General features: G+C 50.8%; 2 protein-coding genes across 2 annotated transcripts; both read right to left on the bottom strand.

Moving 5' to 3' along the window:
• Positions 1-28,947: 28,947 nt before the first annotated feature.
• LOC139825723 (olfactory receptor 14J1-like) lies at positions 28,948-29,746 on the bottom strand. Its single transcript, XM_071799786.1, has one exon. The coding sequence runs from the start codon at positions 29,744-29,746 to the stop codon at positions 29,159-29,161; it is 588 nt and encodes a 195-aa protein (XP_071655887.1). The 3' UTR covers positions 28,948-29,158.
• Positions 29,747-63,150: 33,404 nt separating this feature from the next.
• Positions 63,151-63,929, bottom strand: LOC139825767 (olfactory receptor 14C36-like). The gene has a single exon (XM_071799894.1). It carries the CDS (start codon positions 63,927-63,929, stop codon positions 63,351-63,353), a length of 579 nt encoding a protein of 192 aa, XP_071655995.1. The 3' UTR covers positions 63,151-63,350.
• Positions 63,930-71,227: the final 7,298 nt, after the last annotated feature.

Raw genomic sequence — 71,227 nt, forward strand, 5'->3', positions numbered from 1 at the left:
TCCAGAGCCCCAGCTCCCTCAGCCTTTCCTCACACGGGAGATGCTCCACTCCCTCCAGCATCTTGGTGGCTGCGCTGGACTCTCTCCAGCAGTTCCCTGTCCTTCTGGAGCTGAGGGGCCCAGAACTGGACACAACATTCCAGGTGTGGTCTCCCCAGGGCAGAGCAGAGGGGCAGGAGAACCTCTCTGACCCACTGACCCCCCCCCTTCTAACCCACCCCAGGTACCATTGGCCTTCCTGGCCACAAGGGCCCAGTGCTGGCTCATGGTCACCCTGCTGTCCACCAGGACCTCCTGGTCCCTTTCCCCTACACTGTTCTCTAATAGGTCATTCCCCAACTTACACTGGAACCTGGGGTTGTTCCTGCCCAGATTCAAGACTCTACACTTGCCCTTGTTATATTCCATTAGATTTTTCCCTGCCCAACTCTCCATCCTGTCCAGGTCTCTGATGGCAGCACAGCTTCCAGTGTCACCACTCCTCCCAGCTTGGTGTCACCAGCAAACTTGCTGATAGTGCACTCTATTCCCTCAGTTTCTCGTTGCTCCTCTCCCAAGATGTACATCCGTCCTTATCAGTGACCTCACATTCCATTGCTATGTTAACCAGAACATGTAACTGATTTTCCAGGAAAATGCAGCTAATATGAAGCTTTAGCTGACAGGCAAATTCACTAAAAGAGAAACTTGTTTTAAACAAAACCAGGACAACAGATGAGAAGTGAGCATGTACATGAGGTGACATGAACACAAGTGAGCACAAACATCACCAGCTATTCCTTGCCTGTGGCACAGACAAGGTCTTGAGCTCACTTCTTGTTGGGAGGAACATCCCATAGGAAATCACCTGAATGCAACAGTTATACTTCCTTGAACTGAGGTCCCTGTGTCCATTCCTCATGACATGGGACATGGGTGACACTCCAGAGGCCTGAGGTGTCTCCTGTCCTTTGGGAGTGGCAACAGGAGGCCAGTGCCCCTGTGTGTAAAAGGGACTGACTCTGTCTCTGAACATCCCTGGGTGCATAAGAAGGCAAGTATTGGGAGAATTGCACATTGGTCAGCCTGCCTCTGTCCCTGGGAAGGGGGTTGGACACATCCTACCGTAGAGTGGGATTTCAGCTCTTTTTAAGGTGAGGAAAAGGTGGGTTGAGGCCTTGAAAAACCTGTCCTGGTTCACCCGGCCTTGAGCAAGAGAGTGAGACAACATCAGTGAGACAAGGGGTCTCTGCAAGCAAGGCAAAGAGGCGGGATGTGTGTCTACAGCCTGCGAGGAAAGAGGGGAGGTGCAGGACTGTGTAGGGCATGCTTCAATCTTGGTCATAATCCAGTCAGAAGCGTGTGGCTGTGAAGGGGCAGTGAGGTCAGTTCTGCCTCTGGAGGTGACAGCCCAGCAGCAGGGACATGGCTGGGAAAGAACCTCTGCCGAGGTACCCACAGGCCCTAACCAGGAAGAGGCCTTGGAGATGGGTTGTCATGTCCATCCCGCCTGAGAACATGACGGGAGAGCAGCAGGAACATGGTCGTGTCTGTCAGAGAAGCTGAAAGGCCAGTAGCAGTCATTTGATTTAGAAGATCATTGTGAAGTCAGGTAAAAGACCACCAGAAGCCTAACGGGTTGGGTTCCCTGCATGAAGGGCAGATTCTGAGGTGGCTGAGTATTCCTTTGTAGAGGGAAAAAGCGGAGGAGAGAAAAAAATATCACAAAGTGCAACTTGGAAGGTGAGGACTGGATATCAGGAGGACGAAAATTCACGGTAAAGGCAGTGCTGTGATGCGAGAGGTCACCCAGAGGGAGCTGGATCAGCCCATGGTTTGTGTTCCAAAGAGCAGCCAGTGAGGGTGCAGACACAGCAGTGAAGGTGCAGAAATGCTGGGGTGAGAGCAGGTGGGGAAGCGAGATGGGTGTCTGCAGCCTGCAGGGAAAGAGGGGCAGGGGTAGGACCGTGTAGAACAGCCTGTGGTGGAGATGGCAAAGGGCCTGGCAAGGCTGGAAGGCACCCACAGTACCCAGGTCTCTGTCCCCTTGGCCATGGCAGTTGTCTCTGCCACTGAGGCCCAGGAGAAGCCATGTTGTCCTCATGGCACTGGGGCCTCGGTGCCTCCTTGCAGCCCCGTGGGGAATCTGGAAGTTGTTGTCCCAGTGTTGTCCTTCCCTCGGCCTTGCACACCCACATCCCACGGTCCCAGGAAGAGCCCTGAGCCGTCTGTGAGGGACAGGATCCCCCTTCCCATTGCCTGGAGGTCATGATTTCTCCTTTCTGCTTCAGAAACCAAGGGGTTTCTCAGCATCAGAGCTGAAGGAAAGACTCAAAGTAGACCTCATGGTGGCTACAGCTTCCTCACAAGGGAAGAAGAAAGGGAAGGTACTGATCTCTTCTCTCTGGTGACCAATGACAGAACAGAGGGGAATGGAAGATGAGCCAGGGGAGGGTCAGGTTGGACATGAGGAAAAGGTTCTTCACCCAGAGGTGCTGGACACTGAACAGGCTCCCAGAGAGGTGTCACGGCCCCAACCTGACAGTGTTCAAGAAGAGACTGGACAACGTCCTCAGACACACGGGGTGACCTGTGGGGTGTCCTGTGCAGGGACAGGAGTTGGATTCGATGGTCCTTGTGGGTCCCTTCCAACTCAGGACATTCTACAATTCTGTGAAATACTAGGTCAAAAGTCCATGTTTTCATTGTACAGATGAGTTGTAACCATACACATCATGTGCATGTCCACTGTGTGCATGTGGTGAGATGAACCCAAGGGAGCACAAATGCTGTCAGCTATTCCTTGGGGTGCCATAAAGGTCAGTGGGACAGAGATGGTGTTCAGCGGTCTCTTCCAACCTGCGGTATTGTAGGATTCCATGAATCTTTTCCTTGGACAGCTCTATCAAGAGAGATATAAAATGCCCCAGAGTAAATACAGCAGCTCCTCTGAGGAACGTTTCTCCACTCAAACCCTTGATAGGAAATCTATTGGATACATTTGATGAAAGCAGCTGAGTTTGATCTGCTCACACACTGGAGCACAAGAAGGGTGATGTCTGGGTACGATGCCATGTGGTCACTTGTGTCTCAGGAGCTCATAGTCCAGTAGAAGCCAATGGTTGTGGAGGGGACTGTGAGGTCACTTATGTCTCCGCAGGGCATAGGCCAACAGCAGGAACATGGCTGGGAAAGGACTGTGAGGTCACACATAAGAGACGAGCAATCGGGCCCAGTCAGCATGGGGGTGTGAAAGGCAGGTCCTGCTTGACCACCCTGATCTCCTTCTATGACAAGGTGACCGGCTGAGCAGATGAGGGAAAGTCTGTCGTGGGGAGTGAATCCGCCACACAGGCTGTGGGTGTTGTGTCCTTAGACTGCAGTTAAAGCCTTTGACACCGTATCCCACAGCATCTCCTGGAGAAGCTGCAGCTCCTGGCCTGGATGGTGTATCTGCGATGGGTAAAGAACTGGTTGGAAGGCATTTTGTCCCCTGGAGCCATTTGTTCCCTTCCTGTTCACATGAGCATCCCATGAATGCATCACTGCTCTCCTCCAGTGTAGACAGGCACCAGGCCTTCTCGACCTGGACCTCTCACCAATGCCACTGGTTTCTCCAGCACCCTCATCCTTGACTGTGGGATGTCCAGAACAGCCCTCCCAAGACAGTTTGACAAAGCCTTTTTTCTGCACCATCCTCACATCCCTGCTCAATCCCCTCATGTACAGTTCAAGGACCAGAAAGTTTGCATGTAAGTGGAGCATTGAGAAAAATGGTCAGGAAAGCTTTGAAGTGCACAGGGAGCCCATCAACATGTTGGCCTGCTGCTCTCTTCTGAACAGGCCCAGAGGACCTGGACAGCATTTGCTGTGTCCCAGAAACTCACCTGGAAGGTTGGGATATGGAGAAAAGGTTTGGTCTGGGAAGGGACAGACAGGTGCTGGTGGAACTGGCTGGTGTGACCGTGAGACATCTCTCAAACACCTCAGAAAAGTCCTGGCTCTCAGGGAGGTTGCGTGGTCCTTTGAGAAAGAAAATATCAAAAATGACTTGTCATAGAATCAGAGAATAATTGTGGTTGGAAGAGACCCTTAAGATCATCATTCCAAACATAACCTAAATCTGGCACTAAAACATGTCCCTCAGAGCATCATCTATCTGTCTTTTAAACACCTTCAGTGATGATGACTTCACAACCTCACTGAGCAGTCTGTTCCGTTGCTTCTAAACCCTTTCCCCTCAGAATTTTTTCTTAATATCCAATCTAAATCTTCCTGTGTGCAACTTGAGGCCATTTCCTCCTGTCCTATCACTTGCTACTTGGGAGAAGAGACCAACACCCACCGTGATAAAACCTCCTTTCAGGCAGTTGTGGACAGTGACAAGGTCTCCCCTCAGCCTCCTTTCGTCAAGGCCGAACAGCCCCAGCTCCCTCAACCTCTCCTCATAAGACTGGTGCTCCAGACCCTTCACCACCCTTGTCGCCCTCCTCTGAACTCTCTCCAGCACCTCAATGTCTTCCTTGCCATGAGGGGCCTAAAACTGACCCCAGGATTGAAGGTGCAGCCTCACCAGTGCCCAGTACAAAGGGATGATCACTTCTTTAGTCCTGCTAAAGCTCGGATTGGATCAAGGCTTGAACACCTTGGTGTGACCCTGTTTCTGACAGGTTGGACTGCAGACTCCTGAGGTCCCTTCAACCTCAGTTCTCTTATGATCCCATGGTGATGTTGGGCTCTGTTTCTAACTGGAGCAGAGCAGACAATGATGGGGCAGGATCCACCTGTGCTGTAGGTGACCATCAAACCAACATCTCAGCCAGTGAACCAGCCAACACCTCAGTGTGACTCGCTCTGGGCAAAGTGTGAGGAGTCCTAGGCAGGGAAGGTTCAGAGAGCATGGGGCACTATGTAAGACACAAAATGATCTTGGCTTCTTGCTTGTAAGCTCATTGTATGTCAGCTAATGTCAATGAAATTTAAAATAAGAAGAACTGAAGACAAAGATCCAAAGCAAAGGAAGATGTCAACATACTTCTTATTTATTTATTTATTTATTTATTTATTTATTCATTCATTCATTCATTCATTCATTCATTCATTCATTCATTCACTCATTCATTTAAGAGCCTTTCTAGGAGAGTTACTTTTCTTTGAAAGAGTTTTCCAGAACTGGGCATGGATTTAGGACACAAATGTCTTCAGCTCCAGGGACACAAACACCTGGTGCCAGTGTAGGTGCCCCAGGAACCTCTGCCCAGGCTCCACCTGCATTGCAAGGTGCTCTGGTCTCCCCAGGTCCTGTGTGATAGATGCCAATCCCAGGCAGGCACCTCAGGTACATTGGGGCCCCTAAAATAGCACTGTCTGTTTATGGTGGGACAACAGATGACTGATGTCTGCCTTGAAAGGTGCACTTCTTTGTTGTTCTTTTTTGGTTTTCGGTGGGTTTTTGGGGGGTTTGTTTGTTTGTGTGCGTTCTGTTTTTGTTTCTGTTTGGTGGTGGTTTTTTATGTTTTTTGTGAGTTTTTTTGTGTGTGTATTTTTTGGTGTGATTTTTGGTTTTTATTTTGGATTTTTTTACATATTAAAACAAACAAAGAAAAAAAAAAAACAAAAAGTGAATTAATGGGAAGTGTACTAAGAGCAGGAGAAGAGATATTGGTCTTCCCCTGTACTTCTATTACCAACACTCTATTATTTCACCTCCCTTGTCATTCAGGAGTTCCCCCCTCTCCTGATTCAATGTCCCTGTCAAAGCACAACTTTCCAGCACTGTCTGGGCATTTGCCCTTCCCAGTGCTCTCAGGTTTCTCCTCCACTTGCTCTTTGGTCCTTCAGTGGCCTCTCAACTGTCTGGTTTCTGCTTCGAGCTTCAGGGAGTTACAAACTTGCCCCATTCTTCAGAGCTCTAATTAACATGGCAATCAACATGTTCATTGTGTTTATTTCTATCCTCTCCTGTCTCTCTGTCTAAACCAGTTCTTGTGTGGATGTCCCTTGTGGATGGTGGACCTCACCAGATCCAGCTTACACACACAGCTGAGGAAAGTGTTTTACTGTTTATTAAACTGTGCAGTGTTTACACAGGAGAGCAGGTGGAGCTGGTGCACAGGAGCTGCAGCATCTCCTGCAGAGCTCAGTGGAGAAGTCTGATGTGAGGAGAAGCGATGCAATCTCTGGTGGCCAATGAGGGAACCGGCAGACTGGGGGCAGGGGGTGAGGAGCAAGGTTGTCCATACAGTGTCCAGCCTCAAGGGACTGTTCTCCTGCCTGTCCAGATGTCTCCAGGAGACCCTCTGGATCAATGTCCAGTGTAGAATGCTGCTGTCACTTTTTCTATAAACTGAAAAATGACAGAAAATACCCTGGAAAGAAAATACCCTCCTTTATGAAATCTTTGAAATCTTCATCAGCAAGTGTCCCATTGAAACCTCTCCAGTTAGTTCTACAAGTCTAGAAGATTTGAATGAAATTACCGAAAGAAACACAGCTTGTTAGGGCTTTCTGTCTTTTAATGAGCCCCATGGTGTATTTGGTGGTGAGTCCATGAACCTCAGATACCAAGCACAGACTGAAGAATCTGCTCAAGAAGTCCAAGTCAGAGAAAACTCCGAAGTACATTGAAGCATTAATGGGTCCCACTGAGGGCTGTTACTGACAAAGCCTCCCCGGGGACTCGTTAGAGCAGATAATTGGAGGCTGTGATTGCATCAGGCAAAGGCAAAGTGCAGCAGCTCTGATGCTGAGAAAACCCTTGGTTTGTTTGATGAAGGACAATGGCCAAGCCTTGAGCCCCTGCCCCTAGGAAGGGAGATCCTGTCCCTCATGTGTGGCTCAGGGCTCTTGGTGGGGATGTGGGGAGTGCAATGCCCAGTGCAGGACAATGGTGTGACACCTTCTGGCCTCCATGGGGAGTGCAAGGAGGCAATGGGTGCCATGGCCGTGACAACCATGTGTCTCCTCTTAGGCCTCGCTGTCAGGGACATCAGTCACAGCCAAGGGGACAGAGACCTTGGCTCTTTCAGGGACATCAGCCATAGCCAAGGGAACAAAGACCTTGGCTCTTGCAGGGACATCCAGCCTTGCCAATGCCCTTGGCCATGTCCACCACAGTCCATCCTACACTGTCCCAGGCCTGTGGCTGTTTCCCCACAGGCTGCAGACATCCCAGGCACTTCCCAACCTTGTTCTCACCCCAGTGTGTCCCCACCTGTGCTGCTGTCTCTCCGTCCTCACCAGCTGTTCCTGGAAACACAAAGCCATGACTGATCCAGAGTCCTTCTGAATGACCACAGCACTGTGCTCAGAATGACATTTCTTTATCCTGAGCTCCACTCTGGGCTTCCAGAGCTGCATTTTCTGATGGTTTTCCTTTCTCATGCTGTTTTCCTCTACCATCTTGTAAAGAGATTTTCAAGATTTCTGAAGCTACTACTGCCCTTTCTTGTCATGGTTTTACCACAGCCACCAACCAAGACCATGAGAGCTGCTCATATCATGCTCCCAGTCTCCAAGTGGGATAAGGGAGAGAACTGAAAGGGAAGGGGAAACTTGTGGGTTTAGAAAAAATATAATAAGACAATGAAAATAATACATTGCTGCTACTAATATGCTTATACTAAAATACACATAAAGTAAAATATATGACACTCAGTGCAATCTCTCACATAACTCCAGTTGTGCTGAAAAGGCAGCCCAAAAGAAGAGAGCACCCTGGTCCTGAACAGCTGATCCCAGCAAGAGAAAGTAAAAGTGCAAAAGGCAGAGAGGCCCAAGGGCCAATTGAAAAACAACGAAACATCATAAAACTGAACTAACACTGAACTCCCAATAGAATGGAACTTCTGAACAGAGCTAAGCAAAGGAGCTGGAAAATTGAAATTAACTGGTTGGAAAAGGCATTTGCAGCTTTATACCGAGCATGACACTAATGGTAGAGAATAGCTCGTTGATTGTCCTTGATGTCAATCAAGGTTCTGTCTTGTCTGTGTCCCCTCCTGCCAATTTGCACCTGCATCTGGATTCCAGAGAAGTCCTTGGTTTCACTGAAAATAGTCCACGTAAATTAAATAGAAATATATAAATTAAAATAAGAAAATCTACTCAGTGCAATCCCTCATGTAACTCCAGTCACACGGAACAATTAAATAGTCTGGACATCCATAAATCCATGGGCCCAGATGGGATGCATCCGCGGGTGCTGAGGGAGCTGGCTCGAGTCACTGCTGGACCACTCTCCATCATCTTTGCCAAGTCTTGGGAAACGGGAGAGGTGCCCGAGGATTGGAGGAAAGCAAATGTCACTGCAGGCTTCAAAAAGGGCAAGAAGGAGGACCCGAGTAATTCTAGACTGGTCAGCCTCACCTCCATCCCTGGGAAAGTAATGGAACAGCTTATCCTTGTTGCCATCTCAAGGCATATCAAGGATAAGAGGGTTATTAGGGGCAGTCAGCATGGCTTCACCAAGGGTAAGTCATGCTTGACCAACCTCATAGCCTTTTATGAGAATGTAACAAGGTGGATGGATGATGGCAGAGCGGTGGATGTGGTCTACCTTGACTTCAGTAAAGCCTTTGACACAGTCTCCCACAGCATCCTCACAGCTAAGTTGAGGAGGTGTGGTCTGGACAATAGAGTAGTGAGGTGGGTTGCAAACTGGCTTAAAGAGAGAAGCCAGGGAGTGGTGGTCAATGGTGCGGCGTCCAGTTGGAGGCCAGTATCTAGTGCTGTGCCTCAGGGGTCAGTACTTGGGACAATATTATTCAATATATTCATTAACGATTTGGACGAGGGAATTGAGTGTACTGTGAGCAAGTTTGCTGATGACACCAAGCTGGGAGGAGTGGCTGACACCGGAAGCTGTGCTGCCATCCAGAGACCTGGACAGGCTGGAGAGCTGGGCGGGGGATAACCTGATGAAATTTAACAAGGGAAAGTGTAGAGTCCTGCATCTGGGCAGGAACAACCCCAGGTTCCAGTATAGGTTGGGGAATGACCTATTAGAGAGCAGTGTAGGGGAAAGGGACCTGGGGGTCCTGGTGGACAACAGGATGACCATGAGCCAGCACTGTGCCCTTGTGGCCAGGAAGGCCAATGGCATCCTCAGATGTATTACAAGGGGGGTGGTCAGTAGATCGAGAGAGGTCCTCCTTCCCCTCTACTCCATCCTGGTGAGACGCCATCTAGAATATTGTGTCCAGTTCTGGGCCCCTCAGTTCAAGAAGGACAGGGAACTGCTGGAGAGGGTCCAGCGTAGGGCAACAAACATGATTAAGGGAGTGGAGCATCTCCCTTATGAAGAAAGGCTGAGGGAGCTGCGTCTCTTTAGTCTGGAAAAGAGGAGACTGAGGGGTGACCTTATTAATGCTTATAAATATATAAAGGGTGAGTGCCACAAGGATGGAATCAGGCTCTTCTCAGTGACAAACAATGATAGGACCAGGGGCAATGGGATCAAGCTGGAACACAAGAGGTTCCACTTAAATTTGAGAAAAAACTTCTTCTCGGTGAGGGTAGCAGAGCACTGGACCAGGCTACCCAGGGAGGTTGTGGAGTCTCCTACTCTGGAGACATTCAAAGCCCGCCTGGACACCTTCCTGTGCGACCTCACCTAGGCGTTCCTGCTCCAGCAGGGGGATTGGACTGGATGATCTTTTGAGGTCCCTTCCAATCCCAAACATACTGTGATACAGTGATACTGTGATGACCATGTTCCTGCTGCTGTCCCGTCATGTTCTCAGGTGGGATGGACATGACAACCCATCCCCAAGGCCTCTTCCTGGGTAGGGTCTGTGAGCACCTAGGCAGAGGTTCTTTCCCAGCCATGTCCCTGCTGCTGGGCTGTCACCTGCAGAGACAGAACTGACCTCACTGTCCCATTCACAGTCCCATGATGCTTACTGGTTTATGAGTTTCTGAGACTCAACTGACCTCATAATACCACACCCATCCATCCCCCTGCTTAGCACCCAGGACCTGACCAAGACTGAAGCATGTTCTACACAGTCCTACACCTGCCCCTCTTTCCCACAGGCTGCAGACACCCATCTCGCTTCCTCACCTTGTTCAAATTTGTCAAATATATTTCCTACTAACACTGTGAGAGAGAAGCACTCCTCACTGGAACTCCTGTGTTTCTGTATCTCCTCTTCAGCCCTTCCTTTTATTCTTTTTTATTTTTTATTTTCTACCTATTCTCTCTCCAGAAACCTCTCCAAGGCAAAAATTCTGTCAAATCACAGAATAACTCAGGTTTGCAGAGAGCCCTTGTCTCACTCATCTTGTCTCACTCTCCTGCTCACGGCAGGTGAACCACGTCAGGTTGCTCAAGGCCTCCACCCAGGTTTGCATCATCCTCAAAGGCACTGAAAGTTCACTCTGTTACATCATAGAAAGGGAGAATAAAGATGTTCAACAGTGTTGCCCAAGTGCTGGTCACTGAGAGATGACACCAGTAACTGGCTGCACGGAGGACTTTGGACCACTGATGATATTTGGGCTTGATGATTCAGCCAACGTCCCACCCAGCATCTACTTCTTGAGCCCCATCAGCACCACTCTGACCAGAAGGAGACCATGTCTGAGCCTTGCAAACACCCTGAACACAACATGCCTTTCTTTCCCCTGTCCATTTGGATTCAGCAATCCCTTCCTTGTCCTTCACATTCCTGGAAATGGCTGCAGGAGGACGTTTCCCATCCCCTTCCCAGGGAGGGAGGTAATGTGGCCAGCCTGCTATTCTCCCAGTTCCTATTCCTGCTCTTCTTGAAGATGGGTTTGAGGTCTGCATTTTTTAAGGACTCCAGAACCATTCCAGTTCCTATGGCACTTTTGAGAGCACAATCTGGAATCACAAGCAAGGGTGACAGAGCAGACAGGAGCACTTGCAATGATCCTGTCCAAGGCAGCTGAGATCAGTCTCACTGGGGCAGTGAGGTTTGTTCCTGGAGTCACAAACACGAATGTCAGGGTCTGACAGGCATCCATGTCTAGGCTGGCCTCATGGACCCCTTCTGCACCCAGGGATGCTCAGAGACAGAGTCTGTCCCTTTTACACACACAGAGGCAGGAGTCACAGTGTCCCTGTGGCCTCCTGCTGCCACTCACAAAGGACAGGAAGCACCTCATCCCTTTGGTGTGTCACCCTGCTCTGCACCCATCTGAGATGTCCCCTGACAGGAAGAATGGACACAAGGGCTTCAGTTGAAGGAAGCACAGCTCAGTGCTGCATTCAGGCAGTTAACAATGGGATGTTACTTCGATCATGATGTAACCTCAAGATCTTGTCTGAACCACAGGCCTTCATGGAACCCCAAAGAATAGTTGATGGTGTTTGTGTTCACTCGGGTTCATGTCACCTCACGTACATGGTGTGCGTGCTCACATCTCATCTGTACAATACAATCTTGGACTGCTGACCTACTCATTCAGTGTCCCTCCACAGAGGGAAGAACAGCCTATGTGGGTGAGTCCTCAGTGCTAGAAATGGAGGTTGTAAGGGGGCCAGTCCATGATGATTGACTTGAAGCTCCTTCCGTGGGGTGTCCAGTACACAGGGGCACAGCCCAGCCCCTGCTCTGCTGGTCCTGCAGGTCTCTGGCAGGAGGCCTGGCTGTGAGAGGACACTGCTGTGTGCCAGCCCTGCACACACACACACTGATCAGCTGAACAATGGTGTTTCATCTGTGGGTAACTTTCTTGGGCATGTTCTTGGGAGAAGCTTTGCAAGAAGACCTAAACCCTCAGGCCCTACCCATAGGAGATCACTTTTCTTTATAGAAGAACTGTTCCAGAGGTCAGCTCTGTCACAGCAGTGCCCATTGCCTGTCCCTGCCTGCGCTCACAGCACTGACACACAGCAGGACGGGGACCAAGCTGCCAGAGCACTCAGGCCTTGCACCAACACAAGGGATGAGAAGGAGACTGTGGGAGTGGAACCAGAAAAGCACTGGTGCTCCCTGGCAGAGCTGCCATGCTGGTCTCTTTTCCCTTCCACCCATGCACATTGGAAATATCACTGCAGCTCCAGAAAGGACTTGGAGAAAGAATGTCAGTAAAAATATTGGTGAAGGACCCTTTATTTTGCTTAAACACAGAGAACATAATTTCACAATGACACAGCCACTCACTGAGAAAAGAAAAGCAGGCAGTGAATTATAAATGGAATAAAAATATTATCATAAAAAAAAAAAAAACACAACTAGAGACAAAAAATACTGCACACAGGATAAACCTGCAATGAGAATGTCTTCTTATGTAGAAGAAGACAGAGACAGTTTATAGGTTCAGAAGAAATCCAGTCATCAGTTTCCACAGGGCATCCTTGAGCTCCTGGTTCCTCATGCTGTAGATGAGGGGGTTCACTGCTGGAGGTACCACCGAGTACAGAACAGACACCACCAGGTCCAGGGATGGGGAGGAGATCGACAGGGGCTTCAGGTAGGCAAACATGGCAGTGCTGAGAAACAGGGAGACCACGGCCAGGTGAGGGAGGCAGGTGGAAAAGGCTTTGTGCCGTCCCTGCTCAGAGGGGATCCTCAGCACGGCCCTCAAGATCTGCACATAGGACAGTACAACGAAAATGAAACACATAGAAAATAAACAGGCACTGACCACAAGAAGCCCAAGTTCCCTGAGGTAGGAGTGTGAGCAGGAGAGCTTGAGGATCTGGGGGATTTCACAGAAGAACTGGCCCAGGGCATTGCCCTTGCACAGTGGCAGTGAAAATGTATTGGCCGTGTGCAGCAGAGAATAGAGAAACCCAGTGGCCCAGGCAGCTGCTGCCATGTGGACACAAGCTCTGCTGCCCAGGAGGGTCCCGTAGTGCAGGGGTTTGCAGATGGCAACGTAGCGGTCGTAGGACATGATGGTGAGAAGAGAATATTCTGCAGCAAACAAGAAACAAAAAAAGAAGACCTGTGCAGCACATCCTGCATAGGAAATGACCTTGGTATCCCACAGAGAGTTGTTCATGGATTTGGGGACAGTGATGGAGATGCAGCCCAGGTCAAGGAGGGCGAGGTTGAGCAGGAAGAAGTACATGGAGGTGTGGAGGTGCTGGTCCCAGGCTATGGTGGTGATGATGAGGCCGTTGCCCAGGAGGGCAGCCAGGTAGATGCCCAGGAAGAGCCAGAAGTGCAAGAGCTGCAGCTCCCGTGTGTCTGTGAACGGCAGGAGGAGGAACTGGGTGATGGAGCTGCTGTTGGACATTTGCTGCCTGTGGGCATGAGGACCTGTGCAAGGAGCAAAAGACTGTGACAAGTTAGGGGAGACTTCTCTGAAGTAAATAAATGGGCTGTTTCTCATCGAAAACCCCCTCCACAATGGAGGGATGTTTCTGCTCATTCCTTTCTACCAAGTGAGAAAAACAGTTTATCACAGTTTAAAATGCAGTTGGGCATGCAGTTTCCATGAACACAGCTCTGGGACAAAACCGCCTGAGTTGGTGTCAGAACAAAAACTGACCCACACTCCCACCCCAACCCCAGAGAGCAAGAGCACCAGGGACACGTGGAGAAACAGGGAAGGACACTGCAGTGCTACCAGAAAATAGAGCAAGGACAGAAAGGCAGACGGGCATGCTGTGGAACCTTCTCCTTACCCGGCTGTGCTGCTGCCACTCACTTAATGACACTGTAGAGCAAGTACTTTTAGCACCTTTTTTGTGTACCACGTTCCAGGAACCCTTCACCTGGAGGTCCAGCTGCTGAGGTGGAGACTCGTGACCTGGACCCCATGGCTTTGGGGCAGAGGGTCTGCTGGGGAGGAGAGGAGACCAGGGGGTTGAAGTGGGAATCATTTGCACTGCACGAGATGGCACGGAGGGTCCTGAATCCCTTCCCCAGCATTTCTGGTCCATCTCCCTCTCCCTGCCCATGTCTGTGCTGCCTGCAGCTGTGTCTCTGTCCCTGGATCTGCTCCCTGTCAGTGTCACAGACCCCGTCCCACCCGCTGTGTGCTCAGCTCTGTCCTGCTCACACCTCCTGGCACTGTCCAGGGGCAGCTCTGTGTGTGCAGGGGCTCAGGAGCAGCTCAGACAAGTCCTAACGAGAACTGGGGTCTCAGTGTCTTCTCCAAAGAGAGAAATAAATCCTCATCTCCCACTGCACACCCAGACAACCAAGAGTGGAAAACTGAAAGCACAGACTCCTTCCCTTGCAGCTGTTCCTGTCTTGATGTCGTTGTTCAGAAGGACCCTCTGCCATGTCCGTGGGGTTGATCTGGAGCTCTGAGCAGCCCTGACCCACACAGCACCCTTCAACCCCACAAGCTCCCTGCCTGCCCTGCCGGGGGTCGCTCCTTCCACCCACAGCTGCTGCCATGGGATCTCCCCGGGCAGGCTGAGCACTGACCCTGGCAGGTGGCAGAGTCCCTGCCCCGGCACAGCCCTGGGGTGCAGGGACCCTGCTCTGCAGGACAGCCCTGGGCACCCCTGGGTGCTCACCCGGCTTCACAGCTGTTCAAAATTGAGGTGCAAGATCCCCCACCTTACAGATCCCACCAGCTGTGCCTGTGCCAGTTTTAGGAGATGCCTCCAGGAGCTACAGCTGCATTGCCCTGCACCCAGAGACTTACCATGGCAAGGGCTGCAAAGGTTTCTCCTCCAGTGAGCTCTCAGTCATCCTCCCAATCCTGACCACCTTTAATCTCTCTCTGCCTTGCTCGTCTCCCTGAGATCCGCAGGCAGAGCCCTCAGCCCTGCTGCGTGTGCAGAGGAGCTGCTCCTGGGCAGAGCTGTCTCTCTGCAGCGCTGCCGCTTGCCAGGAGCTCCCTCTGTCCCAGGAGCCCAGCCCAGCTCAGTAGCACAGGAGAAGCCCAAGACACTTTAACGACCCTTCTGGTGGGTTTGGTGCTGATTCCATGAACCTCAGACCCTGAGGGGAAGCTGATGAAACCTCTCAAGAAGTCAGATTCAAACTCCAAAGTTTCTTGCAATGTTAATGAGTCCCACTGAGGGACACTACTGAGGAACTGACCCCAGGGTCTGGTTAGAGAAGAAAATTGAATGCAGTGACAACAGGTCAGGAAAAGCAAGGTGAAGTTCTCTTAGATGCTGAGTAAACGTGTATGTGTTTCATTAGTCAAAGGGAAAAGCCCTGACCCCCAGCCCTGGGAAGGCAGATCCTGTCCATCAATGTTGCCCAGTTCCCTTCCTGGACAGTGTGATGTGGGGCTGTGCAAGGCCAAGGGCAGGACTATGGTCCCACACCTCCCAGGGTCCTGGCTGGGGACAAGGAGGCCATGAGGCCCCTGTGCTGGAAGGACAAGGTGTCTCCTCACAGGCATCAGAGGTGCAGACAACAGCCATAGCCAAGGGGAGAAGGAGCTCATGTCTGGTGGGGCTTTCAGCGTCTTTACATCCCTTGATCATCTCCACCACAGCCTGTCCTGTGCTGTGGCATCCCCTGCACCTCTCTCCCTGCAGGCTGCAGACATCCCCCCTGCTGCCCCACCTTGCTCTTGTCTGAGCATCTTCCTCCCTTTGCTGAGATCTCTGCATCCTCCCCAGCTGTTCCTTGAAGCACAAAGCCTTGGGCTGATGCAGACTCCCTCTGCTGACCTGCTCCACCACAGCACTGCCCTTTCAGTCACATTCCTTCCTGCTCATGTCCAGTCTGGATTTCCCCAGCTGCACTTTGTGCCATTATTTCTTTCTCATACCATTTCTCACTTTTTAGAAAACCTCCACCACCTCTGAAACCACCCTTTAAGCACTCTCAGGCTACTCATGCACTGCTGCAGCATCCCCAGCACTGCTGGGCCAAAGCAGCTCAGGTCCCTCAGCATCCCACACCATGTGCACAAGGTGCTGAACCTGCCTTGGCACAGCCCTGCACTCTCCAGTTCCTCCCTGCTTCTCCAGACTGGGAAGCCGCACACTGGCACACCCCCGTGTGTGTGGGGTCACACCAGTGCTGAACCGAATGGGATGAGAACTCCAGGTGTCTGGGTCCCCACGCTCCTCCTCATGCAGCCCCGTGTGCAGCTGCCTTGTTCATGGTGAGCGTGCACCACGGGCTGGTGTGGGGACCTTGGAGTGCCCAGGCCCTTCTCCTCAGGGTCACTGAGAACTCGTCGTTTCATCTCGTCAAAAATCAGAGATTTCTGATGGGTGAATACCAGGTATTCACAAGGTCTGGACTCTCCCTGGACTGTAGCTCCATTTGCTCAGCTACTAAAGTTTGCATGCAGTTGGCTTATCCTGATGAAGGTGTCTCTGCCAACATGAGGCATTACAGGACACTATAAATATCATCTCCTGGGGAAATAGTGGGGTCTTGTGTGTCTGATACTCATAATGCCAGAGGTTTGGAGTCAAAGGGATAGTTTCCCTTCATGTGGGAGAGCAGCAGCAATGTGTGGAGCTCTGCCTGGGGTGAAACAATGTCAGCTGAACACTGAGGAGTCAGCATGAGAGGGCAGAACAACGTGGGCAATGTTGTGGTCACTGGACATCAGCTACTGACTCAATGATCAGGAAGAGGAATGAAATGAGGCCTCCTTCAGACAAATGAAAGAAGCCTCATGTTTCCAGGGCGGTGCCCTCGTGTCAGACCTGAGATATCCCAATATCTGCACGGTACCAGCCATCCAGGAGGGGTTGGAGCTCATTGACAACATCTTCCTGACACGGGTGACTGAGGAGTCAGTGGGGTGAGGTGCCGTGTGGGACTTCACACTTACAAACCACAAAGAGTTGGTCAGGATGGAACAGTCAGGGATGGGAAAGTGCAGCTGAGGCTCCTGGGAGATGATCACAAGGCCAAGAGCAGGATTTCAGGAGAGCAAGCTTTGGCCTGCTGAGGGACCTGCTTGGGTCCTATGGGATATGACCTTGGTGTCTGCAGTGCTTTTCTCTCACATCTCCTCCCTCCTCTCTCCCACCTGCTGTTGTGCAGCATTTTTTACCCTTTCTCAAATACAATATCCCAGAGGTGCTGCCAGCATCACTGAGTGGCTCAGATTTGGCAAGGAGTGGGTCCATCTTGGAGCAGCTGAAATGGGCTCTGTCTGACATTGGTTAAACACCTGTTGTCTTCTCAGAAGGGTGACAACTCCAGTACACCCACACCCACCCCCAGTTCCAAGACTTTGTCATGGAAACGCTATACAGGCTGATAACCCGTGGGGTGTTACAAATGACTTGATCATGGAGAAGAAATGGAAAAGGTCTTCTGTCAGCAACCTGAGAAACTCTCCAGTCAATGAGCAGGTTCATATGGGGATCGATAATTGCATTGAAATTCACTGGCTGGCAAAGCTGCAGGTGCCAACAGTCCAGAAGATCTTGTGACAACTTCTTAATGTGGCTGCCTGGTGGGACAACAAGAGTGACTCTCACCTGGATCTGGAACAGGGACACAAGGAAGAACTGGTGAGGGATGTGAACATCAGTGTCCACCTTGGTTGTTGTGACCAGGAAACAGTGGGTCCCAGGCACCAGAGGGGAGGGAGGAAGGCCAGCAGCAGAGCACAGGCTGGTGGGCTCCAGAGGAGAAGACTTTGACGTACTGGGGGGCTGATACAGATGGTGCCATGGGAAGCATCTCAGAAGGGTGAAGGAGCTCAGGATATCTGATCAGCGTTACAGGACAGCCTGCTCCAAGCACACGAATGATCTCTTCAAGTAGCCATGAAAGCAAGCATTTCTCTCATGAGGCTGCTCCTGTGACCTGATGGAGCTCCAGGGCAAAAAGGCAGCACACAGGAGGTGGAAGCAGGGGAAGATGCAAAGGAGGAATTTAGAACCTTGTCCATGGATGTGGGGATGATGCCAAGACTGCCCTGGACTTGATACCTGCGGGGAGGCTGAGGGCAGCAAGATGAGCAGACACTGCTTCATTTGCAGTAAAAGAATAGACAGGGTGATTTTGGGCCTGCTGCTGAACTTCCTAAGAGTAGAATCAGACAGGACTGAGGTTCTTCATGGCTTCTTTGCCTCCATCTTCACCAGCAAGTTCTCCTGGGACTTTGTTCCTGAAGGCAGGAGTTTGGAGAACACCCAACAGTGGATGGGCTCAAGTCAGGGGTGACCTGAGCAAACTCAGACACCATTACAGAACAGGAAATGGGTCATTTGACCATCTCCCTGAACACAAGTATCACTGTGCTGTGGCACCTGAGATTCCCAGGAACACCCACCTCTTGGCCCAGAGTTGTGTGATTCCTCTTGAGGTGTCCTGGCCTGTCTCCTCCGTCAAGTGATGCTTTAGGCACCCACTCTGACACATTCAGTTGTTATCAGGAGATTCTCTAGATCAATATTCATTGGAGACTGTTGATACCAGCTGTTCTGGAAATGAGGGTTTTGGGAGGGGGAAGGAAATATTAGAGATTTGACTTTATTAGTGTTTTTTATGGAAATGCTCACTGTTTGGCTACAATTCTGAAATCTCTGAAATCATCCACACCAGACTTCAAACCTTTAGGAACGTGCTGCACAGAGCCTTGTCTTGTAAAGGCATTTTGGATGTTACTGAGCCCTCTGCTGCCATGATCCTGAACTGCAGGTACTGAAAGAATGAACAAACCTGTCATGAACTGAAGGGCAGAAACAAACCCCAAATTTCTGAGGGTGTTTGGGACCCCAGGAAGGGCCATTGATGACACAAGCAGTCCCTGTCCCTGGAGACAATGGTCAGAGGTGGTAAAGGCGATGTGGAGGTGGCTCTGGTGCCCCGTGAGCTGTTGATGTTGGTTCATCATCAGAATGGCCAAACCCTGACCCCAGGACCAGACAAAGGAGACCCTTTCAGTCAAATGTTTCTCAGGCTCTGGGACTTTGTTCCTGAAGGCAGGAGTCTGGAGAACACCCAGCAGTGGATGGGGCTCAAGTCAGGTGTGACCTGAGCAAACTCAGACACCATTACAGAACAGGAGATGGGTCACTTGACCAGCTCCCTGAACACAAGTATCACTGTGCTGTGGCACCTGAGATTCCCAGGTACAAACACCTTTTGATCCAGAGGAGTGGAGGAGGATTGTGATTCCTCTTGAGGTGCCCTGGCCGGTCTCCTCACTCACATGGTGGTTTAGGCACCCACTTTTGCAACATATTCAGTCTTTATCAGGAGATGCTTCACATCAATATGAACTGGAGGCTGCTGATACCACCTGTTCTGGAAAGGGAGGGAAGTGCGAGCAGGGAAGGAAATAGAAGAAAAATGACTTTATTGCTATTTGTTATGGAAATGCTATCTGTTTGACTACTCCTGAAATCTCTCTAATCATCCACACCAGACTTGAAGTGTTTAGGAAAATGCTGCACAGAGCCTTGGCTTGTAAGAGCATTTTCGATGTTCATGAGCCCTCTGCTGCCATGATCCTGAACTGCAGCTACTGAAACAATTAACAAACCCCTAGTAAATTGAAAGGCAGAAGCAAACCCCAAGTTTCTGAGGGTGTTTAAGGTCCTATGAAGGGCCATCACTGACACAGCTGTGAAGGAAACAACCAGTGCAGGTCCCTGTCCCTGGAGGCTGGTGAAGGAAAGACTTGGAGACACTGGTTACAGGTGGTGAGGGCCATGTGGAGGTGGCTCTGATGCCATGCCAGCCCTTGATGCTTGTTCATCACCAGAATGGCTGAGCCCTGATCCCTGAGACCTGGTAGATTTTTCTCCAATGTTTTTCAAGGCTTTTCCTGTGGTCAGTGTGAGTGTTTTCAGCTTTGGGGGTGGGTTTTATGTCAAGTTCTGTTGCTTTACTGCAAGGCTTTGGTTTTCTGTGGAGTTGGAAATGCCTATGAGTTCCTCACAACTCATCCAGCTTCTTTCATTCACCTGGCAATGGTCACCAATCACCTCAGTGTCCCAGTCTCACACTTGCTTGAATCCTCTGTTTGGATCCATACCCATCACTCCAGGAGGTTCATTCATCCACCAGGTTCATGGATGATTCCTGAGGACCATCCAAGTGTGGGCAGTGTAAGAGAGGAGCAGAGCAGGGTCAGCTCATGGGCCATGACTGAGCACAAACACCCCAGCAGCAGCCATTCCCCATCTCCCAGGCACAGCCATGCCACATGATGAAAATGTCACTGCCATACATGATTAGCCCAAGAGAGGCCTTTCTTCCTTCCATATTCCCAGGAAAATCTTTCTCCTGTTCCTCCTCCACCTGCAGACATCAACTGCTTTCCATTTCTGGGCTCAGACATAGCTGGAAGGGTTCACTAAAGCCATCGGCCATCTCACTGCTTCTCCCTGACAGGCCCTGACCCTCTCCCACACCTACACATGGCCAAGCACGGCTGCTCAGGGCCTCCCGCTCTTCAGAAGAGGCCTTGAGCTTCTTGGTTCTTCCTGGTGCTTATTATGAACTTCCTCGCTCTCTCCAGAGTTCATGGTGAGCTTCCTTGTCCATAACAGCCCCTTTATGACCATGTCTTACTGAATGGTTGTCTTTGTATGATCATTTGTGCAGAAAGGGCAGTCACAGGACAGCACCCAATGTGTCAAAACTGATGCCGAGTGAAATGCCGTCAAGAGCTGATGAGTTACCCCTGTGTCTGTGTCTCTCCTGGAAGGAATCTGTCCCGAGAAGGGGATCCAGCTCCTGCCACTCTCTGCAGAGGCACATGAGCAGTGTCCGTGCACCTGGGGACACAAAGGGTGACTTTTCCTAGACCACCCTTTTCCAAACTATATGATTCTATGATATTATGAGTTCATGATTTGGTTTGAAACCATTTCAATTCCCACTACCTGCAGCTTTCTTCAAGGGCGGTTTTTGTGTGGCACAACTGTCCTGGCTCTCCAGGCAGGTTGGGCACAGGTTTGGTGCCTGCATTGGGAGTTTTTCCCTTCCTGGGGTAAAAGGCTGTTGAGGAGAGACAGTTGTAGAGATTTGGGTCACAGGGGTTTGAAGCAATCCTGTCAAACTCTGAGCAGGCTGAGCTTTGGAGCCAAGGGGCAACAGAGTTGGTCTCAAAGATATTTTTTGAATGGTGTTACTATCACTGAAAACAGTAACAGAGAATTCCTTATTCATCATTATGCTAATGAACTAAAGCTCTTTAATGTCCTTCCCAACAGTCATTCGCAATTCTCAGAACAGATGCTACATCTCAGTAGTTATCTTCTTCTATGAAGTTCTTAAAACAGTGCTTTCTCTCACTTCTACCTTTTTTAGAACTGAAAGAATACAACTCTTGGACAGAATTGCTCCCATATCATCCCTATTCCATACATTTTCTCCTTCCTTTTTCTGGTGTGAGGAGCAGGTGACATAGGGGAGTTCCTTCCTTTTTAGGCAAAGAAAGCCAAGGAACAGATCCCAGGTCAGTGCAAAGTCACCAAGGAAGCCAGAATCTTTATGTGGTGTGCACTGACACACACTGTCACCTGCATTTCCTGTCTCTGAAGACCCAACCGTGCAGCAGAGTCTGGAGTTCTGAGCTCCCTTCATCTGCCCTGTGTGACACGCGTAAAATGGAACTACCCCAGTCAAGAAGTTGGTTTTGATTCTTTCCAAGATGGTGCAGAGTGGCCTCCCTGTGACACCGTCCTGCTGTCTCGGCTCCTGGGATGCTGCCCCTGCTGTCCCATGGACTGGAAAGGATTGTGTTAGTTACAGTGACCCTGACTTGATCCCCATCCAGTGCTGGTTGTTCTCCACATTCCTGTCTCAAGTCACAGAGGATTGGGAGGCAGTAATTTCTCAGAAGAAAGATTCTTCCTTTGAGAGTGTTGGTAGGAAATGTATTTTGCTGAGTAACTGGACACAATTATGTATTTTCCTATATATTTACCAACACATATATATACTTCTTTTTCCTTATGATCACATAGAAAGACAGATAACACAGATCTCTGGAGATCACTGTCAACATGGCCATCTAAACAGAGAACAGTTCATTTAAAGTTTTTCTCCTTCTTTCCTCCATCAGGCAAGAGTGGCCAACAGCTTCCAGCAGGACTCACTCTGTGCCAAGAGTAAAAAGTGGCACTGACAGGCCATGGCAGTGGATTGTTTGATGCCTTCGACTCTGTGCAAGACACAAAGATTATCTTTCTTAATGCTGGAGGCTTTGGTAGGAGAGAAATCTAGAGAACATTAAAAAAAAAAAAAAAGAGAGAAAAACAAACAAATGGAAGATGTAGAGTGAAGGGAATGTCTTCTTGCAACATGAAGTATGAAACGTTGTTGGTGTTTTAATTCTCCTTTCTTTGTTTTGAATACTTTAAATACCAGTGTTTTCAAAAGAGAGAAAACAGAGACTTCAGGATGTGCATGAAGAACAAGAGGAGAAGTTCTGATCTTCAACAACATTTCCCTTCTCAGCACTCTCTCTGTTATCTGTGCATCTGATCTCCCTCATCCTCCAGGTATTTCCTCCTGCCCTAACTAAACTGACCATGTCTGAAGTCCCATTTCCAGCAGCTGATCTGCACACAAGCACTTGCGATTGCTCTCTGGGTTTCCCTTCTTACTGTTTGATCACTCAGACACTTGTCAACAACCCAGTTGCTGCTTTCACCTTCAAGGAGTTAAAGGCTTCCTTGTCTTTCAGTAGTCTGTCTAATTCTGTCCTTAGACAAATCTTTTATTGTGTTTATTTTTAAATTTCCTTTCTCTCTACAACATTACTTGCATGGCTCTGCCTTGGAGAGGGTGAACCTCAGTGGTGGCAGTTTGTCCTTGTTGTACAGTTGAGGAGTGTGTTTTCTTTTAATCATGACTCTCATCAGTTGTATTTTGTTTGTTCAAAGGTAAAGCAAAGCCCCTGTTTGCTGTGTGCAGCCAGGTCTCCAAGGAGAGCAGGTGGGAGCTGGTGCAAAGGAGCCGGCACATCCAGCTGCAGACTGCAGTGGAGAAGTCTGGTGTAAGGAAAAGGGATGCAAGGCCCAGGGGGCCATGAGAGAAACGATGGGGCTGGGGAGGTGAGGAGCAAGGTTGTGCACATGGTGTGAGACCTCAGGGGACAGCTTCTCCCGCCAGTCCAGACCTGCTTAGGAGAGACCCTGGATCCACATCAGATAATGCTACAATCAGCTCTTCTCCAAACTGAACAGTAATGAAATACACTCTTTACAATAGAAAGACATTTTTGTCAGAAGCTTTTGAAATCTTTCTCCAGAATTACACCAAGAAAACTCTCTAATTAACTAGACAAGATTGGAAGACAATTATAAGAGGAGACATGGCTTGTTAGAGCTTTCTTCAGTGTAATGAGCCCCATGGTGCATTTGGTGCTGAGTCCTTGAACATTACTCAGGTGCTGAGAGGAGATTGCACAAACCTTTCCAGAAGTCAAAACCAGAAGAAAAAGTACTAAGTACCTTGAAGTATTAATGAGTTCCACTGAGGGCAAGTACCAGCAGAGCCTCCCCAGGGACTCGTTAGAGCAGAGAATTGGAGGCCATGGTGGCAGATAAACAAAGGGAAATGTGCAGGCAGCTGAGGTGCTGAGAAAAGCCTGGTTTTGTTGGGTGAAGCAGAGAGGCCAAGGCCTGACCCCCAGCCCCTGGGAAGGCAGATCCTGTCCCTCACACATTGCTCAGGGCTCTTCCTGGGCCAGGGGGATGTGGGCTGTGTGATGCTGAGTGAAGGACAATGGTGTGACAGTTCCCAGCCTTACTGGGGGTGTGCAAGGACGTCATAAGGTGTCCCAGTGCCTCAGGACAACATGTCTCCTCACAGGCCTTGGTGACAGAGGTGTTGGCCATAGCCAAAGGGGACAAAGTCTTGGGTTCTCTTGGTGACATCCAGCCTTGCCAGTGCCCTTTGCCATCTCCACCACAGGTTGTCCTACACTGTCCCACAGCTGCTTCTGTTTCCCTGCAGGCTGTAGACACCCATCTCGCTTCCTCCCCTTGCTCTCACCCTGGTATTTCCATACGTTGACTGATGTGTCTGCACTCTCATGCTCTGTTCCTGGAAACACAAGGACATGGGCTGATCTCATGCTCCTTCTGGATGATTTCTCGTGCCACAGTACTACCCTTTGAGTCACATTTCTTCCTCCTTATGTCCATTCTCCATGTTCCAAGCTGTGCTGTGTGGCAGTGTTTCTCTGCTGTAGAAAGGAGGACCATGAAAGCTACTGACCTGTCTACCTCTTACCTGTGCCTGGGAAGATCATGGCACAGATCCTCCTAGAAGCTGTGCTAAGGCACAAAGAATGGTGACTCAACCATTTCCTTGGGCAGCCTGTTCCACTGCTTCACAACCCTTTCCATGAAGAAATGCTTCCTAATATCAATTCTGAACCTTCTCTGGCAGAAGCTGAGGCTATTTCCTCTCATCCTGTCACTTGCTACACAGGAGAAAAACAACACCCTCCATACTACAACCTCTTTTCAGATAGTTATAGAGATCAGAAATGCCTCCCTTAAGTCTCCTTTTCTTCAAGCTATAACAACCCCGGGTACTTAAGCTGCTCCTCAGCAGACTTGTGCTCCAGACCCTCAACAGCCTTGTCCCTCTCCCCTGCACTCACTCCAGCACCTCAAGGTCTTTCCTGTAGCAACAGGCCCAAAACTGAACCGAGGATTCGAGTTGTGGCCGCACCATCGTCGAGTACAAGGGGATGATTACTGCCATGGTTCTGCTTACTACACTATTCTTGATGTAAGCCAGGAGGCCAATGGCCTTTTTGGCCACCTGGGTACACGCTGGTTCATGTTCAGTCATTTTCGATCAACACCCCCAGGTCTTTTTCCACCAGGCAGTTTTCGAGCCACTCTCCTCCAAGCCTGTAGTGTTACAGGGAGTTGTTATGACCCCAGTCCAGGAACTGGCACATGGCCGTGTTAAACCTCAGACAAATGGCCTCAGCCTAATGAACCAGCAGCTCCAGATCCCTCTGTAGAGCCTTCCTACCCTTCAGCAGATCAACACTCCCACCCAACTTGGTGTCATCTGCGAACTTACTGAGGGTGTACTCGATTCCCTCATACAGATCATTCATAAAGAGATAAAAGAGAACTGGTCCAAGTACTGAACCCTTGGGAACACCACTCCAGACCAACCGCCAACTGGATTTGGCTCCGTTCACCAGAACCCTTTGGGCCCGGCCCTCCATCCAGTTCTTTACTCATCGCAGATACACCATCCAGGCCATGAGCTGCAGCTTCTCCAGGAGATGCTGTGGGATACAGTGTCAAAGGCTTTACTGCAGTCTAAGGACACAACACCCACAGCCTGGGTGGCGCATTCACTCCCCACGACAGACTTTCCCTCATCTGCTCAGCCGGTCACCTTGTCATAGAAGGAGATCAGGGTGGTCAAGCAGGACCTGCCTTTCACAAAGCCAAGCTGATTGGGCCCGATTGCTTGTCTGGTATGGGTGACCTCACAGTCCTTTCCCAGCCATGTTCCTGCTGTTGGCCTGTCCCCTGCAGAGGCAGAAGTGACCTCACCATCCCCTCCACAGCCATTGGCTTCTACTGGACTATGAGCTCCTGAGACACAAGTGACCACATGGCATCGTACCCAGCCATCACCCTCCTTGTGCTCCAGTGTGTGAGCAGGTAGACTTTAGCTGCTTTCATCAAATTTAGCCAATAGATTTCCTATCAAGGGTTTGAGTGGAGAAACGTTCCTCAGAGGAGCTGCTGTATTTACTCTGGGACATTTTACATCTTTGCTTCTGACTCTTATTATTTTTCTCTTCTTCCTTTGTCTGTTCTGACTTGAAAGAGCTCTCCAAGGAAAAGATTCATGGAATCCTACAATAGCACAGATTGGAAGAGACCCCTGAACACCATCTCTGTCCCACCGACCTTTATGGCACCCCAAGGAATAGCTGACAGCATTTGTGCTCCCTTGGGTTCATCTCACCACATGCACACAGTGGACATGCACATGATGTGTATGGTTACAACTCATCTGTACAATGAAAACATGGACTTTTGTCCTAGTATTTCATAGAGTCATAGTATGTCCTGAGCTGGAAGGATCCACAAGGATCATGGAGTCCAACTCCTGTCACTGCACAGGACACCCCACAGTTTACACCGTGTGTCTGAGGAAGTTGTCCAGTCTCTTCTTGAACACTGTCAGGTTGGGGCCGTGACACCTCCCTGGGGAGCCTGTTCAGTGTCCATCACCTCTGGGTGAAGAACCTTTTCTTCATGTCCAACCGGAACCTCCCCTGGCACATCTTCTGCCATTCCCTTGGGTTCTGTCATTGGCCACTAGAGATAGGAGTTTGGTGCCTCCCCTTCTTCCTCCCCTTGTGAGGAAGCTGTAGCTACCATGAGGTCTCCTTTGAGTCTTTTCTTCAGCTCTGATGCTGAGAAACCCCTGGTTTTCTTTCTGAAGCAGAAAGGAGAAGCCATGACCTTCAGGCAATGGGAAGGGGGATTCTGCCCCTCACAGACGGCTCAGGGCTCTTCCTGGGACCGTGGGATGTGGGTGTGCAAGGCCCAGGGAAGGACAACACTGGGACAACAACTTCCAGCTTCCCCATGGGGCTGCAAGCAGCCACCGAGGCCCCAGAGCCATGAGGACAACATGGCTTCTCCTGGGCCTCAGTGGCAGAGACAACTGCCATGGCCAAGGGGACAGAGACCTGGGTTCTGTGGGTCCCTTCCAGCCTTGCCAGCGCCCTTTGCCATCTCCACCACAGGCTGTTCTACACGGTCCTACCCCTGCCCCTCTTTCCCTGCAGGCTGCAGACACCCATCTCGCTTCCCCACCTGCTCTCACCCCAGCATTTCTGCACCTTCACTGCTGTGTCTGCACCCTCACTGGCTGCTCTTTGGAACACAAACCATGGGCTGATCCAGCTCCCTCTGGGTGACCTCTTGCACCACAGCACTGCCCTTCCACTGACATTTCTTCCTCCCGATATCCAGTCCTCAGCTTCCAAGTTGCACATGTCCCTGCTGCTGTCCCCTCATGTTCTCAGGTGGGATGGACGTGACAACCCATCTGCAAGGCCTCTTCCTGGGTAGGGCCTGTGAGCACTTAGGCAGAGGTTCTTTCCCAGCCATGTCCCTGCTGCCTGGCTGTCACCTCCAGAGACAGAACTGACCTCACTGCCCCTTCACAGCCACAGGATTCTGACTGGATTATGAGTGTCTGAGACACAACTGACCACAAAATATCACACTCATCCATTCCCTGCCTTATGGCTCAGGACCTGACCAAGACTGAAGCATATTCTACACAGTCCTACACCTACTCCTCTTTCTCACAGGCTGCAGACACCCATCTCGCTTCCTCACCTTGTTCAAATTTGTCAAATATATTTCCTACTAACACTGTGAGTGAAAAGCACTCTTCACTGGAACTCCTGTACTTCCGGTAACATCTTCTGTATCTCTTCTTCTCCCCTTTCTTATTTTTTTTCTATATTTCCACCTATTCTCTCTCCTGAAACCTCTCCAAGGCAAAAAATCTTTCAAATCACAGAATAACTCAGGTTTGCAGAGAGCCCTTGTCTCACTCATCTTGTCTCACTCTCCTGAACAGGGCAGGTGAACCACGTCAGGTTGCTCAAGGCCTCCACCCAGGTTTGCATCATCCTCAAAGGCACTGAAAGTTCACTCTGTTACATCTTGGAAGAGGAGAATAAAGATGTTCAACAGTGTTGCCCAAGTGCTGGTCACTGAGAGATGACACCAGTAACTGGCTGCACGGAGGACTTTGTAACACTGGTGATATTTGGGCTTGATGATTCAGCCAACGTCCCACCCAGCATCCACTTCTTGAGCCCCATCAGCACCACTCTGGTCAGAAGGAGACGATGGCTTAGCCTTGCAAACGCCCTGTGCACAACATGCCTTTCTTTCCCTATCCTTTTAGGTTCAGCAGTCCCTTCCTTGTCCTTCACATTCCTGGAAACGGCTGCAGGAGGACGTGTCCCATCCCCTTCCCAGGGAGGGAGGTAGGGTGGCCAGTCTGTTATTCTCCCAGTTTCTATTCCTGCTCTTCTTGAAGACGGGTTTGAGGTCTGCGTTTTCTAAGGACCCAAGAAGAACCATTCTGGTTTCTATGGCACTTTTGACATAAATATCAGGGTTCTGTCAGGTGTCCACATCTGAGCTGGCCTCATGGACTCCTTATGCACCCAGGGATGCTCAGAGACAGAGTCTGTCCCTTTTACAGACAGAGGCAGGAGTCACAGTGTCCCTCTGGCCTCCTGTTGCCACTCTTAAAGGATGGGAAGCATCTCATCCCTTTAGCATGTCACACTTCTCTGTACTTATCTGAGATGTCCCACGTCATGAGGAATGGATACAGGGACCTGAGTTAAAGGAACAACAACCCAGTGCTGCATTCAGGCAGTTTCCCATAGGATGTTTCTGCCAACATGAAGTCACCTCAAGACCTCATCTGTGCTACAGACCTTCAAAGAATGGAAAGGAATAGTTGATGGTGTTTGTGCTCACTCACATTCATGTCACCTCATGTACATGATGTGCATGCTCACATCTCATCTGTACAAAGTAAACATGGACTGATGAACTATTCATTGAGTGTCCATCCATGGAGGGAAGAACAACCTCTGTGGGTGAGAGCACAGGGCTGGAAATGGTGGTTGTGAGGGGCCAGTCCATGATGATTGACTTGAAGCTCCTTATGAAGGGATGTCCAGTGCACAGGGGCACAGCCCAGCCCCTGCTCTGCTGGTCCTGCAGGTCTCTGGCAGGAGGCCTGGCTGTGAGAGGACGCTGCTGTGTGCCAGCCTTGCACATACACACTGATCAGCTGTACTACGGTGCTTCATCTGTGGGTCAGTTTCTAGGACATATCCTTGAGAGAAGGTTTGGAAGAAGACCTAAACATTCAGGCCCTGCCATGAGGAGATCACCTTTCTATCTGGAAAGGCTGTTGTGAGGCCAGCTCTGCCACAGCAGTGCCCATTGCCTGTCCCTGCCTGCGCTCACAGCACTGACACACAGCAGGACGGGGGCCAAGCTGCCAGAGCACTCAGGCCTTGCACCAACACAAGGAATGAGAAGGAGAGTGTGGGACTGGAACCATAACAGCTCTGGAAGAACAAGTACCAATATTGGTGAAGGACCCTTTATTTTGCTTAAACACAGATAACACGATTCCACATTGACACAGCCACTCACTGAGAAGTGAAAAGCAGGCAGTGAATTACAAAGGGAATAAAAATATTATCATTAAAAAAAAAATCACAACTAGAGACAAAAAATACTACACAAGATGAACCTGCAATGAGAATGTCTTCTTATGTGGAAGAACACAGAGACAGTTTATAGGTTCAGAAGAAATCCAGTCATCAGTTTCCACAGGGCATCCTTGAGCTCCCGGTTCCTCATGCTGTAGATGAGGGGGTTCACCGCTGGAGGCACCACCGAGTACAGAACAGACACCACCAGATCCAGGGATGGCGAGGAGATCGATGGGGGCTTCAGGTAGGCAAACATGGCAGTGCTGCCAAACAGGGAGACCACGGCCAGGTGAGGGAGGCAGGTGGAAAAGGCTTTGTGCCGTCCCTGCTCAGAGGGGATCCTCAGCACGGCCCTGAAGATCTGCACATAGGACACCACGATGAACACAAAACAGCCGAAAGTTAAACAGACACTGACTACTAGAAGCCAAACTTCCCTAAGATAGGAGTGTGAGCAGGAGAGCTTGAGGATCTGGGGGATTTCACAGAAGAACTGGCCCAGGGCATTGCCCTTGCACAGTGGCAGTGAAAATGTATTGGCCGTGTGCAGCAGAGCATTGAGAAACCCAGTGGCCCAGGCAGCTGCTGCCATGTGGACACAAGCTTTGCTGCCCAGGAGGGTCCCGTAGTGCAGGGGTTTGCAGATGGCAACGTAGCGGTCGTAGGACATGATGGTGAGAAGAAAATACTCTGCTGAAGCTAAAAAGACAAACAGAAAGAGTTGTGCAGCACACCCTGCATAGGAAATGACCCTGGTATCCCACAGAGAGTTGGCCATGGACTTGGGGACAGTGACGGAGATGGAGCCCAGGTCGAGGAGAGAGAGGTTGAGCAGGAAGAAGTACATGGGGGTGTGGAGGTGCTGGTCCCAGGCTATGGTGGTGATGATGAGGCCGTTGCCCAGGAGGGCAGCCAGGTAGATGCCCAGGAAGAGCCAGAAGTGCAAGAGCTGCAGCTCCCGTGTGTCTGTGAACGCCAGGAGGAGGAACTGGGTGATGGAGCTGCTGTTGGACATTTGCAGCCTCTGGGCATGAGGACCTGTGCAAGGAGGAAATGACAGTGACAAGTTAGGGGAGACTTCTCTGAGGAAAATAAACAGGCTGTTTCTCATGGAAAACCCACTCCCTGATGGAGGGATGTTTCTGCTCATTCTCTCTTTCTACCAACTGAGTAAAACCAGTTCATTACAGTTTAAGCTTGGGCAGCTTGGGCATCTCGTTTCCATGAACACAGTTCTGGGGCAAGATTTGCTGAGCTGGTGTCAGAACAAAAACTGACCCATACTGCCACCCCAACCCCACAGAGCAAGAGCACCAGGGACAGGTGGAGAAACAGGGAAGGACACTGCAGTGCTATTAGAAAACAAAGCAAGGACAGAAAGGCAGACGGGCATGCTGTGGAACCTTCTCCTTACCCGGCTGTGCTGCTGCCACTCACATAATGACACTGTAGAGCAAGTGCTTTTAGCACCTTTTTTGTGTACCACGTTCCAGGAACCTTTCACCTGGAGGTCCAGCTGCTGAGGTGGAGACTCAGGACCTGGACCCCATGGCTTTGGGGCAGAGGCTCTGCTGGGGAGGAGAGGAGACCAGGGGTTGCACTGGGAAATGTGTCTGCGCTCGAGAGGATGTGACAGAAGTTCCTAAATCCTGTCCCAAGCATTTCTGGTAGCAGTTAACTCTTCCTGCCCATGGCTGTGCTGCCTGCAGCTGTGTCTCTGTCCCTGGGTCTGCTCCCTGTCAGTGTCACAGACCCCGTCCCACCCGCTGTGTGCTCAGCTCTGCCCTGCTCACACCGCCTGGCACTGCCCAGGGGCAGCTCTGTGTGTGCAGGGGCTCAGGAGCACCTCAGACAAGTCCTAACGAGAACTGGCGTCTCAGTGTCTTCTCCAAAGAGAGAAATAAATCCTCATCTCCCACTGCACACCCAGACAACCAAGAGTGGAAAACTGAAAGCACAGACTTCTTCCCTTGCAGCTGTTGCTGTGTTGATGTCGTTGTTCAGAAGGACCCTCTGCCATGTCCGTGGGGTTGATCTGGAGCCCTGAGCAGCCTTGACCCACACAGCACCCTTCAACCCCACAAGCTCCCTGCCTGCCCTGCCAGGGGTCGCTCCTTCCACCCACAGCTGCTGCCATGGGATCTCCCCGGGCAGGCTGAGCGCTGACCCTGGCAGGCGGCAGAGTCCCTGCCCCGGCACAGCCCTGGGGAGCAGGGACCCTGCTCTGCAGGACAGCCCTGGGCACCCCTGGGTGCTCACCCGGCTTTGCAGTTGTTCAACACTGCCTGACAAGAGCCCCCTCCTTACAGATCCCACCAGCTGTGCCTGTGCCAGTTTTAGGAGATGCCTCCAGGAGCTACAGCTGCATTGCCCTGCACCCAGAGACTTACCATGGCAAGGGCTGCAAAGGTTTCTCCTCCAGTGAGCTCTCAGTCATCCTCCCAATCCTGACCACCTTTAATCTCTCTCTGCCTTGCTCGTCTCCCTGAGATCCCCAGGCAGAGCCCTCAGCCCTGCTGCGTGTGCAGAGGAGCTGCTCCTGGGCAGAGCTGTCTCTCTGCAGCGCTGCCGCTTGCCAGGAGCTCCCTCTGTCCCAGGAGCCCAGCCCAGCTCAGCAGCACAGGAGCAGCCCAAGGTGCTTTAATGACCCCTCTGCTGGCTTTGGTGCTGAGTCCATGAACCCCAGGCCCTGGAGGAAGCTGATGAAACCTCTCAGTAAGTCAGATGCAAACTTCAAAGATTCTTGCAAAGTTAATGAGTCCCACTGAGGGACACTACTGAGGAACTGACCCCAGGGTCTGATTGGAGAAGAAAACGGGATGCAGTGACAACAGGTCAGGAAAAGCAAGGTGAAGTTCTCTTAGATGCTGAGTAAACCTGTATGTGTTTCATTAATCAAAGGGCCAAGCCCTGTCCCCCAGCCCTGTCCCTCCCACATTGCCCATGACGCTTCCTGGGACAGTGTGATGTGTGGCTGTGCAAGGCCAAGGGCAGGACTATGGTCCCACACCTCCCAGGTTCCTGGCTGGGGACAAGGAGGCCATGAGGCCCCTGTGCTGGAAGGACAAGGTGTCTCCTCACAGGCATCAGAGGTGCAGACAACAGCCATAGCCAAGGGGAGAAGGAGCTCAAGTCTGGTGGGGGCTTTCAGCCCCTTTACATCCCGTGATCATCTCCACCACAGCCTGTCCTGTGCTGTGGCATCCCCTGCACCTCTCTCCCTGCAGGCTGCAGACATCCCCCCTGCTGCCCCACCTTGCTCTTGTCTGAGCATCTTCCTCCCTTTGCTGAGATCTCTGCATCCTCCCCAGCTGTTCCTTGAAGCACAAAGCCTTGGGCTGATGCAGACTCCCTCTGCTGACCTGCTCCACCACAGCACTGCCCTTCCAGTCACATTCCTTTCTGCTCATCTCCAGCCTGGACCTCCCCAGCTGCACTTTGTGCCATTATTTCTTTCTCATGCTCTTTCCCACTATGCAGAAAACCTCCACCACCTCTGAAACCACCCTTCAAGCACTCTCAGGCTACTCCTGCATTGCTGCAGCCTCCCCAGCACTGCTGAGCCAAAGCAGCCCAGGTCCCTCAGCATCCCACCCCATGTGCACAAGGTGCTGAACCTGCCTTGGCACAGCCCTGCACTCTCCAGTTCCTCCCTGCTTCTCCAAACTGGGAAGCCGCACACTGGCACACCCCGTGTGTGTGGGGTCACACCAGTGCTGAACCGAATGGGATGAGAACTCCAGGTGTCTGGGTCCCCACGCTCCTCCTCATGCAGCCCCGTGTGCAGCTGCCTTGTTCATGGTGAGCGTGCACCACGGGCTGGTGTGGGGACCTTGGAGTGCCCAGGCCCTTCTCCTCAGGGTCACTGCTCAGCGTGTCAGGTCCTGCTCTGTCCTGATGCAGGACGTTGTTTTCCTGCCCTGATAAAAAAATGGACACTTCATCTTCTGAAACTTCAGATCTTTCCGATGATCGAACCCCAGATTTTCTCAAGGTCTGGCCTCTCCCTTGTGTGCTCGAGCCACAGCCCCTCCACTTGTTAGCAGGGTAGAGAGCGCTCACCTTGGGAGGCCCTCCTGCCACAAAATATAAGGGGCCCCAACCTCCAGGTCTCTCAGAGCTTTCTGAGAGGTGACCCCAAAAGTTTTTCCAGGTCTGGACTCTCCCTTTACTGAAGCTCCATTTGATCAGCTGTTAATGTTTGCAAGTGGCTGGCTTATCCTGATTACAATGTACCTCCCAAGATAACAGCATGAGGTGTTAGGGGACAGTATAAACACCATCTCCTGGAGAAACTGTGGGGTCTTGGAGGTCTGGTACTCATAATGCCAGTGGTCTGGAGTTTCTCAAGTTTCCCTTTGTGTGGGAGAGCAGTAGGGTTGCATGGAGCTCCGTCTGGGGACAGACAATATCAGCTTAAGGTTGAGTGAGCATGAGAGGGCAGAACAACATGGGCAGTGTTGTGAGTGGACACCACTGGCTCACTGATGAGGAAGAGGAATTAGATGAGGCCTACTACAGACAAATGAAAGAAGTGTCATGTTTGCATGCCATACCATTCTGGCAGACCTGAGATATCCCAATATAGGCAAGGTACCAGCCATCCAGGATGGGTTGGAGCTCATTGACAACATCTTCCTGACACGGGTGACTGAGGACTCAGTGAGGTGAGATGCCCTGTGGGACTTCACACTTAAAACCACAAAGAGTTGGTCAGGATGGAACAGTCAGGGATGGGAAAGTGGAGCTGAGGCTCCTGGGAGATGATCACAAGGCCAAGAGCAGGATTTCAGGAGAGCAAGCTTTGGCCTGCTGAGGGACCTGCTTGGGTCCTATGGGATATGACCTTGGTGTCTGCAGTGCTTTTCTCTCACATCTCCTCCCTCCTCTCTCCCATCTGCTGTTGTGCAGCGTTTTTTACCCTTTCTCAAATACAATATCCCAGAGGTGCTGCCAGCATCACTGAGTGGCTCAGATTTGGCAGAGAGTGGGTCCATCTTGGAGCAGCTGAAATCGGCTCTGTCTGACGTTGGTCAAACTCCTGTTGTCTTCTCAGAGAGGTGACAACTGTAGCACAGCCACACTCACCCCCAGTTCCAAGACTTAGTCATGTAAACCAGCACAGGGTGACAGCACATTGGGTTTTGTAAACTACTGAATCATGGAAAAGATCTTCTGTCAGTAACCTTTTGAAGTCTTCAGTCAATGAGCAGGTTCCTATAGGGAACTGTAATTCCCCTGACATTACCTGGCCAGGCAAAGCTGCAAGTCCAAAGGATCTTCAGCCAACTGCTTAACACAGCTATCTGATGGGCCAACAAGGGTGATGCTCACCTGGATCTGGAACAGGGACACAAGGAAGAGCTGGTGCGGGATGTGAACATCAGTGTCCACCTTGGCTGTTGTGACCAGGAAACAGTGGGGTCCCAGGCAGCAGAGGGGAGGGAGGAAGGCCAGCAGCAGAGCACAGGCTGGTGGGCTCCAGGGGAGAAGACTTTGACATAACTGGGTGTCTGATACAGGTGGGCAGCACTTCATAAGTGTGAAGGAGCTCAGAAAATCTGAGAAGCCTTACAGGACAGCCTGCTCCAAGCACAAGAATGATCTCTCCAAGTACCCATGAAAAGAACCATTTATTTCGTGAGGCTGCTCCTCTGAACTGATGGAGCTCCAGGGCACAAAGGCAGCACACAGGAGGTGGAAGCAGGGGAAGCTGTAAAGGAGGAATTTAGAAACCTTGTCCATGGATGTGGGGATGATGTCAAAGCTGCCCTGGACTTGATACCTGCAGGAGAGTCTGAGGGCACAAGATGAGCTGACATGGCTTCATTTCCAGTAAAAGAACAGACAGGGTGAATGTGGAATGGCTGCTGAACTTCATAAGAGTAGAATCAGACAGGACTGAGGTTCTTCATGGCTTCTTTGCCTCCATCTTCACCAGCAAGGTCTCCTGGGACTTTGTTCCTGAAGACAGGAGTCTGGAGAACACCCAGCAGTGGATGAGTCTCAAGTCAGGGGTGACCTGAGCAAACTCAGACACCATTACAGAACAGGAGATGGGTCATTTGACCATCTCCCTGAACACAAGTATTGCTGTTCTGTGGCACCTGAGATTCCCAGGAACACCCACCTCTTGGTCCAGAGTTGTGTGATTCCTCTTGAGGTGTCCTGGCCTGTCTCGTCCATCAAGTGATGCTTTAGGCACCCACTTCTCTGACACATTCAGTCGTTATCAGGAGATTCTCTAGATCAATATTCATTGGAGATTGTGGATACCAGCTGTTCTGGAAATGAGGGTTTTGGGAGGGGGACGGAAATATTAGAGATTTGGCTTTATTACTCTTTATTATGGAAATGCTCACTGTTTGGCGACAATTCTGAAATCTCTGAAATCATCCACAAAGGACTTGAAGCCTTTAGGAAAGTGCTGCAGAGAGCATTGTCTTGTAAGGGTATTTTGGATGTTACTGAGCCCTCTGCTGCCATGATCCTGAACTGCAGGTACTGAAAGAATGAACAAACCTGTCATGAACTGAAGGGCAGAAACAAACCCCAAGTTTCTGAGGGTGTTTGGATCCCCATGAAGGGCCATTGCTGACACAAGCAGTCCCTGTCCCTGGAGACTGCTCAAGGAAAAACATGGAGACAATGGTCAGAGGTGGTAAAGGCGATGTGGAGGTGGCTCTGGTGCCACGTCAGCCCTTGACGTTTGTTCATCACCAGAATGGCCAAGCCCTGACCCCAGGACCTGACAAAGCAGACCCTTTCAGTCAAAGGTTTCTCAGGCTCTGCCTGTGGTCACTATGAGTGTTTTGTGTTTTGGGGGTGGGTTTGATGCCAAGTGCTGTTGCTTTAACCACAAGGCTCTGGTTTTCTGAGGACTTGGCAGTGCCTGTGAGGTCCCCCAAACCCATTCAACTTCTTTCACAGACCTGACAATGGTCACCAATCACCTGAGCTGTCCCAGTCCCAAACTTGCTTGAATTCTCTATTTGGATCCATACCCATCACTCCAGGAGGTCCATGCATCCACCAGGTTCATGGATGATTCCTGAGGACCATCCAAGTGTGGGCAGTGTAAGAGAGGAGCAGAGCAGGGTCAGCTCATGGGCCATGACTGAGCACAGCCACCCCAGCAGCAGCCATTCCCCATCTCCCAGGCACAGTCAAGCCCACAGCATGCAAATGGCACTGCCATATATCATTAGCCCAAAAAAACCTGCCTTCTTTCCAAAATCAACAACAATCTTTCTACTATTCCCCTTCAACCCCCAGATATCAGCCGCATTCCACTTGTGGCTCAGACACGGTTGTAAGGATTTGCTAAAGTCATCAGCCATCACCCTTTTCTACCCCACATCCCCTGACCCTCTCCCACACCACACATGGCCGGTCACTGCTGCTCAGGTCCTCGCGCTCTACAGAAGAGGCCTTGAGCTTCTTGGCTCTTCCTGGTGCTTGTTATAATCTTCCTCACTCCCTCCAGATCTCACGGTGAGATTTCTTGTTCATGACAGGGCCTTTGTAACCAACTCTTAAGAAATGGTTGTCCTTCTGTGATCATCTGTGCAGAAGAAGTGATCACAGAAAAGCACCAAATATGTCAAATCTGCTGCCGAGTGAAATGCAATAAAACCTTGTTGAGCCATCCCTGTAGCTGTGTCTTTCCAGCAAGGAGTTTCTCCTGAGAAAGGGATCCAACCTCTGCCACTCTCTGCAGAGGCACATGAGCAGCGTCCATGCACCTGGGGACACAAAGAGTGACTTTTGCAAGATCACCCTCTATCTGGACCATTTAGATATGTACCTGTGGATGGGGTATCAAGCCTTATAGTACAGCAGAGACTGGAGTTCTGAGCTCCCTTCAACTCCCCGTGTGACAGTCTGTAAAATTAATTAACCCAGTGAAAAAGTTGGTTTTGATTCTCTTCACAGCCAGAAGCACCACATGGGTCAGGAGACAATCCAGGATACCCAACCAGCACTCACATGCTCTGAACTTAAAGTTCAGGTGTTCCCGGGAATCTCAGCAGACGTGTCACACTGATAACTGGGTTCAAGGAGCTGGTCAAGAGCCTCGCCTGCATTTCTGTAACGATGGCTTTGCTGCCTGGCTGATGCGCAGACTCTGTAGATGGATGCTGACACCTCTTGAAAAACCTGCTCTGAAAGGATGAACAAGGTGGTGTTTTCTTTCTGGAAGGTTATTAGGACAGCAAACAAGAGGAAGCTGGGTTGGAGGAAGTGTAAAAGGATACAACGGTTGTGATCAGGGCTGTTTACGGTTACTTGTAAAGCAGCCTTGTGCCTCATGCGAATTATTTCTGTGATCGGAAGGAACCTGAGGGCTTTCTCCAAATCAGAAACATGAAGGGGAAGGAAGGACAGCGTCATTCAGTCTCTAAGGCACCTCAAGATGTGTCTTGACCAACCTCCTCCTCCAAGCAGGGTCAGATCAGATTAGTCAGGGGTCTATACAAACACATTGTGGTAACTTTCTGATGTAGAGTGGATGCGCACTCCTGGGAAACAGCTTCCAGTGCATGACTGTCCTCAGGATTGGAAAGTTTTTCCCTTTATCTACTGTCCTTCTAAGCCAAACCATCCAGATTGCCTTTTACCCGTCTACTTGCACACTGACACAGACCATAATATCCTAACTTGGACAGAAGCATATTGTGGGGGATGATGCTGAATGCCTTGCTGACTTCCAGGTAACAGACCATCAATTATCTCCCCACGTCCACAACCCTGTCCTTTCCTCACAGAAAGCAAAGAGCATGGACAGGCACAGCCTACCCTGGGTAAACCCCATCACCTTCTCTTCCAGACACCCAGAAATGGGGTCCCAGTGGACATGTTCTGGGGCACAGTCCTTAGTTCCCTTGCTCACCCATTGGCCATTTTGAAAAGTGCACACACTGTGTGAGAGCTGCCAGTGGTCATGGAGTCCCCCCAGTCTCCATGAGCTTTCCAAGATGGTGCAGAGTGGCCTCCCTGTGACACCATCCTGCTGTCTCAGCTCCTGGGATGCTGCCCCTGCTGTCCCATAGACTGGAAAGGGTTGTGTTAGTTTCGGTGACCCTGACTTGGTCCCCATCCACCGCTCTTCTACAGATTCCTGTCTCAAGTCACAGAGTCCTGGGACACATTGTTGGTGAAGATGGAGGACAAGAGGACACAGGGATTGTCACCTCTTTCCCTTATTAAATTCATCAATGGCCACACACTGTCTTTGCTTCTCCTTTAACTGTTCCTGCAGTAGTAGCAGCTCATTATGGGCCCTTGAATTGCCTTACAGGTCTGGACTGAGTTCTGATCTGGGCTGTTCTGTGCTTGGAGGCTGCTGTCCTTGCAGACCAGATGAACTCACTTCTGCCACCCTGCCTGGCACTTCATTCCATCCGTGTCACAGCTCTGTCTGCAGCACTGACAGCTCCAGCTCCCCAGTCAGGTCCCTGGCTGAGGCCATTGCCTCACATCTGGGCTGAACCACCCCAGCTGTGGCACCAGCCCAGCTCTGACCTGCCACAGGAAACCTGGTACCAAGTGTCCAAGAGCCCATGTGTGCAAAGGCTTTGCCTCAGAGCACAGACAGGACATGGCCAAAGATTGATGAATGTCTCTCTAGACCTAGGATATAAAACCAGAATACGATGCCTTAACTCATTCAACTGAAGATATTCCTCCTCTAGCTTTGAGGAATTAGATACTTTGCTGTAAGATTCCTGGTGTCCTGCCTAATGATGGGACAAGAAAATATGATTCTCATACTGACTTATTTTTTAAAACTAAATATACAGTGCTGTAAAGAAGTGTCTGTTCAGAGGAGAGAGAATCAACATCACTGATTACTTCAACTTTGAAGTTGTGCCCCTGGAGCCCCAGAGGCATGTGGAGGGAGCCCAGAGGGGACAGAGAAAGGGACATCATGGGCTGCTCCTGTGCTGCTGAGCTGGGCTGGGCTCCTGGGACAGAGGGAGCTCCTGGCAAGCGGCAGCGCTGCAGAGAGACAGCTCTGCCCAGGAGCAGCTCCTCTGCACACGCAGCAGGGCTGAGGGCTCTGCCTGCAGCACCGAGGGCACAGGAGCCAGGCAGAGAGAGGGAAACACAGGCTGGGGTGGGAGGATGCTGAGAGATCACTGGAAATGAAATGTTCACAGATATGAAGCCTGTGGCTGCAGGGCATTGCATCTGCAAATCTTGGTAGGATCTCAGAAAGCTGTCACATTGCAGAGCCTGCGAGAGATGTAAGTACAACTCTCAGAGATTCTCTGATGCAGAGGAGAGGATGAGCTGCAGAGCAGGGATTGCCTTCTGCACTGTCAGAGGGACAAGACGTGAAAGCTGCGTTCTCCCAAGGATGGCTGTGGGGTGTAAATGTAAATGTGCAGGCAGGGGTGCCCAGGGCTGTCCTGCAGAGCAGGGTCCCTGCACCCCAGGGCTGTGCCGGGGCAGGGACTCTGCCGCCTGCCAGGGTCAGCGCTCAGCCTGCCTGGGGAGAGCCCAACAACAAGCTGGGAATACGTGTCGCATTAAGGAGCAAACACTATTGGGCAGGAAAGCTGCTTCTGCTGTGGAGAGGGTGCTGTGTGGGTCAGGGCTGCTCACAGCTCCAGATCACCCCCAGGATGTTTGCAAGTGGATGCCTCAATGAGAAGATCAATGCAAGGATTAGCAGACAGACAAGGAGCTTTCCTGAGCCTGTCTTTTCAGTTTCCTCTCCCAAGGGGTGGGACGTACAGGAAAGGATAAAATGAAAATGAGTTCTCATGATTAAACAAGTCACTGAGACTCCTGAACTGCAGCTCTGAGTGATCAGCACATCTGCCAGAAGGCTCATAACATCCCTTCATCACCCCTCTGCCTGTGCACAGCACCTGCATCACCTTTGCTGGACTTGTCAGCCTAGTCTGACCTGTCCTGTTTTCCAACCTGCAAACAGGAAGATGCCCCCAGGCAGTGCCCTGTGAACAGGCAGGATCTGTAGGGCCAGGGGGAGGGCACAGAGGGTGGGATGGGGTCTGTGAGCACTGACAGGGAAGAGACATGGACAGGGAAACACCTCCCAGGGGGAGAATCTCCAGGCAGCAGGGAAATGATCAGAAATGAGAGGAAATTAAACCCGGAATTGTTATGGGAGGGAGAACAGAGAAAAGTCCCTGTGATCCCCTGCAGTGCAGATCCCTCCTGTGAGCAGCCCCCTGGCCTCCTGTCCCACCCAGCAAAGCCTCTGCCCTCAGGGCCGGGGGCTCCAAGGCATGAAGCAGCTCCTGTGCAGCCAGAGCTCCAGTTCCTCTGCAGAGCACAGGGGCTGAGAGCAGCTGCCCGGCAATGTTGGTGTCTGGGAGGTGGCTGCACAGCTGGGGAAGGGTGACGCTGTCTGAGTGCCCGGCTGCCTCTGCCCTGGCCTCTCTCACACCCACCCTCACCGCATTGTCCTTCTTGCTCCCCTGCTCTGGGTCACTGCTGTTGGGATCTTGTTCTTGCTGTCAGGCTCTCTGGGGATGGCAGTTTCAGCTGCAGAGTCACAGCCTGATCTTGCGGGTCCTTTCCTGCAGGTGTGTCCATGGGAACATGTGTCCCAGCTTTGCTCTGACCTGTGGGTTGTGGGCAATGCAGTCTGTGGGTCTGGGGACTGATCCATGTGTGTCTTGGGCTAAACGTGGGGTGCTGAGACCTTGGGAAAGGTTGGACATGTTGTTCTCTGTGGTGGATGCCTCTGCTCTCAGCAGTGCCTGGTGGCTTTTCAGGGTAACATGGGAGTGTGATCAGCCTCTGTCTCAGAAAAGTGCCAGCCCAGGGCAGCTGGAGCAGGACAGAGGGACAGAGCAGCTGCCCTCACTCTGCACTGACCCACAGGCATCCTCTGGTCTCACAGGACTTGCTCTGTTCTTCCTGAGTGCAGGAGAAATGCTGAGGGCTTCTGACACCCAACAACACTCCCCAGGGTGGGAGGGCAGAAGCAGATGTAGAAACACCAGACCTCACCAACTCAGTTTCTCAGGCCTGGGGGTACAGACGCTGACAGTCCCTTCTGCACCAGGAGCGGTTCCAGCTGACAAAGCCGAACCCCAGGACTGGCCCCTGCCCACCCAATCACACAGGATCAGGCTGACTGCTCAAGAGCCCCTGGGCAGAGACCCTGTTCTTCATTGCACACTCACCAAGCACACACGAGGCCTCCAGCCAGGACGTTCTCCTGGAAAAAGAAAAAAATGGGTCTCTTTGTGGGAGGGTCTGTGAGAAATGGCTTTGGCTTTTTCCCAGAGAAGTCTCATCAAAACCGTCACTGTCTTTTCCTCCTTGCACAGGTCCTCATGCCTACAGGCTGCAAATGTCCAACAGCAGCTCCATCACCCAGTTCCTCCTCCTGGCGTTCACAGACACGCGGGAGCTGCAGCTCTTGCACTTCTGGCTCTTCCTGGGCATCTACCTGGCTGCCCTCCTGGGCAACGGCCTCATCATCACCACCATAGCCTGGGACCAGCACCTCCACACCCCCATGTACTTCTTCCTGCTCAACCTCGCCCTCCTCGACCTGGGCTGAATCTCCACCACTGTCCCCAAGTCCATGGCCAATTCTCTGTGGGATACCAGGGTCATTTCCTATGCAGGATGTGCTGCACAGCTCTTTCTGTGTTTCTTTTTCATTTCAGCAGAATATTCTCTTCTCACCATCATGTCCTACGACCGCTACGTTGCCATCTGCAAACCCCTGCACTACGGGACCCTCCTGGGCAGCAGAGCTTGTGTCCGCATGGCAGCAGCTGCCTGGGCCACTGGGTTTCTCAATGCTCTGCTGCACACGGCCAATACATTTTCACTGCCACTGTGCAAGGGCAATGCCCTGGGCCAGTTCTTCTGTGAAATCCCCCAGATCCTCAAGCTCTCCTGCTCGGGCACCTACCTCAGGGAACTTGGGCTTCTGGTGGTCAGTGTCTGGTTAGGATTTGTGTGTTTTGTGTTCATCGTGGCGTCCTATGTGCAGATCTTCAGGGCCGTGCTGAGGATCCCCTCTGAGCAGGGACGGCACAAAGCCTTTTCCACCTGCCTCCCTCACCTGGCCGTGGTCTCCCTGTTTCTCAGCACTGCCATGTTTGCCTACCTGAAGCCCCCCTCCATCTCCTCCCCCATCCTGGACCTGTTGGTCTCTGTTCTGTACTCAGTGGCACCTCCAACATTGAATCTCCTCATCTACAGCATGAGGAACCAGGAGCTCAAGGATGCCCTGTGGAAACTGATGGAGGGATGCATTTCAAAAATAATAAAGTGTTCAGCATCTTCTCTTTAATGGATAACAGTTTTAATGGAACTTATTAGAGGCCCAGACCTGTGTGTGTGTGTGGTGGTGGTGTTTATTTTTTAATAAATCATGATATTTTAGTCATCTCCTTTCTAACTCACTGTCTTCTTTTCCTTTTAAACCCACTGGCTGTATAAATATGGAGCCATGCTCTCTGTGTATTTAAACAAAATAAAAGGCTCTGCAGTGATGTTTTTCACTGATATTCTTCCTCCAAGGCTTTTCTGGAGCTGCAGGGAGAGTTATTGTGTGTGGGAGAAGGGCGAAAAATGTCCAGCATGGCAGCCCTGCCAGGGAGCACCAGTGCTTGTTCTTCCAGAGCTGTTCTGGTTCCACTCCAACACTCTCCTTCTCATCCCTTGTGTTGGTGCAAGGCCTGAGTGCTCTGGCAGCTTGGTCCCCGTCCTGCTGTGTGTCAGTGCTGTGAGCGCAGGCAGGGACAGGCAATGGGCACTGCTGTGACAGAGCTGGCCTTTGTAAATGTACTTCTATAAAGAACCGACAATGCTCTTACAAGCCAAGGCTCTGTGCATCATTTTCCTAAAGGCTTCAAGTCTGGTGTGGATGATCAGGGAGATTTCAGGAACAGCCAAACAGAGAATATTTCCACAGGAAATAGCGGTAAAGCCCCATTTCTTCTATATCCTCCTCTGCTTGCCCTTCCCTCCCTTTCCAGAACAGGTGGTAGCAGCAGCCTCCGGTTCATATTGATGTGTAGCATCTCCTGATAAAGACTGAAAATGTCACAAAAGAAGGTGCCTAAATCACTTTATGAGTGAGGGGATAGGCCAGGACACCTCTGGAGGAATCACACTCCTCTGCACCAACAAGGTGGGTGTTCCTGGGAATCTCAGGTGCTGTGCACAGTGATACTTGTGTTCAGGGAGCTGGTCAAGTGACCCATCTCCTGTTCTGTAATGGTGTCTGAGTTTGCTCAGGTCACCCCTGACTTGAGCCCCATCCACTGCTGGGTGTTCTCCAGAATCCTGCTATCAGGAACAAAGTCCCAGGAGACCTTGGTGGTGAAGATGGAGGCAAAGAAGCCATGAAGTACCCCAGTCCTGTCTGATTCTACTCTTAGGAAGTTCAGCGGCAGTCCCACGATCACCCTGTCTATTCTCTTACTGTAAGGAAGCTGTATCAGCACATCTTACTGTGCTTCCCCTTCGGGTATCAAGTCCAGGGCAGCTTTGGCATCATCCCCACATCCATGGACAAGGTTTCTAAATTCCTCCTTTGCAGCTTCCCCTGCTCCCACCTCCTGTGTGCTGCCTTTTTGCCCTGGAGCTCCATCAGTGCAGACAAGCAGCCTCATGACATAAATGCTTCTTTTCATGGGTACTTGGAGAGATCATTCTTGAGCTTGGAGCAGGCTGTCCTGTAAGGCTTCTCATGTCTCCTGAGCTCCTTCACCCTGCAGACCGACTTCCATGTCACCACGTCGCCCACCAGCCCCCAGTACGTCAAAGCCTTCTCCTCTGGAGCCCACCAGCCTGTGCTCTGCTGCTGGCCTTCCTCCCTCCCCTCTGGTGCCTGGGACCCCACTGTTTCCTGGTCACAACAGCCAAGGTGGACACTGATGTTCACATCCCTCACCAGCTCTTCCTTGTTTCCCAGTTCCAGTTCCAGGTGAAGATCACCCTCACTGGCCCACAAGGCAGCTCTGTCGAGCAGTTGGCCCAAGATCCTTTGGACTGTTGGCACCTGCCACTTCGCCAGGCCAGTGAATGTCAGGGCAAGTACAGGAGTTTGACCAATGTCAGACAGAGCCGATTTCAGCTGGCTCCAAGATGGATCCACTCCTTCCCAAATCTGAGCCACTCAGTGATGCTGGCAGCACCTCTGGGATATTGTAGTTGAGAAAGGGTAAAAAACGCTGCACAACAGCAGGTGGGAGAGAGGAGGGAGGAGATGTGAGAGAAAAGCACTGCAGACACCAAGGTCATATCCCATAGGACCCAAGCAGGTCCCTCAGCAGGCCAAAGCTTGCTCTCCTGAAATCCTGCTCTTGGCCTTGTGATCATCTCCCAGGAACCTCAGGTCCCCTTTCCCATCCCTGACTGTTCCATCCTGACCAACTCTTTGTGGTTTGTAAGTGTGAAGTCCCACAGGGCACCTCACCTCACTGACTCCTCAGTCACCCGTGTCAGGAAGATGTTGTCAATGAGCTCCAACCCCTCATGGATGGATGGTACCTTGCAGATACTGGGATATCTTAGGTCTGCCACGAGGACACTGCCCTGATAACATGTTCTGGTTTTGTTAAAAAACAAATTTCTCTTTTAGTGAATTTGCCTGTCAACTAAAGCCTTCATATTAGCTGCATTTTCCTGGACCACCCGACACATGTTTCGGTTAAACCCAGCAATGGAATGCTAACTTATTGATAAGCACGGATGGACATCTCGCGAGAGGGGAAATGAGAAACTGGTGACCGAGAGGCTGACCAACGGTGTATAACATTCCATTCACGTGAATACTTCATATAAAAGTGGGAGATCACGAGGATCTTGTCCCTTTTTTCCTTCCCTTCTGCTCATGGCCGACATTAGGAGAGGACCTTACGCGTCATCTCTGCGAACTGAGGCCCAGTGAGAGACTGAATCCAGCTCCGGTTGGCTACAGAGTCTAATCCAGGACTTTGGGTGCTGGCTCTGCAGTTGCTGAGACTTTCAAGATTGGTTTTGTATATTTTGTATTATTTTCTCTATTCTTATCAGTAGCATCAGTAAAACATCTTTAATTTTTCCAACTCTCTTCTCTCTGTCCTTCTTTCCCTCTTGATCGCCTGTCCTGAGTGGGAAGGGGGGAGAGGGAGGAGCAAAAAGGGGGAAGCGAGGGGGAGAGGAGGTTAACAATACATCTGCCAGGGTTTGATTGTCACCCCGCAATCTTAACCCTCGACCATGGGTCATTTGCCCCGCTCCCTGAACACAAGTATTGCTGTGCTGTGGCACCTGATATTCCCAGGTACAACCACCTCTTGGTCCAGAGGAGTGTGACTCCTCTTAAGGTGTCCTGGCCTGTCTCCTGTCTCAAGTGGTGCATCAGGTACCCACTTTACAGACATATTGTTTTGCCTTCATCAGTAAATACTCCAGATCAATCAAAATTGGAGATTGCTGATACCAGCTTTTCTGGAAATGTGGCAGAGAGAGAGAGGGGAAAGAGATAGAAGAAATACTGTTTTATTGCTCTTTATTGTTGAAATGCTCTCTGTTTGACTATTCCTGAAATCTCCCCAATCATTCACACCAGACTCGAAGCCTTTGGGAAAATGATGCACACAACGTTGGCTTGTAAAGAGCACTTAAGCTGTTAGTGAGCATTCTGCTGCCATGGTCCTGAATTGCAGGTACTGGAAGAATGAACAAACCTCTGATGAAGTGAAAGGCAGAAGCAAACCCCAAGTTTCTGAGGGTGTTTGGGACCCCATGAAGGGCCATCACTGACACAGCTGTTAAGGAAACAACCAGTGCAGGTCCCTGTCCCTGGAGGCTGGTCAAGGAAAGACTTGGAGACACTGGTTACAGGTGGTGAGGACCATGTGGAGGTGGCTCTGATGCCATGTCAGCCCTTGATGCTTGTTCATCACCAGAATGGCTGAACCCTGACCCCTGGAACCTGGTAGATCTTTCTCAAATGTTTTCCAAGGCTTTTCCTGTGGTCAGTGTGAGTGTTTCGTGTTTTGGGGTGGGTTTTGTGTCAAGTGCTGTTGCTTTAACAGCAAGGCTCTGGTTTTCTGTGGAGTTGGAAATGCCCGTGAGTTCCTCACAACTCATCCAGCTTCTTTCATTCACCTGGCAATGGTCACCAATCACCTCAATGTCCCAGTCCCAAACTTGCTTGAATCCTCTATTTGGATCCATACCCATCACTCCAGAAGGTTCATTCATCCACCAGGCTCATGGATGATTCCTGAGGACCATCCAAGTGTGGGCAGTGTAAGAGAGGAGCAGAGCAGGGTCAGCTCATGGGCCATGACTGAGCACAAACACCCCAGCAGCAGCCATTCCCCATCTCCCAGGCACAGCCATGCCCACAGGATGGAAATGTCACTGCCATACATGATTAGCCCAAGAGAGGCCTTTCTTCCTTCCATATTCCCAGGAAAATCTTCCTCCTGTTCCTCCTCCACCTGCAGACATCAACTGCTTTCCATTTCTGGGCTCAGACATGGCTGGAAGAGTTCACTAAAGCCATCAGCCATCTCATTGCTTCTCCCTGACATGCCCTGACCCTCTCCCACACCTACACATGGCCAAGCACGGCTGCTCAGGGCCTCCCGCTCTTCAGAAGAGGCCTTGAGCTTCTTGGTTCTTCATGGTGCTTGTTATAAACTTCCTCGCTCTCTCCAGAGTTCATGGTGAGCTTTCTTGTCCATAACAGCCCCTTTATGGCCATGTCTTACTAAATGGTTGTCTTTTTATGATCATTTGTGCAGAAAGGGCAGTCACAGGACAGCACCCAATGTGTCAAAACTGATGCCGAGTGAAATGCTGTAAAGAGCTGATGAGTTCCCCCTGTGTCTGTGTCTCTCCTGGAAGGAGTCTGTCCCGAGAAGGGGATCCAGCTCCTGCCACTCTCTGCAGAGGCACATGAGCAGTGTCCGTGCACCTGGGGACACAAAGGTGACGTTTGCCAGACCACCCTTCATCTGAACCACTTAGATGTGTGCTTGTGGATGAGGTTTGAAGCCTTATAGTGCCAGTACCTATCTAATTGTCATTGTCAGAGGGGCTACCACAGATGCGGGGTACTATTTTACAGATATTTAAATATAACTACACATTCCAAGACAAATTCCACAAACACTTTAAGGATTATTCATGCTTTTTAACATGATTATCCACAGGAGGCCACCAGCTTTGCATCTCAGGAACTGGGACGCCAGAGTTCAAGGGCAGGATGGTTTGGGCTCTGTCCTGGGATCTGCAAACTGAAACGTGCTCCCATCTCCCAGCCCCCTGCCCTCCTCAGTGAGGGTGTGAGACATTCTGCCAGCGAGGGCTGAACTCACAGTCATGACCAGTATCTTATGGCCAACTGCAGCCAATGGTGTTCTGCCAGCTCAAGGTTGGAGTTTCCATTGCTGGAGGTGTTTAAAAGTCGTGATAATGTGGCGCTTTGGGACATGGTTTAGTGGTGGCCTTGGCAGTTTTTGATTTATAGTTGGACTCCATGTTCTTAAGGGTCTTTTCCAGCCTAAGTGATTCCATGATTGTATGGTTTGAGTTGAAACCATTTCAGTTCCATCACCTTCAGCTTCCCTCAGAGGCTGCTGTTGTGTGGCACAACTGTCCTGGCTCTCCAGGCAGGTTGGGCACTGGTTTGGTGCCTGCATTGGCAGTTTTCCCCTTCCTGGGCTAGAAGGCTGTTGAGGAGAGACAGTTGTAGAGATTTGGGTCACAGGGGTTTGAAGCAATCCTTTCAAAATCTGAGCAGGATGAGCTTTGGAGCCCAGGAAAAATGGAGATGCTCTGAAGGATGTTTTTGAACAGTGGTACTGTCACTAGTAACAGAAACAGGGAACTCCTTATTCTCATGATGATGATGATGATAAACTGAAGCTCTTTAAGTTCATTCCTAGCAGTCATTCTTGCTTTTCTAAAAATGTACTACACCTCAGTAGTTGTGTCTTGAAAGAAGTTCTTAGAACAATGCTTTTTCTCTCCCATATTTTTCTTTTTAATCCTGTAAAGACTACACCTCTTGGGCACAATTTACACAAAATCATGCATCTTTCATAACTTTTCTCTTTTATTTTTTTCCTTTTTTCTTCTTTTTTTTTTCTTTTTTTTTTTTTTTCCCTTTTTTCCTTTTAAAAATGATTTTAAAAATACACCTCCTGGACAGAATTAGCCCAAAATCATGCTTCTTTCATAACTTTTGGGGTTTTTTTTGCTTTTCCGTGTTTGAGGTGGAGGTGGCATAGGAGAATATTGCCTTTTTGAGAGCAAGGTGGCCAAGGAACAGATCCCAGGTCAGTGCAAAGGCACAAAGGAAGCCAGAATCTTTATGTGGTGTGCACTGACACACACTGTCACCTGCATTTCCAGTCTCTGCAGTCCCAGCTGTGCAGCAGAGTCTGGAGTTCTGAGCTCCCTTCATCTGCCCTGTGTGACACGTGTAAAATGGAACTACCCATGTCAAATGGCTGGTTTTGATTCTCTTCGCACCCTGAAGCACCACACGGGTCAGCAGACAAGCCAGGATACCCAAAAAATCGTCACATATCCTTCACTTCCAGTTTGGGTGTTTACTGCCATCTCAGCAGACATGGCATTCGGATTCCTGTGTGCAAGGAGCTGGTCAAGTGCCTTTTCAACATTTCTGTAATGGTGCCTTTGATGCCTGGCTGATGTGCAGACTCTGTACATGGAGGCTGACACCTCTTGAACGACCTGCTCTGAAAGGATGAACAAGGTGGGCATGAGGACAGCAAAAAAGAACCTGGGTGGGGGTAAATGAAAGGGGATGAACAAGTTTTGGTCAGGGCTGTTTGAGGGCACTTGTAAAGCAGCCCCGGACCTTCTCTGAATTATTCCTGTGCTCGAGAGAACCTGAAAGCTGTCTCTAAACTGAAAACATGAAGAGAATAAAAGGACAGCGTCATTCAGGCTGGAAGGGACCTCAGCAGGTTTCTTGACCAACCTCCTGCTCAAAGCAGGGTCAGACCAGATTACTCAGGGCTTGATCCAAACACATCTTGGTCACTTTCTGGGGTAGAGTGGATACACAAACCTGGGACACAGCTTCCAGTGCTTGACTGTCCTCATGACTGGAAAGTTTCTCACTGTCTATAGCAACTTTTCAAGCCCAAACATCCAGATTGCTTTTTCTTGTCTTGTTACACACTAACACAGACCATAATATACTGCCTTGGGCACAAGAATATTGTGGGGGATGATGCCAAATGCCTTGCTGACTTCCAGGTAACAGACCATCAATGTTCTCCCCACGTCCACAACCCTGTCCTTTCCTCACAGAAAGCAAAGAGCATGGACAGGCACAACCTGCCCTGAGTAGACCCCGTCACCTTCTCTTCCAGACACCCAGAAATGGGGTCCCAGTGGACATGTTCTGGGGCACAGTCCTTAGTTCCCCTGCTCACCCATTGGCCATTTTGAAAAGTGCACACACTGTGTGAGAGCTGCCAGTGGTCAGGGAGTCCCCCCAGTCTCCATGAGCTTTCCAAGATGGTGCAGAGTGGCCTCCCTGTGACACCGTCCTGCTGTCTCAGCTCCTGGGATGCTGCCCCTGCTGTCCCATAGACTGGAAAGGGTTGTGTTAGTTCCAGTGACCCCTGACTTGATCCCCATCCACTGCTGGTTGTTCTCCACATTCCTGTCTCAAGTCACAGAGGCCTGGGGCGCAGCAAATTCTCAGAATAAAGATCCTTCCTTCGAGAGTGCTGGTAGGAAATGTATTTTGCTGAGTAACTGGACACAATTATATATTTTACTATAGATCTACCAACACAAAAATATATTTTTTTCCTTTTGATCACGCAGAAAGACAGATACAGACATCTGTTGAGATCACTGTCAACATGGCCATCTAAAAAGAGAACAGTTCAATTAACCTTTTTCTCCTTCTTTCCTCCATCAAGCAAGAGTGGCCAACAGCTTCCAGCAGGACTCACTCTGTGCCAAGAGTAAAAAGTGGCCCTGACAGGACATGGCAGTGGATTGTTTGGAAATATGTTCTTGCAACATTCAGCATCAAACGCTGTTGATGTTGTAATTCCCCTTTCTTTGTTCTGAATCCTTTAAATATCAGTGTTTTCCCATGACATCAAAATGAGATTTTTCAGGATGTGCATTAAGAGCAAGAGGACAACTTCTGATCCTCCACTAGATTTCCCTTCTCAGCACTCTCTCTGTTATCTGTGCATCTGATCTCCCGCATCCTCCAGGTGTTTCCTCCTGCCCTGACTAAACTGATCATGTCTGAAGTCCCATTTCCAGCAGCTGATCTGCACACAAGCACTTGCGATTGCTCTCTGGACTTCCCTTCCTCTTACTGTTTGATCACTCAGACACTTGTCAACAACCCAGTTGCTGCTTTCAGCTTCAAGGAGTTAAAAGCTTCCTTGTCTTTCAGTAGTCTGTCTAATTCTGCCTTTAGCCAACTCTTTTATTGCATTTATCATAGAGTTTCCTTTCTGTCTACAACATTTCTTGCATGGTTCTGCCTTGGAGAAGGTGAACCTCAGTGGTGGCAGTTTGTCCTTGGCGTACAGTTGAGGAGTGTGTTTTCTTTTAATCATGACTCTCATCAGTTGTATTTTGTTTGTTCAAAGGTAAAGCAAAGCCCCTGTTTGCTGTGTGCAGCCAGGTCTCCAAGGAGAGCAGGTGGGAGCTGGTGCAAAGGAGCCGGCACATCCAGCTGCAGACTGCAGTGGAGAAGTCTGGTGTAAGGAAAAGGGATGCAAGGCCCAGGGGGCCATGAGAGAAACGATGGGGCTGGGGAGGTGAGGAGCAAGGTTGTGCACACGGTGTGAGACCTCAGGGGACAGCTTCTCCCGCCAGTCCAGACCTCCTTAGGAGAGACCCTGGATCCACATCAGATAATGCTGCAATCAGCTCTTCTCCAAACTGATAAGTAATAAAATACACTCTTTACAATAGAAAGACATTGTTGTCAGAAGCTTTTTGAAATCTTTCTCCATAATTACACCAAGAAACCTCTCTAATTAACTAGACAAGACTGGAAGACAATTACAAGAAGAGACATGGCTTGTTAGAGCTTTCTTCAGTGTAATGAGCCCCATGGTGCATTTGGTGCTGAGTCCTTGAACATTACTCAGGTGCTTAGAGGAGATTGCACAAACCTTTCCAGAAGTCAAAGCCAGAAGAAAAAAGTACTAAGTACCTTGAAGTATTAATGAGTTCCACTGAGGGCAAGTACCAGCAGAGCCTCCCCAGGGACTCGTTAGAGCAGAGGATTGGAGGCCATGGTGGCAGATAAACAAAGGGAAATGTGCAGGCAGCTGAGGTGCTGAGAAAAGCCTGGTTTTGTTGGGTGAAGCAGAGAGGCCAAGGCCTGACCCCCAGCCCCTGGGAAGGCAGATCCTGTCCCTCACACATTGCTCAGGGCTCTTCCTGGGCCAGGGGGATGTGGGCTGTGTGATGCTGAGTGAAGGACAATGGTGTGACAGCTCCCAGCCTTACTGGGGGTGTGCAAGGAGGCCATGAGGTGCCCCAGTGCCTCAGGACAACATGTCTCCTCACAGGCCTTGGTGGCAGAGGCGATGGCCATAGCCAAGGGGACAAAGACTTGGGTTCCCTTGGTGACATCCAGCCTTGCCAGTGCCCTTTGCCATCTCCACCACAGGTTGTCCTACACTGTCCCACAGCTGCTTCTGTTTCCCTGCAGGCTGTAGACACCCATCTCGCTTCCTCCCCTTGCTCTCACCCTGGTATTTCCATACATTGACTGGTGTGTCTTCACTCTCATGCTCTGTTCCTGGAAACACAAGAACATGGACTGAACTCATACTCCTTCTGGATGATTTCTTGTGCCATAGCACTGCCCTTTGGGTGACATTTCTTCCTCCAAATGTCCAGCCTCCATGTTCCAAGCTGTGCTGTGTGGCAGTGTTTCTCTGCTGTAGAAATTAGGACCATGAAAGCTACTGACCTGTCAGCCTCTTACCTGGGCCTGGGAAGATCATGGCACAGATTCTCCTAGAAGCTGTGTTAAGGCACAGGGAGGACAGGGAGGTGATTTGAGACAGGCAGCTTGGCTTCACCAAGGACAAGTCCTGCCTGACTAACCCAGTGGTCTTCTACAATGGAGTAACTACATCAGTGGACAAAGGAAGGGCTATGGATGTCATGTATTTGGACTTTTGTAAAGCCTTTGACATGCTCCCTCACAACATCCTTCTCTTTAATTTGGAGAGGTATGGGTTTGATGACTGGACTGTTCTGTGGGTGAGGAACTGTCTCAGTGTTTGCACCCACAGAGTGGTGGTCAGTAGCACAATTTCTGGATGAGCACTGGTGACAAGTGGTGTCCCTCAGGGGTCCACACTGGGGTCGGTACTGTTTAATATCTTCGTCAACGGCATAGTGGGATCAAGTGCACCTTCAACAGGTTTATACATGACACCAAACTGAGTGGTGTTGCTGACACACCTGAGGGACAGAGACCATCCAGAGGGACCTGGATAAGTTCAAGAAGTGGGTTCATGTGAGTCTCCTGAGCTTCAACAAGGCCAAACTCAAGGTCCTGCACCTGGGTTGGGGCAACCCCGGGTATCAGTACAGGCTGGGGATGAAGGGATGGAGAGCAGCCCTGACGAGAAAGACTTGGGGGGACTGGTGGGTGAAAGACTGGACTGCAGCTGTGAATGTGCACTTGCATCCCAGAAGGTCAAACGTATCTTGGGCTGCATCCAAAGGAGCATGACCAGCAGGTCAAGGGAGGGGATTCTGCCCCACTCTGGTGAGAGCCCACCTGGAGTCCTGCATCCAGCTCTGGAGCCCTCAGTACAGGAAAGACATGGATGTGTTGGAGAGGGTCCAGAGCAGGGTCACCAAGATGATCAGAGGGATGGAACAGCTCTGCTGGCAGGACAGGCTGGGAGAGTTGGGAAGAGAATGCTCTAGGAAGACCTTATTGCGACTTTTCTGTACTTAAAGGAGACTGATAAGAATGATGGAGACACTTTTTAACAGGGCCTGTTGTGGTAGGACAAGGGGTTATGGTTCTGAACTAGAAGAGGGGAAATTCAGTCCAGACATGGGAAGACGTTTTTTACAATGCGGGTGATGAAACACGACCATTGGCTGCCCAGAGAGGTGGTGGATGCCACCTCCCTGGAGACATCCCTGGCCAGGCTGGATGAGACTCTGAGCAACATGATCTGGTCGAAGATGTCCCTGCTCATGGCAGGGAGGTTGGACTGGATGACCGCTGAAGCCCCCTTCCAAGAATCTCTCTGATTCCTACCTCCAAGGAAAGCTCCACAGCCTGGGAAATATCCCTTCAAGCATAGAATCATAGAATCATTTGAGTTGGAAGTGACCATTAAGATCACCGAGTCCAACCATAACCTAACTCTAGCATTAAAACACATCCCTAAAACCTCATTAATACATCTTTTAGACACCTCCAGGAATGGTGACTCAACCACTTCCCTGAGCAGCCTGTTCACTGCTTCACAACCTTTTCCATGAAGAAATATTTCCTAATATCAATTCTGAACCTTCTCTGGCACAAGCTGAGGCCATTTCCTCTCATCCTGTCCCTTGCTACTCAGGAGAAAAACAACACCCTCCATGCTACAACCTCTTTTCTGATAGTTGTAGAGAGCTAAAAGGTCTCCCCTCAGCCTCCTTTTCTCCAGGCTAAACACCCCCGGGTCCCTCAGCTGCTCCTCAGAAGACTTGTGCTGCAGACCCTCAACACCCTTGTCCCCCTCCTTTACACTCTGTCCCTCACAGACGGCTCAGGGCTCTTCCTGGGACCGTGGGATGTGGGTGTGCAAGGCCCAGGGAAGGACAACACTGGTACAACAACTTCCAGCTTCCCCATGGGGCTGCAAGGAGGCACCGAGGCCCCAGAGCCATGAGGACAACATGGCTTCTCCTGGGCCTCAGTGGCAGAGACAACTGCCATGGCCAAGGGGACAGAGACCTGGGTTCTGTGGGTGCCTTCCAGCCTTGCCAGCGCCCTTTTCCATCTCCACCACAGGCTGTTCTACACGGTCCTACCCCTGCCCCTCTTTCCCTGCAGGCTGCAGACACCCATCTCGCTTCCCCACCTGCTCTCACCCCAGCATTTCTGCACCTTCACTGCTGTGTCTGCACCCTCACTGGCTGCTCTTTGGAACACAAACCATGGGCTGATCCAGCTCCCTCTGGGTGAGCTCTTGCACCGCAACACTGCCCTTCCACTGGCATTTCTTCCTCTGATATCCTGTCATCACTTTCCAAACTGCACTATGTGATTTTTTATTTCCCTCTTCTGCTTTTTCCCAGCACAAAGGAATACTCAGCCACCTCAGAAACTGCCCTTCATGCAGGGAACCCAATCCGTTAGGCTTCTTGTGGTCTTTTACCTGACAGGAGAGAAGTCACCTCACCATGATCTTCTAAATCCCATGACTGCTGCTGGCCTTTCAGCTTCCCTGACAGACACGACCATGTTCCTGCTGCTGTCCCATCATGTTCTCAGGTGGGATGGACATGACAACCCATCTCCAAGGCCTCTTCCTGGGTAGGACCCGTGGGCACTTTGGCAGAGGTTCTTTCCCAGCCATGTCCCTGTGGCCGGGCTGTCACCTCGAGTGACAAAACTGACCTCACTGCCCCTTCACAACCACACGCTTCTGACTGGATTATGAGTGTCTGAGACACAACTGACTTCATGATACCATAACCATCCATCACCGTTTGGTCCAGGACCCTATCAGATAACAGTATGATTGTTTTATCAAATTAATCAAATATATTCTCTACTGGTGATTTGAGTGGAAAAACACTCTTCTGAGGAACTGCTGTATTTATGTTGACACCTTTAGAACTGCTTTTCTGTCTCTTATTCTTTTTGATTTTCCTCTGCCTATTCTGTCTTCAAAATCCTCTTCAAGGGAAAGATTCATTGAATCGCAGAATAACTTTAGGTTTGAAGAGAGCCCTTGTCTCACTTGTCTCACTGTCCTGCTCAGGCAGGGTGAACCAGGTGAGGTTGTTCAAGGGTTCAAAGTGCACTCGTCACATCATATAGAGGGAGAATAAAGACATTGAGCAGTGTTGGCCCAAGTGCTGGTCCCTGAGGGATTGCACTGGTAACCGGCTACACTGAGGGCTTTGTACCACTGATGACATTTGGCTCGATTGTCCAACCAACCTCCCACCCAGCTCCCAGTTCTCCAGCCCAGAGATCACTGATCTGGCTACTAGGACACCTTGGAACACCATGTCTGTGACCTTGCAAAATTCCAGGCATGGAGGCAGGCTGACCAGCCATTAATTCTCCTTCATGCTTTTCTTGCAGATGGGTTTGACATTTGCTTTTTCCGAGGACCTCGGAACCCTTCTGACTGTTTTGTCACTTTTGAGAGCACAATCCAGAATCACAGGCAAGGGTGGCAGCGCAGACTGGAGCACTTGCAATGACCCTGTCCAGGGCAGCTGAGACGAATCTCACTGGGGCAGTGAGGTTTGTTCCTGGAGTCACACACAGAAATGTCAGGTTCTGTCAAGCATCCATGTCTGACCTGGACTCGTGAGCTCCTTCAGTACCCAGGGATGCTCAGAGACAGAGTCTGTCCCTTTTACACATAGAGGTTGTAGTCTCAGTTTCTCTCTGGCCTCCTGTTGCCACTCCCAAAGAAGGGGAGGCACCTCAGCCCTGTGGTGTGTCACATCCTCTGCACTCATCTGAGATGTCCCGCGTCATGAGGAATGGACACGGGGATCACAGCTGGAGGATGCAAACCCAGTGATGCATTCAGGTGGTTTCCCAAAGGATGTTTATTCCAATATGAAGTGACCTCAAGAGCTTGTTTGTGCCACAGGCCTTCACGGAATCCCCAGGAACAGCTGATGACGTTTGTCCTCACTTGGGTTCATCTCACCTCACATACATAATGTGCATGCTCACATCTCATCTGTACAATGCAAACATGGATTTCTGACCTGCTCATTCAGTGTCCATCCACGGAGGGAAGAGCTGTGAGCTGGGGAGAGAGGCCAGGGCTGGAAATGGTGGTTATGAGGGGTGTGACGATGCCCTGGGTCAGCTTCTGAGGGGTGTCCAGTGCACAGGGGCACAGCCCAGCCCCTGCTCTGCTGGTCCTGCAGGTCTCTGGCAGGAGGCCTGGCTGTGAGAGGACACTGCTGTACCAGCCCTGCACACACACACTGCTCAGCTGTACAATGGTGTATGAATCTGTGGCCACATTTGTGGGCATGTTCTTGAGATGACCTTTGGAAGAAGACCTAAACCCTCAGGCCCTACCCATAGGAGATCACTTTTCTCTATAGAAGAACTGTTCCAGAGTCCAGCTCTGTCACAGCAGTGCCCATTGCCTGTCCCTGCCTGCGCTCACAGCACTGACACACAGCAGGACGGGGACCAAGCTGCCAGAGCACTCAGGCCTTGCACCAACACAAGGGATGAGAAGGAGAGTGGGGGAGTGGAATGAGAATATTTATAATATTTACAGAGCCAGTGGGATGAAAACAAAAAGCAGAAGATGAATTACAAAGGGGATGAACAAAATATCATGACTGACTGAAAAATGAACACCACCAACACACTAAGAATTCTTGGCGTCTAATGAGTTACATTAAAACTGTTATCTGTTAAAGAGAAGATTACGGGCAGTTTTCTCTTTTAGAAAAGCATCCCGCATTAGTTTCCACAGAGCATCCCTGAGCTTCCAGTTCCTCATGCTGTAGATGAGAGGGTTCAATGTTGGAGGTACCAGCGAGTAAAGAACAGACACCACCAGGTCCAAGGATGGGGAGGAGATGGAGGGGGGCTTCAGGTAGGCAAATATGGCAGTGCTGACAAACAGGGAGACCACGGCCAGGTGAGGGAGGCAGGTGGAAAAGGCTTTGTGCCGTCCCTGCTCAGAGGGGATCCTCAGCACGGCCCTCAAGATCTGCACATAGGACAGTACAACGAAAATGAAACACATAGAAAATAAACAGGCACTAACCAAAAGCAGCCTAAGTTCCCTGAGGAAGGAGTGTGAGCAGGAGAGCTTGAGGATCTGGGGGATTTCACAGAAGAACTGGCCCAGGGCATTGCCCTTGCACAGTGGCAGTGAAAATGTATTGGCCGTGTGCAGCAGAGCATGGAGAAACCCAGTGGCCCAGGCAGCTGCTGCCATGTGGACACAAGCTCTGCTGCCCAGGAGGGTCCCGTAGTGCAGGGGTTTGCAGATGGCAACGTAGCGGTCGTAGGACATGATGGTGAGAAGAAAATATTCTGCTGAAGCACAGAAAAGATAAAAAAAGAGTTGGGCAGCACATCCTGTGTATGAAATTGTGCTGGAGTCCCGGAGGGAATTGTCCATGGATTTGGGGAGAACGGCGGTGATGGATCCCAGGTCGAGGAGGGCGAGGTTGAGCAGGAAGAAGTACATGGGGGTGTGGAGGTGCTGGTCCCAGGCTATGGTGGTGATGATGAGGCCGTTGCCCAGGAGGGCAGCCAGGTAGATGCCCAGGAAGAGCCAGAAGTGCAAGAGCTGCTGCTCCCGTGTGTCTGTGAACGCCAGGAGGAGGAACTGGGTGATGGAGCTGCTGTTGGACATTTGCAGCCTCTGGGCATGAGGACCTGTGCAAGGAGGAAATGACAGTGACAAGTTAGGGGAGACTTCTCTGAGGAAAATAAACAGGCTGTTTCTCATGGAAAACCCACTCCCTGATGGAGGGATGTTTCTGCTCATTCTCTCTTTCTACCAACTGAATAAAACCAGTTCATTACAGTTTAAGCTTGGGCAGCTTGGGCATCTCGTTTCCATGAACACAGTTCTGGGGCAAGATTTGCTGAGCTGGTGTCAGAACAAAAACTGACCCATACTGCCACCCCAACCCCACAGAGCAAGAGCACCAGGGACAGGTGGAGAAACAGGGAAGGACACTGCAGTGCTATTAGAAAACAAAGCAAGGACAGAAAGGTAGATGGGCATGCTGTGGAACCTTCTCCTTACCCGACTGTGCTGCTGCCACTCGCTTAATGACACTGTAGAGCAAGTACTTTTAGCACTTTTTTTGTGTACCACGTTCCAGGAACCTTTCACCTGGAGGTCCAGCTGCTGAGGTGGAGACTCAGGACCTGGACCCCATGGCTTTGGGGCAGAGGCTCTGCTGGGGAGGAGAGGAGACCAGGGGTTGCACTGGGAAATGTGTCTGCACTCGAGAGATGTGACAGAAGTTCCTAAATCCTGTCCCCAGCATTTCTGGTAGCAGTTAACTCTTCCTGCCCATGTCTGTGCTGCCTGCAGCTGTGTCTCTGTCCCTGGGTCTGCTCCCTGTCCGTGTCACAGACCCTGTCCCACTCGCTGTGTGCTCAGCTCTGTCCTGCTCACACCTCCTGGCACTGCCCAGGGGCAGCTCTGTGTGTGCAGGGGCTCAGGAGCACCTCAGACAAGTCCTAACGAGAACTGGGGTCTCAGTGTCTTCTCCAAAGCAGAGAAATAAATCCCCACCTCCCACAGCACACCCGGCCAACCAAGAGTGGAAAACTGAAAGCACAGACTCCTTCCCTTGCAGCTGTTGCTGTCTTGATGTCGTTGTTCAGAAGGACCCTCTGCCATGTCTGTGGGGTTGATCTGGAGCTCTGAGCAGCCCTGACCCACACAGCACCCTTCCACCCCACAAGCTCCCTGCCTGCCCTGCCAGGGGTCGCTCCTTCCACCCACAGCTGCTGCCATGGGATCTCCCTGGGCAGGCTGAGCGCTGACCCTGGACGGCGGCAGAGTCCCTGCCCCGGCACAGCCCTGGGGTGCAGGGACCCTGCTCTGCAGGACAGCCCTGGGCACCCCTGGGTGCACAACTTGCTTCTCAGATTTTTGAATTTGCTGAAAAAGATCCCCTTCCTTACAGATACCACGAGCTGTGCCTGTGCCAGTTTTAGGAGACGCCTCCAGGAGCTACAGCTGCATTGCCCTGCACCCAGAGACTTACCATGGCAAGGGCTGCAAAGGTTTCTCCTCCAGTGAGCTCTCAGTCATCCTCCCAGTCCTGACCACCTTTAATCTCTCTCTGCCTTGCTCGTCTCCCTGAGATCCCCAGGCAGAGCCCTCAGCCCTGCTGCGTGTGCAGAGGAGCTGCTCCTGGGCAGAGCTGTCTCTCTGCAGCGCTGCCGCTTGCCAGGAGCTCCCTCTGTCCCAGGAGCCCAGCCCAGCTCAGCAGCACAGGAGAAGCCCAAGACACTTTAACGACCCTTCTGGTGGGTTTGGTGCTGATTCCATGAACCTCAGACCCTGAGGGGAAGCTGATGAAACCTCTCAAGAAGTCAGATTCAAACTCCAAGGTTTCTTGCAATGTTAATGAGTCCCACTGAGGGACACTACTGAGGAACTGACCCCAGGGTCTGGTTAGAGAAGAAAACTGGATGCAGTGACAACAGGTCAGGAAAAGCAAGGTGAAGTTCTCTTAGATGCTGAGTAAACCTGAATGTGTTTCATTAACCAAAGGGCCAAGCCCTGACCCCCAGCCCTGGGAAGGCAGATCCTGTCCATCAATGTTGCCCAGTGCCCTTCCTGGACAGTGTGATGTGGGGCTGTGCAACGCCAAGAGCAGGACTATGGTCCCACACCTCCCAGGGTCCTGGCTGGGGACAAAGAGGCCATGAGACCCCTGTGCTGGAAGGACAAGGTGTCTCCTCACAGGCATCAGAGGTGCAGACAACAGCCATAGCCAAGGGGAGAAGGAGCTCATGTCTGGTGGGGCTTTCAACCTCTTTACATCCCTTGATCATCTCCACCACAGCCTGTCCTATGCTGTGGCATCCCCTGCACCTCTTTCCCTGCAGGCTGCAGACATCCCCCCTGCTGCCCCACCTTGCTCTTGTCTGAGCATCTTCCTCCCTTTGCTGAGATCTCTCCATCCTCCCCAGCTGTTCCTTGAAGCACAAAGCCTTGGGCTGATGCAGACTCCCTCTGCTGACCTGCTCCACCACAGCACTGCCCTTCCAGTCACATTCCTTTCTGCTCATCTCCAGCCTGGGCTTCCCCAGCTGCACTTTGTGCCATTATTTTTTTCCCATGCTCTTTCCCACTATGCAGAAAACCTCCACCACCTCTGAAACCACCCTTCAAGCACTCTCAGGCTACTCCTGCACTGCTGTAGCCTCCCCAGCGCTGCTGGGTCAAAGCAGCACAGGTTCCTCAGCATCCCACCCCATGTGCACAAGGTGCTGAACCTGCCTTGGCACAGCCCTGCACTCTCCAGTTCCTCCCTGCTTCTCCAAACTGGGAAGCCGCACACTGGCACACCCCCGTGTGTGTGGGGTCACACCAGTGCTGAACCGAATGGGATGAGAACTCCAGGTGTCTGGGTCCCCACGCTCCTCCTCATGCAGCCCCGTGTGCAGCTGCCTTGTTCATGGAGAGCGTGCACCACGGGCTGGTGTGGGGACCTTGGAGTGCCCAGGCCCTTCTCCTCAGGGTCACTGCTCAGCGTGTCAGGTCCTGCTCTGTCCTGATGGACGGGGTTATTGTCCCACCCTGATACAGCACTGGTCACGTCTCTTTGTACAACTTCAGAGCTTTCTGCTGGGTGAATACCAGATATTCACAAGGTCTGGACTCTCCCTGGACTGAAGCTCCATTTGCTCAGCTGTTAATGTTTTCATGCAGATGGTTTATCCTGATAAGGGTTTCTCTCCTAAGATAACAGGATAAGGGGTTACAGGACACTACAAATACCCTCTCCTGGAGAAACCGTGGGGTCTTGGGAGTCTGTTACTCACAATGTCAGAGGTCTGGACTTACAGGGGTAGATTCCCCTCTTGTGAGAGAACAGCAGGAATGCATGAAATTCAGCCTGGGGACAGATAATGTCAGCTGAAGGTTGAGGAGTCAGCATGAGAAGGCAGAACAACATGGGCAATGTTGTGGTCACTGGACATCAGCTACAGACTCACTGATGAGGAAGATAAATTATATGGGGCCTCCTTCAAGACAAATCAAAGAAGCATCATGTTTCCAGGTCCGTGTCCTCGTGGCAGACCTGAGATATCCCAATATCTGCAAGGTACCAGTCATCCAGGAGGGGTTGGAGCTCATTGACAACATCTTCCTGACACGGGTGACTGAGGAGTCAGTGGGATGAGGTGCCCTGTGGGACTTCACACTTAAAACCACAAAGAGTTGGTCAGGATGGAACAGTCAGGGATGGGAAAGTGGAGCTGAGGCTCCTGGGAGTTGATCACAAGGCCAAGAGCAGGATTTCAGGAGAGCAAGCTTTGGCCTGCTGAGGGACCTGCTTGGGTCCTATGGGATATGACCTTGGTGTCTGCAGTGCTTTTCTCTCACATTTCCTCCCTCCTCTCTCCCACCTACTGTTGTGCAGCTTTTTTTATCCTGTCTCAAATAGAATATCCCAGAGGTGCTGCCAGCATCACTGAGTGGCTGAGATGTGGCAAGGAGTGGATCCATCTTGGAGCCAGCTGAAATCCTCTCTGTCTGACATTGGTCAAACTCTTGTAATTGCCCTGACATTCACTGGCCTGGCGAAGTGGCAGGTGCCAACAGTCCAAAGGATCTTGGGCCAACTGCTCGACAGAGCTGCCTTGTGGGCCAGTGAGGGTGATCTTCACCTGGATCTGGAACTGGGAAACAAGGAAACCCTGGTGCGGGATGTGAACGTCAGTGTCCACCTTGGCTGTTGTGACCAGGAAACAGTGGAGTCCCAGGCACCAGAGGGGAGGAAGGCCAGCAGCAGAGCACAGGCTGGTGGGCTCCAAACTTTCACATACTGGGGGACAGCGACCAATAGAGGTGGTGACATGGAAGTCGGTCTGAAGTGTGAAGGAGCTAGGAAATCTGATCAGCGTTACAGGACAGCATGCTCCAAGCACAAGAATGATCTCTCTGAGTCCCCATGAAAAGAAGCATTATTCCTATGAGGCTGCTCATCTGAACTGATGGAGCTCCAGGGCACAAAGGCAGCACACAGGAGGTGGAAGCAGGGGAAGCTACAAAGGAGGAATTTAGAAACCTTGGCCATGGATTCAGAGATGATTCCAAAGTTGCCCTGGACTTGGTACCTAAAGGGGAGGCTGAGGGCAGCAAGATGAGCTGATACAGCTTCCTTACAAAAAGAAAAGGAATAGACAGGGAGAACATGGGCTTGCTGCTGAACTTTATAGGGGCAGAATCAGACAGGACTGAGGTTCTTCATGGCTTCTTTGCCTCCATCTTCACCAGCAAGGTCTCCTGGGACTTTGTTCCTGAAGGCAGGAGTCTGGAGAACACCCAACAGTGGATGGGGCTCAAGTCAGGGGTGACCTGAGCAAACTCAGACACCATTACAGAACAGGAGATGGGTCACTTGACCAGCTCCCTGAACACAAGTATCACTGTGCTGTGGCACCTGAGATTCCCAGGAACACCCACCTTGTTGGTGCAGAGGAGTGTGATTCCTCCAGAGGTGGCCTGGCCTATCCCCTCCCTCATAAAGTGATTTAGGCACCTTCTTTTGTGACATTTTCAGTCTTTATCAGGAGAAGCTACACATCAATATGGACTGGAGGCTGCTGCTACCACCTGTTCTGGAAAGGGAGGGAAGAGCAAGCAGAGGAGGATATAGAAGAAATGGGGCTTTACTGCTATTTCCTGTAAAAATATTCTCTGTTTGGCTGTTCCTGAAATCTCCCTGATCATCCACACCAGACTTGAAGCCTTTAGGAAAATGATGCACAGAGCCTTGGCTTGTAAGAGCATTTTCGGTTCTTTATAGCAGTACTTTTAGAAAGGCCAGCTCTGTCACAGCAGTGCCCATTGCCTGTCCCTGCCTGCGCTCACAGCACTGACACACAGCAGGACGGGGACCAAGCTGCCAGAGCACTCAGGCCTTGCACCAACACAAGGGATGAGAAGGAGAGTGTGGGAGTGGAACCAGAACAGCTCTGGAAGAACAAGCACTGGTGCTCCCTGGCAGGGCTGCCATGCTGGACATTTTTCGCCCTTCTCCCACACACAATAACTCTCCCTGCAGCTCCAGAAAAGCCTTGGAGGAAGAATATCAGTGAAAAACATCACTGCAGAGCCCTTTATTTTGTTTAAATACACAGAGAGCATGGCTCCATATTTATACAGCCAGTGGGTTTAAAAGGAAAAGAAGACAGTGAGTTAGAAAGGAGATGACTAAAATATCATGATTTATTAAAAAATAAACACCACCACCACACACACACACAGGTCTCGGCCTCTAATAAGTTCCATTAAAACTGTTATCCATTAAAGAGAAGATGCTGAACACTTTATTATTTTTTAAATGCATCCCTTCATCAGTTTCCACAGGGCATCCTTGAGCTCCTGGTTCCTCATGCTGTAGATGAGGGGGTTCACTGCTGGAGGTGCCACCGAGTACAGAACAGAGACCAACAGGTCCAGGATGGGGGAGGAGATGGAGGGGGGCTTCAGGTAGGCAAACATGGCAGTGCTGACAAACAGGGAGACCACGGCCAGGTGAGGGAGGCAGGTGGAAAAGGCTTTGTGCCGTCCCTGCTCAGAGGGGATCCTCAGCACGGCCCTCAAGATCTGCACATAGGACACCACGATGAACACAAAACACCCAAATCCTACCCAGACACTGACCACAAGAAGCCCAAGTTCCCTGAGGTAGGTGCCCGAGCAGGAGAGCTTGAGGATCTGGGGGATTTCACAGAAGAACTGGTCCACGGCATTGCCCTTGCACAGGGGCAGTGAAAATGTATTGGCCGTGTGCAGCAGAGAATAGAGAAACCCAGTGGCCCAGGCAGCTGCTGCCATGTGGACACAAGCTCTGCTGCCCAGGAGGGTCCCGTAGTGCAGGGGTTTGCAGATGGCAACGTAGCGGTCGTAGGACATGATGGTGAGAAGAAAAAATTCTGTTGAAATGAAAAAGAAAAACAGAAGGAGCTGTGCAGCACATCCTGCATAGGAAATTACCCTGGTATCCCACAGAGAGTTGGCCATGGACTTAGGGACAATGGTGGTGATGCAGCCCAGGTCGAGGAGGGCAAGGTTGAGCAGGAAGAAGTACATGGGGGTGTGGAGGTGCTGGTCCCAGGCTATGGTGGTGATGATGAGGCCGTTGCCCAGGAGGGCAGCCAGGTAGATGCCCAGGAAGAGCCAGAAGTGCAAGAGCTGCAGCTCCCGTGTGTCTGCGAACAGCAGGAGGAGGAACTGGGTGATGGAGCTGCTGTTGGACATTTGCTGCCTCTGGGCATGTGACCTGTCACAGGAGGGAAAATACTAACAAGTTAGCGGAGATATCTCTGAACAAAATCAAATCCATTTTTCATAGACCCTCCACAAGCTACATGCACTCTTTCATTTTCCAGGAGACGTTCTTTCAGCTCCGTGGCTGGAGCTCTCTATGAGGAGCATTTGAGGGATCCGGTACGGTTTAGCGTGGAGAAGAGGAGGCTGAGAGGAGACCTTATTGCTATCTACAACTACCTGAAAGGAGGCTGGAGCACAGAGGGTGTTGGTCTCTTCTGCCAAGTAGCAAGTGATAGGACAAGAGGAAATGGCCTCAAGTTGTGCCACAGGAGATTTAGATTGGATATTAGGAAAAATTCTTCCTGGAAAGGATTGTCACGTGTTGGGACAGGCTGCCCACGGCATTGTTGAAGTCACTATCCCTGGAAGGGTTTAAAAGGCATTTAGATGAGGTTCTTAGGGACATGGTTTAATGCTAGTGTTCGGTAAGCTTATGGCTGGACTCGATTTTACAACTGAAGTGATTTTATGATTCTATGATACAATGAAGAGCAGGGCCTCTACACAATGGGGTCTTGATAAGTCACCCCAACTTGGCAGTTGGGGGTAGAGACAAGTTCTAGGGATCAGTTTGGTCATATCAAACCACTGCTAACACAAAGATGCTATAGAACATGTCTGCATCTTAGAGGGAATCACTCAGCATCGAAGGACACCTCAATGAGACAGTCAAGTGTCCTAATGATGGCATTTGATTCAGGGAGACTCAGCTCATTCCCCAGCCCCACAGACTGCATTGCCCACACCCCACAGGTCAGAGCAAAGCTGGGACACGTGTTCCCATGGACACACCTGCAGGAAAGGACCCACAAGATCAGACTGTGACTCTGCAGATGAAACTGCCATCCCCAGAGAGCCTGACAGCAAGAACAAGATCCCAACAGCAGTGACCCAGAGCAGGGGAGCAAGAAGGACAATGTGGTGAGGGTGGGTGTGAGGGAGGCCAGGGCAGAGGCAGCCGGGCACTCAGACAGCGTCACCCTTCCCCAGCTGTGCAGCCACCTCCCAGACACCAACATTGCCGGGCAGCTGCTCTCAGCCCCTGTGCTCTGCAGAGGAACTGGAGCTCTGGCTGCACAGGAGCTGCTTCATGCCTTGGAGCCCCCGGCCCTGAGGGCAGAGGCTTTGCTGGGTGGGACAGGAGGCCAGGGGGCTGCTCACAGGAGGGATCTGCACTGCAGGGGATCACAGGGACTTTTCTCTGTTCTCCCTCCCATAACAATTCCGGGTTTAATTTCCTCTCATTTCTGATCATTTCCCTGCTGCCTGGAGATTCTCCCCCTGGGAGGTGTTTCCCTGTCCATGTCTCTTCCCTGTCAGTGCTCACAGACCCCATCCTACCCTCTGTGCCCTCCCCCTGGCCCTACAGATCCTGCCTGTTCACAGGGCACTGCCTGGGGGCATCTTCCTGTTTGCAGGTTGGAAAACAGGACAGGTCAGACTAGGCTGAGGGGTCCAGCAAAGGTGATGCAGGTGCTGTGCACAGGCAGAGGGGTGGTGAAGGGATGTTATGAGCCTTCTGGCAGATGTACTGATCACTCAGAGCTGCAGTTCAGGAGTCTCAGTGACTTGTTTAATCATGAGAATTCATTTTCACAGTATCACAGTATCACAGTATGTTTGGGATTGGAAGGGACCTCAAAAGCTCATCCAGTCCAATCCCCCTGCTGGAGCAGGAACGCCTAGGAGAGGTCGCACAGGAAGGTGTCCAGGTGGGTTTGAATGTCTCCAGGGAAGGAGGCTCCACAACCTCCCTGGGCAGCCTGTTCCAGTGCCCTGTCACCCTCACTAAGAAGAAGTTCTTTCTCAAATTTAAGTGGAACCTCTTGCATTCCAGCTTGATCCCATTGCCCCTTGTCCTATCATTGTTTGCCACTGAGAAGAGCCTGGCTCCATCCTCGTGGCACTCACCCTTTATATATTTATAAACATTAATAAGGTCACCCCTCAGTCTCCTCTTCTCCAAACTAAAGAGCCCCAGTTCTCTCAGCCTTTCTTCATAAGGGAGATGCTCCACTCCCTTCAGCATCTTTGTTGCCCTATGCTGGACCCTCTCCAGCGGTCCCCTGTCCTTCTGGAACTGAGGGACCACAACTGGGCACAATATTCCAGGTGTGGTCTCACCAGGGTGGAGTAGAGGGGAAGGAGGACCTCTCTGACCTACTGACCACCCCTCTTCTAATACACCCCAGGTACCATTGGCCTTCCTGGCCACAAGGGCACAGTGCTGGCTCATGGTCATCCTGTTGTCCACCAGGACCCCCAGGTCCCTTTCCCCTACACTGCTCTCTAATAGGTCATTCCCCAACCTATACTGGAACCTGGGGTTGTTCCTGCCCAGATGCAGGACTCTACACTTTCCCTTGTTAAATTTCATCAGGTTATCCCCCGCCCAACTCTCCAGCCTGTCCAGGTCCTGCTGGATGGCAGCACAGCCTTCTGGCGTGTCAGCCACTCCTCCCAGCTTGGTGTCATCAGCAAACTTGCTGATGGTACACTCAATTCCCTCGTCTAAATCATTAATGAATATATTGAATAATATTGGCCCCAGTACTGACCCCTGAGGCACTCCACTAGATACTGGCCTCCAACTGGACTCCACACCATTGACCACCACTCTCTGGCTTCTCTCCTTAAGCCAGTTTGCAACCCACCTCACTACTCTATTGTCCTCAATTTAGCTGTGAGGATGCTGTGCAGACTGTGTCAAAGGCTTTACTGAAGTCAAGGTAGACCACATCCACCACTCTGCCATCATCCATCCACCTTGGTACATTCTCATAAAAGGCTATGAGGTTGGTCAAGCATGACTTACCCTTGGTAAAGCCATGCTGACTGCCCCTAATGACCCTCTTATCCCTGATGTGCCTTGAGATGGCACCAAGGATAAGCTGTTCCATTACTTTCCCAGGGACAGAGGTGAGGCTGACCGGTCTATAATTACCCAGGTCCTCCTTCTTGCCCTTTTTGAAGACTGCAGTGACATTTGCTTTCCTCCAATCCTCGGGCACCTCTCCCGTTTCCCAAGACTTGGCAAAAATGATGGAGAGCGGTCCAGCAATGACCTCAGCCAGCTCCCTCAGCACCCGCGGATGCATCCCATCTGGGCCCATGGATTTATGGACGTCCAGACTACTTAATTGTTCCCTAACCCAGTCCTCATCGACTAAAGCAAACTCCTCCATTAACCTGGCTTCATCCGCGGTCTCAGGGGTACAGGGTTCCCCAGGACAGCCCTCCAGCGGAGTAGACAGAGACAAAGAAGGCATTCAGCAATTCTGCCTTCTCTGTGTCTTCTGCCACCAGGGCACCCACCTCATTCATCAGTGGGCCTACATTGCCTCTGGTATTAGTTTTATCTGCTATGTATTTGAAAAAGTTCTTCTTGCTGTCCTTGACCCCTCTCGCCAGCTGTAATTCTAAGGAGGCCTTGGCTATCCTAGCTGCCTTCCTGCATCCTCTAACAGCAGCCTTATATTCCTCCCAAGTGGCCAGCCCCTGCTTCCATGACCTGTAAACTCGCCTCTTCTGCTTGAGCATACCCAACAGACCCCTATTCAACCACGCAGGCCTTCTGGCTCCCTTCCTCGACTTCCTACGTGTGGGGATGCTCTGATCCTGAGCATGGAAGAAGCAATCTCTGAATGCAATCCAGCTCTCTTGGGCCCCTTTTCCTTCAAGCAGTCTTGCCCATGGGATTTCCCCCAGCAATTGCTTGAAAAGGCCGAAATTAGCCCTGCCAAAGTCTAGGGTTGCAATTCTACTTGCTATTCTGTTCCTGCCACACGAGATGCTGAACTCCACCATCTCGTGGTCACTGCAACCCAGGCAGCCCTCGACCTTTACTGCTTCGACCAGACCCTCTTTGTTAGTGAGGATGAGATCCAGCAGTGCACCTCTCCTGGTCGGCTCCTCCACCATCTGCATGAGGAAGTTATCATCAAGGCACTGGAGGAACCTCCTGGACTGTGGCTGGCTGGCTGAATGGTCCTTCCAGCCATTAATAAATACTGGCCATCATTAATAAATACTGATCGCCATTAATAAATACTGACCATCATTAATAAATACTGATCGTTATTAATAAATGCTGATCACCATTAATAAATATTGATCCTTATTCATAATGCTGATCATCATTAATAAATACTGGCCATCATTAATAAATACTGATCATCATTAATAAATACCAATCGTTATTAATAAATACTGACCGTCATTAATAAATACTGATTGTCATTAATAAATACCGATCGTTACTAATAAATACTGACCACCATTAATACATACGGATCGCCATTAATAAATACTGACCATCACTAATAAATACTGATCGTTATTAATAAATGCTGATCACCATTAATAAATATCAATCCTTATTAATAATGCTGATTGTCATTAATAAATACTGACCATCATTAATAAATGCTGATTGTCCTTAATAAATACTGACCATCATTAATAACTACTGATCGTCATTAATAAATACTGACCGTTATTAATAATTACTGATCACCATTAATAAATACTGATCGTCCTTAATAAATACTGACCATCATTAATAAATCCTGATCACCATTAATAAATACTGACCGTCACTAATAAATACTGATCGCTATTAACAAATACTGATCACCATTAATAAATATTGATCCTTATTAATAATGCTGATCATCATTAATAAATACTGACCATCATTAATAAATGCTGATTGTCCTTAATAAATACTGACCATCATTAATAAATACTGATCGTCCTTAATAAATACTGACCATCATTAATAAATACTGATCGTCATTAATAAATACTGACCGCTATTAATAATTACTGATCACCACTAATAAATACTGATCATCATTAGTAAATACTGACCATCATTAGTAAATAGTGATCGTCATTAATAAATACTGACCGTTATTAATAATTACTGATCACCACTAATAAATACTGATCATCATTAATAAATACTGACCATCATTAATAAATACTGATCGTCATTAATAAATACTAGCCGTTATTAATAATTACTGATCACCATTAATAAATACTGATCATCATTAATAAATACTGACCATCATTAGTAAATACTGAGCTCAAGGCTCAGGTTGGGCTCCAGGTCAGGCTCCAGGCTCAGGTTGGGCTCCAGGTCAGGTTCCAGGCTCAGGTTGGGCTCCAGGTCGGGCTCCAGGCTCAGGTTGGGCTCCAGGTCAGGTTCAAGGCTCAGGCTGGGCTCCAGGTCAGGCTCCAGGCTCACGTTGGGCTCCAGGTCGGGCTCCAGGTCAGGCTCCAGGCTCACGTTGGGCTCCAGGCTCAGGTTGGGCTCCAGGCTCAGGTTGGGCTCCAGGTCAGGTTCAAGGCTCAGGTTGGGCTCCAGGTCAGGCTCCAGGCTCAGGTTGGGCTCCAGGTCGGGCTCCAGGCTCAGGTTGGGCTCCAGGTCGGGCTCCAGGCTCAGGTTGGGCTCCAGGCTCAGACTGGGCTCCAGGCTCAGGTTGGGGTCCAGGCTCAGACTGGGCTCCAGGCTCAGGTTGGGCTGCAGGCTCAGGTCGGGCTCCAGGCTCAGACTGGGCTCCAGGCTCAGGTTGGGCTCCAGGCTCAGGTCCAGCGCTTCCCCGCAGAGCAGCCCGGGGCTCTGGGCAAAGCCACGCAGCTCGTCGCCCAAGGGAAACAGGTCCATGGTCACCGGGCTCCAAACACCCCGGAGCAAAAACCAGAGCCGCCCCAGGACACCCGGGCTCCCAAAGAGCCTGGAAAAGGGACACAAAGAGTTAAATTGGGGGGGAGTGAAGTGGCTGCTGATGCTGAGAAACCCCCGGGGGTTCGGGGCTGGGGGGAAAGGGGGGATCTGTATAAAAACTGCTCTGGGGAAAAGGGGGGAAGGGGTTGGGCTGCATGGGAATGGGAGGAGGGACGGGAAAACGGGAGAGGGAAACGGGGAAGAGGGAAAAGGGGGGAAAGGGAAAAGAGGGAAAAACGGGGGAAAGAGGGGAAAAGGGGGCAAAGAGGGAAAAAGGGTGGAAAGAGGGAAAAGGGGGGAAAGGGAAAAGAGGGAAAAACGGGGGAAAGAGGGGAAAAGGGGGGAAAGAGGGGAAAAGGGTGGAAAGAGGGAAAAGGGGGAAAAGCGAGGAAAGAGGGAAAAGGGGGAAAAAGGGGAGAAACAGGGATAAAGGGGGGAAGAGGGAAAGGGGGGAAAGAAGGGAAAAGAGGGAAGAGGGAAAAGGGGAGAAAAGGGGGGAAAGAGGAAAAAGAGGGAAAAAGGGGGGAAAAGGGAAAAAGGGGGAAGAGGGAAAAGAGGGAAAGAGGGGGAAAGAGGAAAAAGAGGGGAAAAAGGGGGCAAAGAGGGATAAAGGGGAAAGAGGGAAAAGGGGGGGAAAGAGGGAAAAGAGGGATAAAGGGGGAAAGAGCAAAAAGGGCGGAAAGAGGGAAAAAAGGGATAAAGGGGAAAAGAGGGAAAAAGGGCGGAAAGAGGGAAAAGAGGATAAAGGGGGAAAGAGGGAAAAGGGGGGGAAAGAGGGAAAAAGGGAGAAAAAGGGGGAAAAGAGGGGGAAGAGGGAAAAAGGGGGAAAAGGGGGAAAAAGGGGGGAAACAGGGATAAAGGGGGAAAGAGGGAAAAGAGGGAAAAGGGGGAGGAAAGAGGGAAAAAGTCTGTGGGGGGATTGATGGCGGATCCGCCCCAGCCCCGGGGTCTCTCCTGGAGGGGAGGGACGGGGGGGCTCCAGCGGGGGTGCTGAGGAGATGAGGGGACCCGAGGGGACGATGAGGGGACCCGAGGGACGCGAGGGGACCCGATGGGACACGAGGGGACATGAAGGGACACGAGGGACCCGAGGAGACGCGATCCCCTCACCCGGCGTTTCCCGCCCCGGCGCTTCCCGCCCGCCGGC

The sequence above is a fragment of the Patagioenas fasciata genome, chromosome 28 (genome assembly GCF_037038585.1).
Source record: "Patagioenas fasciata isolate bPatFas1 chromosome 28, bPatFas1.hap1, whole genome shotgun sequence".
Classification (NCBI taxonomy): domain Eukaryota; kingdom Metazoa; phylum Chordata; class Aves; order Columbiformes; family Columbidae; genus Patagioenas; species Patagioenas fasciata.

What these genes read in the sequence shown, in the direction of transcription:
- LOC139825723 (XM_071799786.1), bottom strand. Translation starts at nt 29,746, where the DNA reads ATGTCCTACGACCGCTACGTTGCCATCTGCAAACCCCTGCACTACGGG.
- LOC139825767 (XM_071799894.1), bottom strand. Translation starts at nt 63,929, where the DNA reads ATGTCCTACGACCGCTACGTTGCCATCTGCAAACCCCTGCACTACGGG.